At 41.3% G+C, this 72,089-nt stretch overlaps 8 protein-coding genes across 8 annotated transcripts in view; all 8 read left to right on the top strand.

Moving 5' to 3' along the window:
• Positions 1-513: 513 nt before the first annotated feature.
• Positions 514-1,449, top strand: LOC119943265 (olfactory receptor 480-like). The gene has a single exon (XM_038764079.1). It carries the CDS (start codon positions 514-516, stop codon positions 1,447-1,449), a length of 936 nt encoding a protein of 311 aa, XP_038620007.1.
• A 9,608-nt stretch (positions 1,450-11,057) lies between these two features.
• LOC119943271 (olfactory receptor 502-like) lies at positions 11,058-11,993 on the top strand. Its single transcript, XM_038764087.1, has one exon. It carries the CDS (start codon positions 11,058-11,060, stop codon positions 11,991-11,993), a length of 936 nt encoding a protein of 311 aa, XP_038620015.1.
• A 7,807-nt stretch (positions 11,994-19,800) lies between these two features.
• Positions 19,801-20,736, top strand: LOC119943266 (olfactory receptor 502-like). The gene has a single exon (XM_038764080.1). It carries the CDS (start codon positions 19,801-19,803, stop codon positions 20,734-20,736), a length of 936 nt encoding a protein of 311 aa, XP_038620008.1.
• An 8,078-nt stretch (positions 20,737-28,814) lies between these two features.
• LOC119943290 (olfactory receptor 502-like) lies at positions 28,815-29,750 on the top strand. The gene has a single exon (XM_038764117.1). It carries the CDS (start codon positions 28,815-28,817, stop codon positions 29,748-29,750), a length of 936 nt encoding a protein of 311 aa, XP_038620045.1.
• Positions 29,751-37,627: 7,877 nt separating this feature from the next.
• On the top strand, positions 37,628-38,563 carry LOC119943293 (olfactory receptor 502-like). The gene has a single exon (XM_038764120.1). It carries the CDS (start codon positions 37,628-37,630, stop codon positions 38,561-38,563), a length of 936 nt encoding a protein of 311 aa, XP_038620048.1.
• Positions 38,564-46,251: 7,688 nt separating this feature from the next.
• Positions 46,252-47,187, top strand: LOC119943291 (olfactory receptor 502-like). The gene has a single exon (XM_038764118.1). It carries the CDS (start codon positions 46,252-46,254, stop codon positions 47,185-47,187), a length of 936 nt encoding a protein of 311 aa, XP_038620046.1.
• Positions 47,188-54,851: 7,664 nt separating this feature from the next.
• LOC119943292 (olfactory receptor 502-like) lies at positions 54,852-55,787 on the top strand. Its single transcript, XM_038764119.1, has one exon. It carries the CDS (start codon positions 54,852-54,854, stop codon positions 55,785-55,787), a length of 936 nt encoding a protein of 311 aa, XP_038620047.1.
• Positions 55,788-63,522: 7,735 nt separating this feature from the next.
• Positions 63,523-72,089, top strand: part of LOC119944047 (olfactory receptor 502-like) — a 10,597-nt gene continuing 2,030 nt past the window's right edge. Inside the window, exons 1-3 of the mRNA XM_038765274.1 lie at positions 63,523-64,432; positions 69,450-69,508; positions 70,378-70,549. Coding sequence (XP_038621202.1) covers positions 63,523-64,432; positions 69,450-69,508; positions 70,378-70,549 — 1,141 coding nt within the window. The remainder of the gene's footprint in view (positions 64,433-69,449; positions 69,509-70,377; positions 70,550-72,089) is intronic.

Genomic DNA, 72,089 nt, shown 5'->3' on the forward strand with positions numbered 1-72,089 from the left:
GTGCTTACCTAATTTTGTAGGTAAGATATGTAACAGGAATTATAGGTAAATGATTGCTGCAAAAGTCTTGAAGTGGTAGTTCAGGTAATCTTAGATGGTGAGCCCCATGTGAGACAGGAACTAGGTTCACTGTGCTTGACTTTTACCTCTCCAGAAGCATGGCACATTGCTGGGGACATAGCAAGTGCTTAGCATTTATTAGTCTCATTGCTATTATTATCATTATCATCATCATTATAAGGTTAGATGAAAAAACTGACAGGAGAAAGATCTTTTGAAAGAGTTCTTATGAATGAGATGTGATTTCAGAAGGGCTATTAAGATAGAGGAATATCTGATCTAGCCAATTTGACAGGGAAGGGATTTCCAGGGAAAGGGGTCTTAAAAAGTTCTTCATGTTCTCCAGTCTTTCCAATCTTTGGTTTCAACAGAAATTTTACTCCTACGGGCCTCCGAGCACTGCAATGATGATGGTGTAGTTCAATTACTTCCCAAATAACAGAAGGACAGTAAATGGCCAACAGAAATCACACTGCTGTGAGTGAGTTCATTCTGTCTGGATTAACGAGTGATCCACAGTTACAGATCCCCCTCTTCGTGCTGTTCCTCCTCGTCTATGTGGTCACCCTTCTGGGGAATTTGCTCATGATTTTAATTATTCGAGCCAGTTTGCAACTTCACACACCCATGTACTTTTTCCTTAGCCACCTGTCTTTCTCTGACTCATGTTATTCAACATCCGTCACCCCTAAGCTGCTTGCAGGTTTCTTAGTGGACAAGAAAACCATTTCTTACCCAGGATGTGTGGCCCAGTTCTGTGCCGCAGCTACTTTTGGGACATTGGAGTATTGTCTTCTGGCAGTGATGGCGTATGATCGATATGTAGCAATCTGTAAACCCCTGCTATATATAGTCTGCATGCCTCAGAGATTGTGTGCTTTACTGGTCACCACTTCTTACCTGGCCAGTTGCCTGAATGTTGTGCTCTATACAGCTAATGTGTTTAGTTTGAGCTTCTGTGGACCTCCTGAAATTAATCACTTCTACTGTGACGTCCCCCCATTATTGAAGCTGTCCTGTTCGGAGCCCAAGCTTGCTCAAGTCCTTCCTGCTGTTTCCATGGCCATCATTATGCTGGTTACGGTTCTGACCACACTGATATCATACGTGTACATCCTGCTGGCTATTCTTAAAATCCAGTCCTCTGGAGGAAGGCAAAAAGCTTTTTTCACTTGTTCCTCTCACTTAATGACGGTCACTTTATTCTATGGTACTACAATTTTTATTTATCTGTTACCCAGTTCCAGCTTCTCATTGGATCAGAAAAAAGTGGTGTCTGTGTGCTATATGATATTGATTCCAATGCTGAACCCAATGATCTATAGTCTGAGGAACAAAGAGGTGAAAGATGCCCTGTGGAAGATTATGGGCAGGGAACGTGTCGGCTAATTCTGCCATAATGTACTCTCCCAAGTTCTTTGTACAGTGCTGTGCGTAAAGTATGTGTTCAGTATATACCATCGATTGATCAATTTTAAATGTTGAGAATCACACTCTAGAGTGTGATTTATTCATGCGGGTCAGTTCATAACAGTAAACAAGCGAGTGTCATCCTTGACTCTGCTCTCTCGTTCATCCCTCACATCCAATCTGTCACCAAAAACTGCCAGCTGCAAGGTAGCCAAGATCCGCCCTTTCCTCTCCACCCAAACCGCTATGCTGCTGGTTCAGTCCCTCATCCTATCTTGACTGGATTACTGCATCAGCCTCCTCTCTGATCTCCCATCCTCCTGTCTCTCACGACTTCAGTCTATACTTCACGCTGCTGCCCAGATAATCTTTGTGCAGAAACGCTCTGGGCATGTTACTCCCCTCCTCAAAAATCTCCAGTGGCTACCAGTCAACCTATGCATCAGGCAAAAACTCCTCACCCTCGACTTCAAGCCTCTCCATCACCTCGCCCCCTCCTACCTCACCTCCCTTATTTCCTTCTACAGCCCAGGCTGTTCCCTCCACTCCTCTGCCGCTATTCTCCTCACAGTGCCTCGTTCTCACCTGTCTCACTGTCGACCCTCAGCCCATGTCCTCCCCCTGGCCTGGAATGCCCTCCCTCCGCACATCCGCCAAGCTAGCTCTCTTCCCCCCTTCAAAGCCCTACTGAGAGCTCACCTCCTGCAGGAGGCCTTCCCAGACTGAGCCCCCTCCTTCCTCTCCCCCTCCCCATCCCCCCCCAACCTGCCTCCTTCCCCTCCCTACAGCACCTGTATATATGTTTGTACAGATTTATTACTCTATATATTTTACTTGTTCATATTTACTGTTCTATTTATTTTATTTTGTTAATATGTTTTGTTTGGTTGTCTGTCTCCCCCTTCTAGACTGTGAGCCCGTTGTTGGGTAAGAACCATCTCTATATGTTGCCAACTTGTACTTCCCAAGAGCTTAGTACAGTGCTCTGCACACAGTAAGTGCTCAATAAATGCGATTGAATGAATGAATGAACAGGATTTTTGCATTTTATATCTATCCTCTTCTAATGCGAGGGTTGCGCTCTTACAAAACCTTTGTTGAGGAGAACTCGTGCTGTGGCATGTGCCATGCTGCACAGTCAGCTCGTTGTGGGCAGGGAATGTGTCTGTTGTATTGTACACCCCCAAGAGCTGAGTAGAGTGCTCTGCATACAGTAAATGCTAAATAAACATGTTTGACTGACTGACTCATTCCACAGGTATGCTCACAGCCCATTTCTTCTGTTACATCGAGCTATTTCCAGCCAGACCCATGTTTTCAGAGATTGATCCCCTTGCCTTGACTTTTTCCCCTTATTCATCTCCCCTCCCAGCCCCACAGCACTTATGTACAAATCTGTAATTTATTGATTTGTATTAATGTCTGCCTCCCCCTCTAGACTTTAAGGTCTTTGTGTGTCTATTGTTGTACTGTACTCTCTCAAGAGCTTAGTACAGTGCTCTGCACAGAGTGAGAGCTCAGTAAAATGATTGACTGACTGAATGAATGAAACTGTCACAGGAACTGGGGCCATGGAACTGTTCAAAAATACTCTTAACTTTTTCCAAATGGTTTAATCATTTTAATCTATGGATCTAATGAGAGGGAAATAGGTCTGATATCAATCTGGATTGTGTTGCGGCTAGGGCAAGATTAATAAATGGAATCAATTAGTGCTATTTATCGAGCCCTTACTATGTGCCCAGCACAGTGTTAAGAATTACGGTGAGTATAGTAAAACAGTGTTAGGCACATTCACCTCCCACAAAGAGCTAAGAGTCTAGGAAAACAAATGTCTGACATCTTTATTTTCTTTTCCCAAGAGTAAAATTGGTTGGTACTGATTTTTTGTATGATATTTGTTAAGCACAGTGTCAGTCATTATACCAAGGGCTGGGGTAGCTATAAGGTTAGACACAGTCCGTGTGCCACATGGAGCTCAAAGCCTTAATTCCCATTTTGCAGATGAGGCAATGAGATGTTAAGTAACTTTCCCAAGGTCAAACACTCCTCAAGTGTTGGCAAAGCTGGGATATGAACACAGTACCTTCTAAATCCTAGTCCCATACTCCATCCACTAAGACGAGCTGCTTCTCTCCTAATGGCAATAATAGGCCACACCCCCTTTGATATACAATCCATATTCAATCAATCCCACTCTCATATTCAATCCATATTCAATCAATCCCACTCTCATATTCAATCCATATTCAATCCATCACTAAATCTTATCGGTTCCACATTCACAATATTGCTAAAATCCACCTCTTCCTCCCCAACCAAAGTACTGTCTTGCTAATCCAGTTACTTGTCCTATCCCTCCTTGATTATGGTATCACTCTCCTTGCTGACCTCCCAGCCTCCTGTCTCTTCACACTGGAGTCCAAACTACACTCTGCTGCCTCAATCATTTTTCTACAAATACATTCGGGACATGTTTCTCCACTCCTCAAGAAATTCCAGGATTTTCCCATCCACTTCCATGTCAAACCAAAATTCCTCATCATTGGTTTCAAAACACTCAATCACCTTGCCCTTTTGAGGTAGGAACCCACCTTGCTACTCTCTTACTACAACATAGACCACACACTTTGCTCCTCTAATGCTAACCTCCTGATTGTCCCCCATCTCATCCATCTGGTCGCCGATCTCTAACCCATATATGGCCTCATCTTGGAATGCTCTCCCTGCTTCGAATCTGACAGCCAATTATTCTCTCGCCTTTCAAAGTCTTAGTACAGTCTTAGAACAGTGCTTTGCACATAGTAAGCTTTGCACATAGTAAGCGCTTAATAAATGCCATCATTATTATTAGTAGTAGTAGTAGTAGTAGTAAAGGCTCATCTCCTTAAAAGAGACCTTCCCTGACTAAGCCCTCCTTTTCTCTTCTCCTACTCCCTTGTGTGTTCCCCAATATGCTCCCTTTATTCATCCCCCCTCCCAGCCCCACAGCACTTATGTCCACATCTGTAATTTCTCTATTTATATTAATGTCTGTCTAAACTGTGCTGTATGTTACAAAGCACTGTGTATCTGTGCTATATGATTGTGGGCAGGGAATGTGTCTGATAATTGCTGTGTAGTACACTCCCAAGTACTTACTGCAGCGCTCTGCACACAGTAAGAGCTTAATAAGTACAATTAAATAAATGAATGAATGATAGTTTGTCTGCCTCCTTTGATTCCTTCAAATTTCTGTGTAAAAGACCCAAAGAAAATAGACACAGAATCATCAAAAATCATTTAGATGAAAGTGATAAAAGCAAGTCCACTGATAAACAGATTCACTAATTGGTGAAATTTATGAGCCAGTTCATTTATTTAAAGGACTTTTCTAGTGTAATCTGTACTTCACTTTACTGCCAAACCCAACTGAGAGAATGCCAACCTATCTGAGAAGAATTTGCCAAGCCAATCAGGAAATAGTCCTTCTACAAGTCTGAGCATAGAGTCTAACTGAAGAGCCTTGACATTAGCATTTTCACTTGACTGACAGATAACATTAAAGGCTTTTGCAGCAGCCAGGCCTCTCCTCTGACCCTTGTCTTCATGAAGACCTGGGGCCCCTTCCTAACCTGTAGACGAGGGGGCAATTGAGGGGCAAAAGCAACACAGAGGTCATCAGGATCCCTAGGCACTGAGTATCTGTCTGGCAGACTCCTCCACCAAGCATGAAAAGGCGATCTTATAGAAAGACCCTACCCACATGATCACAACCTAAAACATTTCAGCTCTTGGATGGTGACAGAGCAGACTTTTCGATGGTTGGCTGGATAATGAGACTTATTTTATAAGGTATAGTCAAAATCAAGACAATTCTATAAGCTCCTTATCATAACTACTACCCTCTCCAGAGTGCTTAGGACAGTGCTTGGCACACAGCAGTGCAAAGCAGTATGGCCTAGAGGAAAGAGCATGGGCCTGGGAATCAGAAGATGTGGATTCTAATCCTAGCTCCCCTGCTTGTCTGCTGAATGACTCTGGGCAAGTCATTTAGTTTCTCTGTGCCTCACCTCACCTGCAAAATGGGGATTAAAACTTCCTCGCTCATACTTGGACCATGATTTCCATGTGGGAAAAGGAATGGGTCCAACCTTGTAGCCACCCTAATGCTTAGTACAGTGCTTGGTATATAGTAAGTCCTTAATGAGTACCATAATTTTAATTATTAATAACAGCATTGTTTGATGTTTCCAAGTTGCTTTTCATTTCATCTTATATAGATTTAGCCAGTATCTTGTGTGTTGAGAGGGGAGGAGGAATAGAATTGAGTTACCTGGTAACTGATTCAGTTCTCCAGTCCATTTATTTAGTGGTCTAAGTAACTAGATCAAAACAATCCTGACTGATTGTATTCCTTTCCCTAAAGGTGCAGTACAAATGGATCTTAGGGAGTGTTATCGAAAAATAGGGTGCAAAACAGGCCAATCAGTGTAAATTGGCTGCAGGGTTCATGTACCCAAGGTGGTGACGCAGATAGGAAAAATGACTCCGAGACATGAGTTCAGATAGAGCAGTAAAGAAGGAAAGTGGCTAACTGCCCGTTCATCTCTGGAGAGAGGTACGAGTGGCAAGCAGCCCCAATCTCAGCCATTTCTTCCTCTTTCATTTGGTTTCAAATATGAGCTACACAAAGGATTCCCGAGTAGTGCTGCACATGAGGCCTTGGCATTCCTAGATCCTAAGTTAAAGTACAATGGTTTGTTTGCCATGGTTTGGTTAGTGTTAAAATCCCTGTTTACAAGATGTTATCAGGAGATAACGGTCAACACAGGATGGGGACATTCCAAACAGAGAGGAGCCACTTTGGTTAATGTTACTTTACACACACTGGAGTGCTTTTGGTCTGCACAAAATTGAGGGATACTGATGGTATTCACAAGATGGAGTCAGTCATGCCAAGTTCGCTGGCAGCCAACAGAGAGACCTCATTTCATGTGAGATACACAGATTTCATTGCAGATTTCTCCTATGTTTCATTACATACACAAAACCTGCCAATCATACAATCATTACCAGCAGGATAATTCTCAAGCCTAACCTATACACTGTGTCTTGTTCCCATCCCTCCCTCTTCTGACATGTTGCTTATATTCTTCCTTCTTCCTGGAACTCCCCTCTCTCACATCTCCTCCAGGAAGCCTTTCCTGAGTAATTTACCTCCCACACCACTGGTTTTATGCCCACAACTGCTATCTCAGCCCTTTGTACCAACCTGTATTTATATACTCTAAATCAATCAGTCAATCACTTAATGGTTTTTACTGATCACTTAATGCATGCAGAACACTGTACTAAGCACTTGGAGAGATCAAACCAACATAGTAGACATGTTCGCTAAACCACATAGAGTATTCACATCCATATACAACTCCTAAGAACTCAAGTATATATTCTCTATCCTCTTTCCTCCTACCTGCAAATTATTTTAGTGTCTGTCGCTTTCCCTAGAATATGTGCTCTTTAAGGTCAGAGATGGTGTCTAGTAACTCTTTATTATAAGCACTTATTACAACACTCTCCTCACAGTTGGTGTTCTTTAAAACTGTTGATAGATTGAGTAAGGAACACAATCTACTTTCCTCCTTTTGGGTTACAGAGTTGAGAACACTCTTTCTGCTGTGAGGAAGTGATCAGATTTAAGCTCCATGTCTACAAACTCGACTGTATTGTTCTCTCCCAAGTGCTTAATACAATGCTGTGAACACAGAAAGCACTGAATAAATACCATTGATTAGGACCCCTTGCTTCCTAATCATTATTGGCTCTGCTCTAAATGGTTGTTTAGCTTAAAAGAGTGAAGGTGTTTCCCAAAGTCTGTAACAAATTACCAGGAGGGACTTTTAACTGGGAAAATTTGAACCTAGAAATGTTCTCCATTTTTGCTTAATTTTTTATGGCATTTGTTAAAAATAATGGCATTTTTAAAGCACTTACTATGTGCAAAGCACTAAGTGCCTACTATGTGCAGGATACTGTACTAACTGCTGGGTTTGATAAAAGCTAATCAAGTTGAACGCAGTCCATCGTCTCATATGGTGCTCACAATCTTAATCCCCATTTTACAGATAAGGTAACTGAGGCACAGAGAAATTGAGTAACTTGTATAAGGTCACACATATGATAAGTAGTGGAGTTGGGATTAGAACCCAAATCTTTCTGACTCTCAGGGCTGTTCGCTATCCACTAGGCCATGCTGCTTTCTTGAGATAGACAATATTTAATATGGTATTTGTTAAGTGCTTATTATGTGCCAGGAACTGTTCTAAGTGCTGAGGTGGATAGAAGCAAATCAGGGTGGACACAGTCCTTGTCCTAATTTAGGCTCACATTATTATGAGGTGGTTGAGGTGAAACCCTTGATTCAGAAACCTTGGGAGCTCCACTCCACGCTGTGTGAGATTTCTCTGAGGGGTAATTCGGATTTCTTTGTTGAATAATGCAGAAACTCCTTTTTAACAAGAATGACCCTGTCCCTTGGGATTCTGGAGAAATTGTGAAGTTCTGCAGATGATTATTCTCAGCCTCTGAGTGATCTAAAGAACAATTAAATAATGTTTTTCAATTCTTGTAATATCACAGGTGACACAGAGGAATTGAGGGACTTAATCCCCAAACACCACTAATTCCAATATAAACATGCCTCTGTTACCCAGTGCAGTTGCTTTTTGAGCCTTAAGTGATAACTCTTATCATATCCAACATCTTGTCATCGAACTCTTGGAATTTTATTCTTGAAAAATATTGAATTTTGTGAAGTTGACTCTCCTTCGGCCTTCTCTTCCCCCGCCTCCCTAGCTGGAGGTTAGGTTGAGATTATGTAAATCCAAAGAGATCAGCTCTTTTTGAGTTTATGCTGTCAGGGACAGGAATGGGACGAAAGGGTAGACTCATTCTTTGGCCCAGGCCTGCTTTGACTTGAAGAGGATAAAGGTCCCTTTCCCCTCTTCATCTGGGAAAAATTTAGTGACTTATCCCTCCACCTCCTCAGTCAGTCAATCACTGGCATTCATGGTGTGCTTACTATGTGCAGAGCTCTTGTGACAAAGCAATACAATAGAGTTGGTCCCAACCAAGAAGCTATAAGCAGCTTACAGTGTACATTCCCGTTAATGGTTAAGAAATGTTAGCTTTTTCCAGATACTTCCACAGGTATAGATGTCCCAAAATCCTTTTCATCAGAGAAAAGGGGAACTGAGTTTGCAAAAGGTTATTGTTGATCTTATCTTCCAGATTCATTTAGAAATCAGTTAGACGTCTTCTCTGTGTGCATTGGCTACAGGCTTCTCTGATTGCATTCATCACTATTAGGATTTTTAATTTCGATGAGAAAAGTGTATAGTTTAAGTGAAGATAGTAAAGTAAATTAAAAGGCAGAGCCCTTTTGAGATGATACTCTGTTCTGCCACTGTGTAAGGTAATTTATATCATAGCAAATATTCTACTACAAGAATCACGTTCTTTCCACACTTTCTTTCACTGAAATAGTTCAAAAATACGCCAAGCTCAATTTTGGGGGAAATCATTTTTTTTTTTGTTTCAATTTTGGTAGTGATGGTGCATCAAGATTTTTCTTAATGGATTGATCATTATAGCTATTTAGAAAATCATCTGTGGGAAAATATTCAAAAACGTAGTTGTTGAAAGGTGTAGACTGTTGCTTGTTTTTATACTTTAAGGAAGCAGTTTCTGAGTTTGCTAACATGGGTACAAACGGTCTTCTTCAGGAGAAGATTTTCAGGTACATTTTCTGTTCCATTTGATTTCTAGACCTCACGTCATCGATAATATTTGGAAATAGTCTACCTTCCTTAGGTACACAACTTTTCAAACAACAAACAACAAAGCTTTGAAAAAAGCTGTCAAAGAAGTGGAATGTCCAGAAGACAAAGAGGAGATTCTGAATTTTAAATGGAGGTTTATAATGAAGAAAAATGAGAGATGGAGAAAATATGGAAACAAAGTAATTTGGTGAGTATGACAAAGAAATTCCTCATTGAGGTGTGTTTAAGAATCTGGTGGAGGACCTGCTGCAGGTAATGTGTAATGGGCAGAAATGAAATCGTAAGGATGAAGGAAATGATGAAAAGGACAGAAATGAGGATGAGTGGATTCTGCAGGAAAGTTGAAGGTTGGAATAGTGTGTCCTGGTGACTTGGAAGTGAATTAAGAATGTCTGTGAGAGGGAACCATTCAGTAAGTGCTGGCTTCATTGGGAGATCTGAGGGCCTGAAGCCAAGTGACTTAGTAGCTATCATCTTCTGGCAGTGGTTGAAAGTCAGTCAATCAACTGAGTTTACTGAGGACCTGTTATAATAATAATAATGCTGGCATTTATTAAGTGCTTACTATGTGCAAAGCACTGTTCTAAGTGCTGGGGAGGTTACAAGGTGATTAGGTTGTCCCACGGGGTGCTCACAGTCTTAATCCCCATTTTACAGATGAGGGAACTGAGGCACAGAGAAGTTAAGCGACTTGCCCAAAGTCACACAGCTGACAATTGGTGGAGCTGGGACTTGAACCCATGACCTCTGACTCCAAAACCCGGGATCTTTCCACTGAGCCACACTGCTTCTCTATGTGCAACACACTCTGGGAAGCATTGAGGGGAGTATAACAGAATTGGTAGTCATGCCCTCTGTCCAATAATAGCTTATAATGTAGCAGGGAAGATAGATGAAGAGGATGTAGAAAAAGTGGATTGTGGTTAGTGCCTATCTAAAATTAGTGCTTACCTAATTTTGTATGTAAGATATATAACAAGAATTATGGGTAAATGATTGCTGCAAAAGTCTTGAAGTAGTAGTTGGGGAAATCTTAGATTATTAGCCCCATGTGAGAAAGGAACTAGGTTCACAGTACTTGGCTTTTATCTCTCCATGACCATGGCACATTGCTGGGGACATAGCAAGTGCTTAACATTATTATTCTCATTGTTATTATTATCATTATCATCATCATTATATGGGTATATGAAAAAACTGACAGGAGAAAGATCTTTTGAAAGAGTCCTTATGGATGAGATGTGATTTCAGAAGGGCTCTTAAGATAGAGGGATATTTGATCTATCTGATATCAGATATACCTTGTGGAAGCAGTGTGGCTCAGTGGAAAGAGCACAGGCTCTGGAGTCGGAGGTCAGGGGTTCAAATGCTGGCTCCACCACTTGTCATCTATGTGACTTTGGGCAAGTCACTTAACTTCTCTGTGCCTCAGTTACCTCATCTGTGAAATGGGGATTCAGACTGTGAGCCCCCCGTGAGACTACCTGATCACATTGTAACCTCCCAAGAGCTTAGAACAGTGCTTTGCACACAGTAAGCCTATAATAAATGTCATCATTATTACTATTATTGTGATTATTATTATTATCTAGCCAATTTGACAGGGAAGGGATTTCTAGGGAAAGGGGGCTCAAAAAGTTCTTTATGTTCTCCAGTCTTTACAATCTTTGGTTTTAACAGAAATTCTACTTCTACAGGCCTCTGAGCACTGCAATGATGATGGTATAGTTCAAAATTTCTTCCCACATAGCAGAAGGACAGTAAATGGCCAACAGAAATCACACTGCTCTGACTGAGTTTATTCTGTCTGGATTAACGAATGATCCACAGTTACAGATCCCCCTCTTCGTGCTGTTCCTCCTCATCTACGTGGTCACTCTTCTGGGGAATCTGCTTATGGTTTTAATCATTAGAGCCAGTTTGCAACTTCACACACCCATGTACTTTTTCCTTAGTCATCTGTCATTCTCTGACTCATGCTATTCAACATCTGTCACCCCTAAGATGCTGGCAAATTTCTTAGTGGAGAAGAAAACCATTTCTTACCCAGGCTGTGTGGCCCAGTTCTGTGCTGCAGCTACTTTTGGGACAATGGAGTATTGTCTTCTGGCAGTGATGGCGTATGATCGATACATAGCAATCAGTAAACCCCTGTTATATGTAGTGTGCATGCCTCAGAGGCTGTGTACTTTACTGGTTACTGCTTCCTACATTTCCAGCTGCCTGAATTCTGTGGTCTATACAGCTAGTGCATTTAGTTTGACCTTCTGTGGATCTCCTGAAATTAATCACTTCTACTGTGATGTCCCCCCATTATTGAAGCTGTCCTGTTCGGATCCCATGATTGCCCAAGTCCTTCCTGCTGTTTCCATGGCTGTCATTATGCTGGTTACAGTTCTGACCACACTGATATCATATGTGTACATTCTGCTGGCTATTCTTAAAATACAGTCCTCCGGAGGAAGACAAAAAGCCTTCTTCACTTGTGCCTCTCACCTAATGACAGTCACTTTATTCTATGGTACTACAATTTTTATTTATCTGTTACCCAGTTCCAGCATCTCTTTGGATCAGAAAAAAGTGGTGTCTGTGTGCTATATGATATTGATTCCAATGCTGAACCCAATGATCTATAGTCTGAGGAACAAAGAGGTGAAAGATGCCCTGTGGAAGATTATGGGCAGGGAACGTGTCGGCTAATTCTGCCATACTGTACTCTCCCAAGTGCTTAGTATAATGCTCTGCGTAAAGTAAGTGCTCAATATATTCCATCGATTGATAGATTTTTAAATGTCAAGAATCACACACTAAAGTGTGACTTATTCCTGTGGGTCAGTTCATAACAGTAAACAGGATTTTTGTGTTTTATATCTATCCTCTTCTAATGCGAAGGTTGCGCTCTTACAAAACCCTTTGTTGAGGAGAACCCGTGCTGTGGCTTGCGCCGTGCTATACTGTAAGCTTGCTGTGGGCAGAGAATGTGTCTGTTGTACACCCCCAAGGGCTGAATAGAATGCTCTGCATACAGTAAATGCTAAATAAACATGATTGACTGACTGACACATTCTGCAGGTATGCTCACAGCCAGTTTCTTCTGATACATCAAGCTATTTCCAGCCAGACCCATGTTTTCAGAGATTGTTCGGCTTGCCTTGACTTGTTCCCCTTTTTCATCTCCCCTCCCAGCCCCACAGCACTTATGTACAAATCTGTAATTTATTGATTTGTATTAATGTCTGTCTCCCCCTCTAGACTGTAAGGTTGTTGTGGACAGGGAATGTGTCTACTGTTGTATTGTACTCTCTCAAGAGCTTAGTACAGTGCTCTGCATAGAGTGAGTGCTCAGTAGAATGACTGACTGACTGACTGACTGAATGATGTCTACGACAAACTTGTCACAGGAACTGGGGCCATGGAACCGTTAAAAATCTTCTTAGCTTTTTCCAAATGGTGCAATTATTTTAATCTAGCATCTAATGAGAGGGAAATAGGTCTGATATCAATCTGTGTTGTGTTGAGGCTAAGGCAAGATTAATAAATGGAATCAATCAGTGCTATTTATCGAGCCCTTACTATTTGGCCAGCACTGTATTTAGAATTATGGCAAGTAATAATAATAATAACAATAATAATAATAATAACAATAATAATAATAATAATAATGGCATTTGTTCAGTGCTTACTATGTACAAAGCACTGTTATAAGTGCTGGGGGGATATAACATGATCAGGTTGTCCCACGTGGGGCTCACAGTCAATCCCCATTTACAGATGAGGTAACTGAGGCTCAGAGAAGTTAAGTGACTTGCCCAAGGTCACACAGCAGACATGTGGCGGAGCCGGGATTCGAATCCATGACCTCTGACTCCAAAGCCCGGGCTCTTTCCACTGAGCCACGCTGCTTCGAGTACAATAAAAGAGTGTTGGCAGGCACATTCGCCACTCACAATGAGCCAAGAGTCTGGGAAAACAAATGTCTGACACCTTTATTTTCTTTTACCGAGGGTAAAATTGGTTGGTGCTGACTTTTTTTTTTATGATATTTGTTAAGCACAGTACCAGACATTATACCAAGGGATGGGGTAGCTATAAGGTCAGACACAGTCCATGTGTCACATAGAGCTCACAGCCTAATTCCCATTTTACAGATGAGGTAAAGAGAAGTTAAGTAATTTGCCCAAGGTCAAACAGTCCACAAGGGGTGGCAAAGCTGGGATAAGAACACAGGACCTTCTGAATCCCAGTCCCATACTCCATCCACTAAGACATGCTGCATCTCTACTAATGGTAATAGGCCACACCCTCTCTGATGTTCAGTCCATAGTCAATCAATCCCACTCTTATATTCAATCCATAGTCCATCAACCCCACTATCATATTCAATCCATATTCAATCCATCACTAAATCTTGTCGGTTCCACCTTCACAACATCGCTAAAATCCGCCCCTTCCTCCCCAACCAAAGTACTACCTCCCTAATCCAGTTACTTGTCCTATCCCTCCTTGATTACGGTATCACTCTCCTTGCTGACCTCCCAGCCTGCTGTCTCTCCCCACTCGAGTCCAAACTACAAACTGCTGCCTCCATCATTTTTGTACAAAAACATTCGGGACACGTTTCTCCACTCCTCAAGAAACTCCATTATTTTCCCATCCACCTCCGTATTAAACCAAAGCTCCTCACCATTGGTTTCACAACAATCACCTTGCCTTTCTGAGGTAGAAACTCACCTTGCTACTCTCCTACTGCAACACAAACCACACATTTCACTCCTCTAATGTTAACCGTCTCACTGTACCCCATCTCATCCATCTCGCCGCAGATCTCTCAACCACGTATGGCCTCAGGCTTGGAATGCCCTCCCTTCTTCAAATCCGACAACCAATTATTCTTTCCCCTTTCAAAGTTTAGTAAAGGCCCTTCTCCTTCAAGAGCTCTTCCCTAATTAAGCCCTCCATTTCTCTTCTCCCACTCCCTTGTGTTTTCTGCTATATTCTCCATTTATTCTTCCCCCCAACAGCCCCACAGCACTTATGTCCATATCTGTAATTTATGTATTTATATAAATGTCTGTCCAAACTGTTCTATATGATATACAGGGCTTTTTATGTTTGCTATGTGATTGTGGGCAGCCTATGTGTCTGATAATTGTTGTATTGTACCCTCCCAAGTGCTTAGTGCAGTGCTGTACACACAGTATGAGCTTAATAAGTACAATTAAATGAATGAATGAATGATAACTTGTCTGCCTCTTATAATTCCTTCAAATTTATGTGTAAAGTACCCAAGGAAAACAGACACAAAGACATCAAAAAACATGTAGATGAAAGTGATCAAACCAAACCTACTGATAAACAGATTCACTAATTGGTGAAATTCATGAGCCAATTCATTTATTTAACAGAATATTCTAGGGTAATCTGTACTTCACTTTACTGCCAAACCTATCTGAGAGAATGCCAACCTATCTGAGAAGAATTTGCCAATGCCAATCAGCAAATATTACTCTAGCCACAAGTGCGAGAACAGAGGCTAGCTGAAGAGCCTTGACATCAGCATCTTCACTTGACTGACAGATGATATTCAAGGTTTTTTCATTTTCCAGGTCTCTCCTCTGACCCTGCCTCTTGATGAAGCCCTGTGGCCTGTTCCTAACCTGTAGACGAGGGGGCAGTTGAAGGGCAAATGCAACACAGAGGTCATCAGGATCCCTAAGCACTGAGTGTCTGTCAGGCAGACTCCTCCACCAAACATGAAAAGGCAATCTTATAGAAAGACCCTGCCTGTGTGATCACAACCTAAACCTTTTCAGCTCTTGGAAGGCGACAGAGCAGATTTTTCGATGGTTGGCTGGATAAAGAGGCTAATTTTGTAAGGTATAGTCAAAAACAAGATGATTCTATTATCTTCTTATCAAAACTACTACACTCTCCAGAGTGCTTAGGACAGTGCTTGGCACACAGCAGTGCATAGCAGCATGGCCTAGAGGAAAGAGCATGTGACTGGGAGTCAGAAGATGTGGATTCTAATCCTAGCTCCCCTGCTTGTAAGCTGAATGACCTTGGTCAAGTCATTTAATTTCTCTGTGCCTCACTTAGCTCATCCGTAAAATGGGGATTAAACCTTACTCTCTCTTACTTGGACTGTGATTTCCATGTGGGAAAGGGAATGGGTCTATCCTGATCGTCTTCTATCTACCCCAATGCTCAGTACAGTGCTTGGCATATAGTAAGTGCTAAACAAGTACCATAATTTCAATTATTAATGACAGCATCGTTTGTTTGATGTTTCCAAGTTGCTTTTCATCTTACGTAGATTAAGCCAGTATCTTGTGTGTTGAGAGGGGAGGAGGAATGGAACTGAGTTATCTGGTAACTGATTCAGTTCTCCAATCCATTTAGTGTTCTAAGAAACTAGATCAAAACAATCCTGAGTGACTGTATTCCTTTCCCTAAAGGTGCAGTTCGCATTGGATCTTAGGGAGACCTCATTTCATGTGAAATATTTCTATTTCATTGCAGATTTCTCCTATGTTTCATTACATATACAATTCCTGCCAATGAAAGAATCATTATCAGGAGTATAATTCTGAGCTAACTGCTACACTGTATATTGTTCCCATCCCTCCCTCCTCTGACATGTTGCTTATATCCTTTCTTCTTCCTGGAACTCTCTTCTCTCTCATCTCCTCCAGGAAGCCTTCCCTGATTAATTTAGCTCCCACACCACCAGTTTTACACTGACAACTGCTATCTCAGCCCTTTGTACCAACCTTGCATTTATATACTCTAAATCCATCAGTCAATCACTTAATAGTTTTTACTGATCACTTACTGCATGCAGAACATTGTTTAAGCACTTGGGAGAGATGAATACAACATAGTTGACGTTCTCTAAACCACATGGAGTATTTGCATACATATCGAACTCCTAAGAATTCAAACATATATATATTCTCTTTCCTCTTTCCCCCTACCTGTAAATTATCTTAGTGTCTGTCTCTTTCCCTAGAATATATGCTCTTTAATTTCAGAGATGTTGTCTAGTAACTCTTTATCATAAGCACTTATTACAACGCTCTTCTCACAGTTGGTGTTCTTTAAAACTGTTGATACATTGAGTAAGCAACACAGTCTCCTTTCCTCCTTTTGTGTTACAGAGGTCAGAACACTCTTTCTGCTGTGTGGGAAGTGATCACATTTAAGCTCCTCATCTACAAACTCGACTATTGTTTTCTCCCAAGTGCTTCATGCAAGGCTCTGAACACAGAAAGCACTGAATAAATACCACTGACTCCCTGAATCCTTGCTTCCTAATCAATACTGGTTCTGCTCTAAATGGTTGTTTAGCTTAAAAGAGTGAAGGTGTTTCCCAGAGTCCATAACAAATTACCAGGAGGGGCTTTTAACTGGGAAATGTGAAACTAGAAATGTGGTCTTTTTTTGCTGTGTTTTTTATGGCATTTGTTAAGTGCCTGCTATGTGCAAGACACTGTACTGACTGCTGGATTTGATGAAAGCCAAACAAGTTGAACGCAGTCCATTGTCTCATATGGTGCTCACAATCTTAATCCCCATTTTACAGATAAGGTAACTGAGGCACAGAGAAATTGAGTGACTTGGCCATGGTCACACAGATGATAAGTAGTGGAGTTGGGATTAGAACCCAAATCCTTCTGACTCTGAGGGCTGTTCTCTATCCACTAGGCCATGCTACTTTGCTTAGACAGAAAATAATTAATATGGTATTTGTTAAGTGCTTACTATGTGGCAGGAACTGTTCTAAGTGCTGAGGCGGATAGAAGCAAATCAGGGTGGACACAGTCCCTGTCCTAATTTAGGCTCACATCATTATGAGGCAGTTAAGGTGAAGCCCTGGATTAAGAAACCTTGATAGCTCCACTCCACGCTATGTGAGATTTCTCTGAGGGGTAATTCAGATTTCTTTGTCGAATAATACAGAAACTCCTTTTTAGCAAAAATGGCCCTAACCCTTCAGATTCCGGTGAAATTGGGACGTCCTGCAGATGATTATTCTCAGCCTCTGATTGATCTAAAGAGCAATTAAATAATGTTTTTCACTGCAATATCACAGGTGACACAGAGGAATTGAGGGACCTAATCCCCAAACACCACTAATTCCAATATAAACATGCCTCTGTTACCCATTGCAATCCTTTTTGAGCCTTAGGTGATAACTCTTTTCATAACCAACATCTTGTCATCCAACTCTTAGAATTTTCATCTTGAAAAATGCTTAATATTGTGAAGTTGACTCTCCCTCGGCCTTCTCTTAACCTCCCTAGCTGGAAGATATGTTGAGATTAAGTAAATCCAAAGAGATCAGCTATTCTTGAGTTTATGCTGTCAGGGTGCAGGAATTGGGACAAAAAGGTATGCTCATTGTAAGGCTCAGGGCATTTTTTTGACTTGAAGAGGATAAAATTCCCTTTTCCCTCTTAATCTGGGAAAATCTCAGTGACTTGTGCCTCTACCTCCTCAATCAGTCAATCATTAGCATTTATGACGTGCTTAATGTTTGCAGGGCACTGACCTAAGCTCTTGGGACCGTGCAATGCAATAGTGTTGGTCCCAGCCAAGATGATATAAGCAGCTTTCACTATCCCTTCGTTTTAATCGTTAGGAAATGTTCGCTTTTTCCAGATACTTCCACAGGTATAGATGTCTCAAAAACCTTTTCATCAGAGCAAAGGGGAACTGAGTTTGCAGAAGATTACTGTTGATCTTATCTTCTAGTTTCATTTAGTAATCAGTTAGACGATGTCTCCTCTGTGTGCATTGGCTTCAGGCTTGTCTGGCTGCATTCATCACTGTTAAGGTTTTTAGTTTCCATCAGAAAAGTGTTTAGTTTAAGTGAAGACTGGCACTATATTATAAGGCAGAGCCCTTTTGAGATGATACTCTATTCTGCTACAGTGTAGAGTAATTTATATCATAGCAAATATTTTCCTACAGAAATCATGGTCTTTCCACACTTTCTTTCACTGAAATAGTTCAAAAATACTCCAAGCTCAATTTTGGGGGAAATCACTTTCTTTTTGTTACAATTTTGGTAGTGATGGTGCATCAAGATTTTTCATAATGAATTGATTATTATAGCTATTTAGAAAATCATCTTGGAGAAAATGTTCAAAAGCATGGTTGCTGAAATGTGTAGACTGCTGCTTGTTTTTATACTTTAAGGAAGCAGTTTCTGAGTTTGCTAACAAGGGAACAATGACCAACAGTCTTCTTCAGGAGAAGATTTTCAGGTTAATTTTCTGTTCCATTTGATTTCTAGACCTCACGTCAGCCTTAATATTTGGAAATAGTCCACCTTCATTAGCTACTAAATTTTTCTAACAAAAAAGAAAGCTTTCAAAGAAGTGGAATGTCTAGAAGACAGAAGAGGAGATTCTGAATCTTAAATGGAGGTTCATAATGAAAAAAATGGGAGATGGAGAAAACCTTGAAACAAAGTAATTTGGTGAGTATGACAAATAAACTCCTCCACTGAGGTGTATTTAAGAATCTGGTGGAGGACCTGCTATAGGTAATATGTCTAATGGGGAGAAATGAAATCGTAAGGATGAAGGAAATGAAGCAAATGATGTAGTGGGCCAGGAATGAGGATTAGTGGGCTCTGCAGGAACGTAGAGGGTTGGAGTAGTGTGTACTGCTGACTTGGAAGTGAATTAAGAATTGCTGTGAGAAGGAACCATTCAGTAAGTGCTGGCTACATCGGGAGATCTGAGGGCCTGAAGCCCAGACCAGTGACTTAGTGGCTATCATCTTCTGGCAGTGGTTGAAAATCAGTCAATCAACTGAGTTTACTGAGGACCTATTATGTGCAACACACTATGCTAAGCATTGAGGAGAGTATAATAGGATTAGTAGTCTTGCCCTCTGTCCAATAAGAGCTTATAATGTAGCAGGGAAAATAGATGACGAGGAAGTAGAAAAAGTGGATTGTGGTTAGTGCCCATCTAAAATTAGTGCTTACCTAATTTTGTATGTAAGATATGTAACAAGAATTATAGGTAAATGATTGCTGCAACAGTCTTGAGGTGGTAGTTGGGGCAATCTTAGATGATAAACCCCATGTGTGACAGGAACTAGGTTCACTGTGCTTTACTTTTATCTCTCCAGGAGCATGGCCCATGGCTGGGGACGTAGCAAGTCCTTAACATTATTATTCTCATTGTTATTATTATCATTATCATCATCACTGTATGGGTAGAAGAAAAAACTGACAGGAGAAAGATCTTTTGAAAGTGTTCCTATGGATGAGGTGTGATTTCAGAAGGGCTCTTAAAATAGAGGGATGTCTGATCTAGCTAATTTGATGGGGAAGGGATTTCTAGGAAAAGGGATCTTAAAAAGTTCTTTATGTTCTCCAGTCTTTCCAATCTTTGGTTTTAACAGAAATTCTACTCCTACAGGCATCCAAGCACTGCAGTGATGATGATGTAGTTCAATTTCTTCCCACATAACAGAAGGACAGTAAATGGCCAACAGAAATCACACTGCTGTGAGTGAGTTCATTATGTATGGATTAACGAGTGATCCACAGTTACAGATCCCCCTCTTTATGCTGTTCCTCCTCATCTACATGGTCACTCTTCTGGGGAATCTGCTCATCATTTTAATCATAAGAGTCAGTTTGCAACTTCACACACCCATGTACTTCTTCCTTAGCCATCTGTCTTTCTCTGACTCATGTTATTCAACATCCGTCACCCCTAAGATGCTGGCAAATTTCTTAGTGGACAAGAAAACCATTTCTTTCCCAGGATGTGTGGCCCAGTTCTGTGCTGCAGCAACATTTGGGACAGTGGAGTTTTGTCTTCTGGCAGTGATGGCATATGATCGATATGTAGCAATCTGTAAACCCCTCTTATATGTAGTCTGCATGCCTCAGAGGCTGTGTACTTCACTGGTTACTGCTTCCTACATTGCCAGTTGCCTGAGTACTGTGATCTATTCAGCTACTGTATTTAGTTTGACCTTCTGCGGACCTCCTGAAATTAATCACTTCTACTGTGATCTACCCCCATTGTTGAAGCTGTCCTGTTCAGACCCCAGGCTTGCCCAAGTCCTTCCTGCTGCTTCCTCAGCTGTCATTATGCTGGTTACAGTTCTGACCATACTGATATCGTATGTGTACATCCTGCTGGCTATTCTTAAAATACAGTCCTCCGGAGGAAGGCAAAAAGCCTTTCTCACATGCTCCTCTCACCTAATGACGGTCACTTTATTCTATGGTACTACAATTTTTAATTATCTGCTACCCAACTCCAGCCTCTCAATAGATCAGAAAAAAGTGGTGTCTGTGTGTTATATGATATTGATTCCATTGCTGAACCCAATGATCTATAGTCTGAGGAACAAAGAGGTGAAAGATGCCCTGTTGAAGGTTATAAGCAGGGAACGTGTTGGCTAATACTGCCATACAGTACTCTCCCGAGTGCTTAGGACAGTGCTCTGCATAAAGTTTGGGTTCAATATATGCTATCGATTGATAGATTTTAAATGTCAAGAATCACAGACTAGAGTGTTATTTATTCATCCGGTCAGTTCATAAAGTAAACAGGATATTTGCATTTTATATCTATCCTCTTCTAATGCCAAGCTCGTGCTGATGCATGTGTCATGCTATACTGTAAGCTCAGTGTGGGCAGGGAAACTGTAGGTTGTATTGTACACCCCTGAGGGCTGAGTAGAGTGTTCTGCATACAGTAAATGCTAAATAAACATGATTGACTGACTGACTCATTCCGCAGGTATGCTCATAGCCCGTTTCTTCTGAAACATCAACCTATTTCCAGCCAGACTGATGTTTTCAGAGATTGTTCTGCTTGCCTTGACTTGTTCCCCTTATTCATTTCCCCTTTAAGCCCCACAGCACCTACGTACAAATCTGTTAATTATTGATTTATGTTGCCAACTTGTACTTCCCAAGTGCTTAGTACAGTGCTCTTCACACAGTAAGCACTCAATAAATATGATTGATTGATTGATTGATTTGTATTAATGTCTGCCTCCCCCTCTAGACTTGAAGGTCCTTGTGAACAGGGAATGTGTCTATTGTTGTATTGTACTCTCTCAAGAGGTTGGTACAGTGCTCTGCACAGAGTCAACGCTCAGTAACATAATTGACTGACTGACTGAATGATGTCTACGACAAACTGTCAAAAGGAACTGGGGCCATGGAACTGTTCAAAAATCCTTAGCGCTTTCCAAATGGTGCAATTATTTTAATCGATGAATCTAATGAGAGGGAGATGAGTCTGAAATGGATCTGTATAGTGTTGTGGCTAGAGCAAGATTAATAAATGAAATCAGTCACTACTATTTATCAAGCCCTTACTATGTGCTGATCACGGTACTAAGGATTACGGCAAGTCCAATAAAACAGTCTTGGCAGTCACATTCGCCTCCCACAATGAGCTAAGAGTCTAGGAAAACAAATGTCTGACATCTTTATTTTATTTTCTCAAGAGTAAAATTGGTTAGTACTAATTTTTTAAATGATATTTGTTAAGTACAGTGCCAGGCATTATACCAAGGGCTGGGGTAGCTATAAGGTTAGACACAGTCCGTGTGCCACATGGAGCTCACAGCCTTAATTCCCATTTCAAAGATGAGGTAAAGAGAAGTTAAGTAACTTGACAAAGGTCAAACAGTCCACAAGTGGTGGCGAAGTTGGGATAAGAACACAGGACCTTCTGAATCCCAGTCCCATACTCCATCCACTAAGACCTGCTGCTTCTCTCCTAATGGTAATAGGCCACACCCTCTCTGATATTCAGTCAATATTCAATCAATCCCACTCTCATATTCAATCCATATTGAATCCATTACTAAATCTCATCAATTCCACCTTCACAACATCGCTAAAATCCGTCCCTTCATCTCCATACAAACTGCCACAATGTTAATCTAGTAACTTGTCCTATCCCCTCTTGATTACTGTATCACTCTCTTTGATGACCTCACATTCTCCTGTCTCTCCCCACTGGAGTCCGAACTACACTCTGCTGCCTCAATCATTTTTCTACAAGTACATTGGGGACATGTTTCTCCACTCCTCAAGAAACTCAAGTATTTTTCCATCCACCTCCATATTAAACCAAAGCCCCTCACCATTGGTTTCAAAACTCTCAATCACCTTGCTTTTTTGAGGTAGGAACTCACCTAGTTTCTTACTACAACACAACCGCACACTTGGCTCCTCTAATGTTACCCTTCTCATTGTACCCCATATCATCCATCTCGCCGCAGATCTCTCAACCACATATGGATTCAGGCTTGGAATGCCCTCCCTTCTTCAAATCTGACAACCAAATATTCTCTCCCCATTCAAAACCTTAGTAAAGGTCCCTCTCCTCCAAGAGCTCCTCCCTGACTAAGCCCTCCATTTCTCTTCTCCCACTCCCTTGTGTGTCCCCCAATATGCTCCCTTTATTCACCCCCCCCCAAAGCCACACAGCACTTATGTCCATATCTGTAATTTATGTATTTATATAAATGTCCGTCCAAACTGTTCTATAAGATATACAGTGCTTTGTCTGTGTTCTATGTGATTGTAGGCAGGTAATGTGTCTGATAATTATTGTATTGTACCCTCCCAAGTGCTTAGTGCAGTGCTCTGCACACAGTATGTGCTTAATAAATACAATTAAATGGATGAATGAATGATAGTTTGTCTGCCTCCTATAATTCCTTCAAATTAATGTGTAAAAGACCCAAGGAAAATAGACCCAGAGATATCAAAAAACATTTAGATGAAAGTGATAAAAGCAAGTCTACTGATAAACAGATTCACTAATTGGGGAAATTCATGAGCCAATTCATTTATTTAAAGGACTTTTCTAGTGTAATCTGTTCATCACTTTACTGTCAAACCCATCTGAGAGAATGCTAACCTATCTGAGAAGAATTTGCCAATGCCAATCAGCAACTATTACTCCAGCCACAAGTCCGAGCATAGAGTCTAGCTGAGGAGCCTTGACTTCAGCATCTTCACTTGACTGACAGATGGCATTCATTCATTCATTCAATCGTATTTATTGAGCACTTACTGTGTGCAGAGCACTGTACTAAGCGCTTGGGAAGTACAAGTCGGAAGAATAGACGGTCCCTACCCAACAACGGGCTCGCAGTCTGGAAGGGGAAGACAGAGAACAAAACAAAACATGTAGACAGGTGAATGTGTCAACATTCAAGGACATTCAAGGCCTTTGCAGCCTCCAGGCCTCTCCTCTGACCCTGCCTCTTGATAAAGCCCTGGGGCCCGGTCCTAACCTGTAGACAAGGGGGCAGTTGAAGGGCAAATGCAACACGGAGGTCATCAGGATCCCTAGGCACTGACTGTCTGTCAGGCAGACTCCTCCATCAAACGTGAAAAGGCAATCTTATAGAAAGACCCTGCCTGTGAGATCACAACCTAATACTTTTCAGCTCTTGGATGGCGACAGAGCAGACTTTTCGATGGTTGGCTGGATAATGAGGCTAATCTTGTAAGGTATAGTCAAAAACAAGACGATTCTATAATCTCCTTATCTTAATAACTACACTCTCCAGAGTGCTTAGGACAGTGCTTGGCACACAGCAGTGCATAGCAGCATGGCCTAGAGAAAAGAACATGTGACTGGGAGTCAGAAGATGTGGATTCTAATCCTAGCTCCCCTGCTTGTAAGCTGAATGACCTTGGGCAAGTCATTTAATTTCTCTGTGCCTCACTTACCTCATCTGTAAAATGGGGAGTAAACCTTACTCGCTCCTACCTGGACTGTGATTTCCATGTGGGAAAGGAAATGGGTCTATCCTGACTGTCTTCTATTGACCCCAGTGCCCACTACAGTGCTTGGCATATAAGTGCTTAACAAGTACCATAATTTCAATGATTAAATACAGCAATGTTGGATTGATATTGCCAAGTTGCTTTTCATTTCATTTTACATAGATTTAGCCAGTATCTTGTGTGTTGAGAGGGGAGGAGGAATGGAATTGAGTTACCTGGTAACTGATTCAGTTCTCCAATCCATTTATTTAGTGGTCTAAGAATCTAGATCAAAACAATCCTGAGTGACTGTATTCCTTTCCCTAAAGGTGCAGTTCGCATGGATCTTAGGGAGGCCTCATGTCATGTGAAATATTTCTATTTCATTGCAGATTTCTCCAATGTTTCATTACATATACAATTCCTGCCAATCAAAGAATCATTATCAGGAGTATAATGTTCAGCTAACCTCTACACTGTGTATTGTTCCCCTCCCTCCCTCCTTTCGCATGTTGCTTCTATCCTTCCTTCTTCCTGGAACTCTCCTCTCTCTCATCTCCTCCAGGAAGCCTTCCCGGATTAATTTAGCTCCCACACCATCGGTTTTATACCGACAACTGCTATTTCAGCCCTTTGTACCAACCTTGTATTAATATACTCTATATCCACCAGTCAATCACTTAATAGTTTTTACTGATCACTTACTGTATGCAGAACACTGTACTAAGCACTTGGGAGAGATCAATACAACATAGCTGACATGTTCTCTAAACCACATGGAGTTTTCGCATACATATCCAACTCCTAAGAACTCAAATATATATATTCTCTTTCCTCATTCCTCCTACCTGCAAATTATTTTAGTGTCTACCTCTTTCCCTAGAATATATGCTCTTTAAGGTCAGAGATGGTGTCTAGTAACTCTTTATCATAAGCACTTATTACAACACTCTCACATTTGGTGTTCTTAAAACTGTTGATAGATTGAGTAAGGAACACAGTTTCCTTTCCTCCTTTTAAGTTGAAGAGGTCAGAACACTCTTTCTGCTGTAGGGGATGTGATCAGATTTAAGCACCATGTCTACAAACTCGAGTATTGTTCTCTCCCAAGTGTTTCATACAATGCTCTGAACACAGAAAGCACTGAATAAATACCACTGACCCCCGAATCCTTGCTTCCTAATCATTAATGGTTCTGCTCTAAATGGTTGTTTAGCTTAAAAGAGTGGAGGTGTTTCCCAAAGTCCGTAACAAATTACCAGGAGGGGCTTTTAACTGGAAAATTTGAATCTAGAAATGTGGTCTTTGCTTTGTTCTTTATGGCATTTCTTAAGTGACTACTATGTGCCAAATACTGTACTAAGTGCTGGGTTTAATGAAAACTAATCAAGTTGAATGCAGTCCACTGTCTCATATGGTGCTCACAATCTTATTCCCCATTTTACAGATAAGGTAACTGACGCACAAAGAAATTGAGTGACTTGGCCATGGTCACACAGATGATAAGTAATGGAGTTGGGATTAGAACCCAAATCCTTCTGAATCTCAGGGCTGTTCTCTATCCACTAGGCCATGCTACTTTGCTTAGACAGAAAATAATTAATATGGTATTTGTTAAGCACTATGTGCCAGGAACTGTTTGTTCTAAGCACTGAGGTGGATAGAAGCAAATCAAGGTGGACACATCCCTGTCCTAATTTAGGCTCACATCATCATGAGGTGGTTGAGGTGAAGCCCTGGATTAAGAAACCTTGGTAGCCACTCCATGCTATGTGAGATTTCTCTGAGGGGTAATTCAGATTTCTTTGTTGAATAATACAGAAACTCCTTTTTAGCAAAAATGACCCTGTCGCTTGGGATTCTGGAGAAATTGTGAGGTCCTACAGATGATTATTCTGAGCCTCTGAGTGATCTAAAGAGCAATTACATAATGTTTTTCAATTCTTGCAGTATCACAGGTGACACAGAGGAATTGAGGGACTTAATCCCCAAACACCATTAATTCCAATATAAACATGCCTCTGTTACCCAATGCAGTTGCTTTTAGAGCTTAAAGTAATAACTCTTATCATATCCAACATCTTGTCATCAAACTCTTGGAATTTTATTCTTGAAAAATGTTGAATTTTGTGAGTTGACTCTCCTTCGGCCTTCTCTTCTTCTGCCTCCCTAGCTGGAAGTTAGGTTGAGATTATGTAAATCCAAAGAGATCAGCTCTTCTTGAATTTATGCTGTCAGGGTGCAGGAATAGGGATGAAAGGGTAGGCTCATTCTTTGGCCCAAGCCTGCTTTGACTTGAAGAGGATAAAGGTCCCTTTCCCCTCTTCATCTGGGAAAAACTCAGTGACTTGTCCCTCCATCTCCTCAGTCAATCAATCACTGGCATTTATGGTGTGCTTATTATGTGCAGAGCACTGAACTAAGCTCTTGTGACAGCGTAATACAATAGAGTTGGTCCCAACCAAGAAGCTATAAGCAGCTTATAGTGTACATTCCTGTTAATGGTTAAGAAGTGTTAGCTTTTTCCAGACACTTTCACAGGTATAGATGTCCCAAAATCATTTTCATCAAAGAAAAGGGGAACTGAGTTTTCATAAGATTACTGTTGATCTTATCTTCCAGATTCATTTAGAAATCAGTTAGACGTTGTCTCCTCTGTGTGCATTGGTTACAGGCTTCTCTGATTGTATTCATTACTGTTAGGGTTTTTAATTTTGATCAGAAAGGTGTATAGTTTATGTGAAGATAGGCACTTATTTATAAGGCAGAGCCCTTTTGAGATGATACTCTATTCTGCTACTGTGTAGGGTAATTTATATCATAGCAAATATTCTCCTACAAGAATCATGGTCTTTCCACACTTTCTTTCACTGAAATAGTTCAAAAATACACCAAACTCAATTTTGGGGGAAATCATATTTTTTTTTGTTGTGTTGCTTTTGGTAGTGATGATGCATCAAGATTTATCTTAATGGATTGATCATTATAGCTATTTAGAAAATCATCTGTGGGAAAATATTCAAAAACATAGTTGTTGAAAGGTATAGACTGTTGCTTGCTTTAATATTTTAAGGAAGCAGTTTCTGAGTTTGCTAATATTAGGACTTTGACAAACGGTCTTCTTCAGGAGAAGATTTTCAGGTTCATTTTCTGTTCCATTTGATTTCTAGACCTCACGTCATCCCTAATATTTGGAAATAGTCTACCTTCATTAGGTAGAAAACTTTTCAAACAACAAACAACAAAGCTTTGAAGAAAGCTTTCAAAGAAGTGAAATGTCTAAGATGACAGAGAAGAGGAAATTCTGAATTTTAAATGTAGGTTTATAATGAAGAAAAAAAGGAGATGGAGAAAATATTGAAACAAAGTAATTTGGTGAGTGTGACAAAGAAATTCCCCATTGAGGTGTATTTAAGAATCTGGTGGAGGACCTGCAACAGGTGATAAGTGAACTGGGGAGAAACGAAATCATAAGGATGAAGGAAATGAAGGAAATGATGAAAAAGGTCAGAAATGAGGATGAGTGGATTCTGCAGGAAAGTAGAAGGTTGGAATAGTGTGTCCTGGTGACATGGAAGTGAATTAAGAATTGCTGTGAGAGGGAACCATTCAGTAAGTGCTGGCTTCATTGGGAGATCTGAGGGCCTGAAGCCCAGACCAGTGACTTAGTGGCTATCATCTTCTGGCAGTGGTTGAAGGTCAGTCAATCAGCGGAGTTTACTGAGGACCCGTTATGTGCAACACACTGTACTAAGCATTGAGGAGAATGTAATATAATTAGTAGTTGTGCCCTCTATCCAATAAGAGCTTATAATGTAGCAGGGATGATAGGTGAGGATGTAGAAAAAGTGGATCAGTGTTAGTGCCTATCTAAAATTAGTGCTTATCTAATTTTGTATGTAAGATGTGTAACAAGAATTATGGGTAAATGATTGCTGCAAAAGTCTTGAAGTGGTAGATGGGGAATCTTAGATAATTAGCCCCATGTGAGACAGGAATTAGGTTCACTATGCTTGAGTTTTATCTCTCCATGAGCATGGCCCATTGCTGGGGACATAGCAAGTGCTTAACATTATTATTCTCATTGTTATTATTATCATTACCATCATCATTATATGGGTAGATGAAAAAACTGACAGGAGCAAGATCTTTTGAAAGAGTCCTTATGAATGAGATGTGATTTCAGAAGGGCTCTTAAGATAGAGGGTTACCTGATCTATCTGATATCTGATATATCTTATGGAAGCAGTGTGGCTCAGTGGAAAGAACCCGGGCTCTGGAGTCAGAGGTCAGGGGTTCAAATCATGCCTCCACCACTTTTCATCTGTGTGACTTTGGGCAAGTCACTTAACTTCTCTGTGCCTCAGTTACCTCATCTGTGAAATGGGGATTAAGACTGTTAGCCCCCTGTGGGATTACCTGATCACCTTGTAACCATCCAAGAGCTTAGAAAAGTGCTTTTCACACAGTAAGCACATAATAAATGTCATCGTTATTACTATTATTATTATTATTATTATTATTATTATTATTATTATTATTATTATTATTATTATTATTATCTAGCCAATTTGACGGGGAAGGGATTTCCTGGGAAAGGGGTCTTAAAAAGTTCTTTATGTTCTCCAGTCTTTTCAATCTTTGGTTTTAACAGAAATTCTACTCCTACAGGCCTCTGAGCACTGCAGTGATGATGGTGTAGTTCAGTTTCTTCCCACATAACAGAAGGAGAGTAAATGGCCAACGGAAATCACACTGCTCAGAGTGAGTTCATTCTGTCTGGATTAACGAGTGATCCACAGTTACAGATCCCCCTCTTCGTGCTGTTCCTCCTGATCTATGTGGTCACTCTTCTGGGGAATCTGCTCATGATTTTAATCATTAGAGCCAGTTTGCAACTTCACACACCCATGTACTTTTTCCTTAGTCATCTGTCTTTCTCTGACTCATGTTATTCAACATCTGTCACCCCTAAGATGCTGGCAAATTTCTTAGTGGAGAAGAAAACCATTTCTTACCCAGGCTGTGTGGCCCAGTTCTGTGCTGCAGCTACTTTTGGGACAATGGAGTATTGTCTTCTGGCAGTGATGGCATATGATCGATATGTAGCAATCAGTAAACCCCTGCTATATGTAGTCTGCATGCCTCAGAGGCTGTGTACTTTACTGGTTACTGCTTCCTACATTTCCAGCTGCTTGAATTCTGTGGTCTATACAGCTAGTGCATTTAGTCTGACCTTCTGTGGATCTCCTGAAATTAATCACTTCTACTGTGATGTCCCCCCACTATTGAAGCTGTCCTGTTCAGAACCCAGGTTTGCCCAAGTCCTTCCTGCTGTTTCCTTAGCTGTCATTATGCTGGTTACAGTTCTGACCATACTGATATCATATGTGTACATTCTGCTGGCTATTCTTAAAATCCAGTCCTCCGGAGGAAGGCAAAAAGCCTTTTTCACTTGTGCCTCTCACCTAATGACGGTCACTTTATTCTATGGTACTACAATTTTTATTTATCTGTTACCCAGTTCCAGCATCTCTTTGGATCAGAAAAAAGTGGTGTCTGTGTGCTATATGATATTGATTCCAATGCTGAACCCAATGATCTACAGTCTGAGGAACAAAGAGGTGAAAGATGCCCTGTGGAAGATTATGGGCAGGGAACGTGTCGGCTAATTTCGCCATACTGTACTCTCCCAAGTGCTTAGTATAATGCTCTGCGTAAAGTATGTGTTCAATATATGCCATCGATTGATAGATTTTTAAATGTCAAGAATCACACACTAGAGCATGACCTATTTCTGTGGGTCAGTTCATAATAGTAAACAGGATTTTTTCGTTTTATATCTATCCTCTTCTAATGCGAAGGTTGCGCTCTTACAAAACCCTTTGTTGAGGAGAACCCATTCTGTGGCATGCACCGTGCTATACTGTAAGCTCGCTGTGGGCAGAGAATGTGTCTGTTGTATTGTACACCCCCAAGGGCTGAATAGAATGCTCTGCATATAGTAAATGCTAAATAAACATGATTGACTGACTGACACATTCTGCAGGTATGCTCACAGCCCGTTTCTTCTGATACATCAAGCTATTTCCAGCCAGACCCATGTTTTCAGAGATTGTTCGGCTTGCCTTGACTTGTTCCCCTTATTCATCTCCCTTTCCAGCCCCACATCACTTATGTACAAATCTGTAATTTATTGATTTGTATTAATGTCTATCTCCCCCTCTAGACTGTAAGGTTGTTGTGCACAGGGAATGTGTCTATTGTTGCATTGTACTCTCTAAAGAGCTTAGTACAGTGCTCTAGATAGAGTGCTCAGTAGAATGACTGACTGACTGAATGATGTCTATGACAAACTTGTCACAGGAACTGGGGCCATGGAACTGTTCAAAAATCTTCTTAGCTTTTTCCAAATGGTGCAATTATTTTAATCTAGCATCTAATGAGAGGGAAATAGGTCTGATATCAATCTGTGTTGTGTTGCGGCTAAGGCAAGATTAATAAATGGAATCAATCAGTGTTATTTATCGAGCCCTTACTATTTGGCCAGCAATGTATTTAGAATTATGGCGAGTACAATAAAACAGTGTTGGCAGGCATATTCGCCGCTTACAATGAGCCAAGAGTCTGGGAAAACAAATGTCTGACATCTTTATTTTCTTTTCCCAAAAAGTAAAATTGGTTGGTGCTGATTTTTTTTTATGATATTTGTTAAGCACAGAGCCAGACATAATACCAAGGGATGGGGTAGCTATAAGGTCAGACACAGTCCATGTGCCACATGGAGCTCACAGCCTAATTCCCATTTTACAGATGAGGTAAAGAGAAGTTAAGTAATTTGTCCAAGGTCAAACAGTCCACAAGGGGTGGCAAAGCTGGGATAAGAACACAGGACCTTCTGAATCCCAGTCCCATACTCCATCCACTAAGACATGCTGCATCTCTACTAATGGTAATAGGCCACACCCTCGCTGATATTCAGTCCATAGTCAATCAATCCCACTCTCATATTCAATCCATAGTCCATCAACCCCACTCTCATATTCAATCCATATTCAATCCATCACTAAATCTTGTCGGTTCCACCTTCACAAGATCGCTAAAATCCGCCCCTTCCTCCCCAACCAAAGTGCTACCTCCCTAATCCAGTTACTTGTCCTATCCCTCCTTGATTACGGTATCACTCTCCTTGCTGACCTCCCAGCCTGCTGTCTCTCCTCATTCGAGTCCAAACTACAAACTGCTGCCTCAACCATTTTTCTACAAAATCATTTGGGACATGTTTCTCCACACCTCAAGAAACTCCAGTATTTTCCCATCCACCTCCGTATTAAACCAAAGCTCCTCACCATTGGTTTCAAAACACTCAATCACCTTGCCTTTCTGAGGTAGAAACTCACCTTGCTACTCTCCTACTGCAACACAAACCACACATTTCGCTCCTCTAATGTTAACCGTCTCACTGTACCCCATCTCATCCATCTCGCCGCAGATCTCTCAACCACGTATGGCCTCAGGCTTGGAATGCCCTCCCTTCTTCAAATCCGACAACCAATTATTCTCTCCCCTTTCAAAGTTTAGTAAAGGCCCTTCTCCTCCAAGAGCTCTTCCCTAATTAAGCCCTCCATTTCTCTTCTACCACTCCCTTGTGTGTTCCGTGATATTCTCCATTTATTCATTCCCCCCAACAGCCCCACAGCACTTATGTCCATATCTGTAATTTATGTATTTATATAACTGTCTGTCCAAACTGTTCTATATAATATACAGTGCTTTTTATGTTTGCTATGTGATTGTGGGCAGGGAATGTGTCTGATAATTGTTGTATTGTACCCTCCCAAGTGCTTAGTGCAGTGCTATACACACAGTATGAGCTTAATAAGTACAATTAAATGAATGAATGAATGATAATTTGTCTGCCTCCTATAATTCCTTCAAATTTATGTGTAAAGTACCCAAGGAAAACAGACACAAGGACATCAAAAAACACGTAGATGAAAGTGATATAACCAAATCTACTGATAAACAGATTCACTAATTGGTGAAATTCATCATCATCATCATCATCAATCGTATTTATTGAGCGCTTACTATGTGCAGAGCACTGTACTAAGCACTTGGGAAGTACAAATTGGCAACATATAGAGACAGTCCCTACCCAACAGTGGGCTCACAGTCTAAAAGGGGGAGACAGAGAACAAAACCAAACATACTAACAAAATAAAATAAATAGGATAGATATGTACAAGTAAAATAAATAAATAAATAGAGTAATAAATATGTGCAACCATATATACATATATACAGGTGCTGTGGGGAAGGGAAGGAGGTAAGATGGGGGGGATGGAGAGGAGGACGAGGGGGAGAGGAAGGAAGGGGCTCAGTCTGGGAAGGCCTCCTGGAGGGGGTGAGCTCTCAGCAGGGCCAATTCATTTATTTAACAGAATATTCTAGGGTAATCTGTACTTCATTTTACTGCCAAACCTATCTGAGAGAATGCCAACCTATCTGAGAAGAATTTGCCAATGCCAATCAGCAAGTATTACTGTAGCCACAAGTGTGAGAACAGAGGCTAGCTGAAGAGCCTTGACATCAGCATCTTCACTTGACTGACAGATGACATTCAAGGTTTTTTCAGCCTCCAGGCCTCTTCTCTGACCCTGCCTCTTGATGAAGCCCTGTGGCCTGTTCCTAACCTGTAGACAAGGGGGGAGTTGAGGGGAAAATGCAACACAGAGGTCATCAGGATCCCTAGGCACTGAGTGTCTGTCAGGCAGACTCCTCCACCAAACCTGAAAAGGCGATCTTATAGAAAGACCCTGCCTGAGTGATCACAACCTAAACCGTTTCAGCTCTTGGATGGCGACAGAGCAGACTTTTCGATGGTTGGCTGAATAAAGAGGCTAATTTTGTAAGGTATAGTCAAAAACAAGATGGATGATTCTATAATCTTCTTATCATAACTACTACACTCTCCAGAGTGCTTAGGACAGTGCTTGGCACACAGCAGTGCATGACAGCATGGCCTAGAGGAAAGAGTATGTGACTGGGAGTCAGAAGATGTGGATTCTAATCCTAGCTCCCCTGCTTGTAAACTGAATGACCTTGGGCAAGTCATTTAATTTCCCTGTGCCTCACTTACCTCATCTGTAAAATGGGGATTAAACCTTACTCGCTCCTACTTGGACTGTGATTTCCATGTGGGAAACGGAATGGGTCTGTCCTGATCGTCTTCTATCTACCCCAATGCTCACTACAGTGCTTGGCATATAATAAGTGCTTAACAAGTACCATAATTTCAATTATTAATGACAGCATTGTTTGTTTGATGTTTCCAAGTTGCTTTTCATCTTATGTAGATTAAACCAGTATCTTGTGTATTGAGAGGGGAGGAGGAATTGAACTGTCACATGGTAACTGATTCAGTTCTCCAATCCATTTATTTAGTGGGCTAAGAAACTAGATCAAAACAATCCTGAGTGACTGTATTCCTTTCCCTAAAGGTGCAGTTCGCATGGATCTTAGGGAGACCTCATTTCATGTGAAATATTTAGTTTTCATTGCGGATTTCTCCTACGTTTCATTACATTTACAATTCCTGCCAATCAAAGAATCATTATCAGGAATATGATGTTCGGCTAACCTCTACACTGTGTATTGTTCCCATCCCTCCCGCCTCTGACATGTTGCTTATATCCTTTCTTCTTCCTGGAACTCTCTTCTCTCTCATTTCCTCCAGGAAGCCTTCCCTGATTAATTTAGCTCTCACACCACCGGTTTTATGCCGACAACTGCTATCTCAGCCCTTTGTACCAACCTTGCATATATATACTCTAAATCCATCAGTCAATCACTTAATAGTTTTTACTGATCACTTACTGTATGCAGAACACTCTACTAAGCACTTGGGAGAGATCAGTACAACATAGTTGATGTTCTCTAAACCACATGGAGTATTTGCATACATATCCAACTCCTAAGAATTCAAATATATATATTCTCTTTCCTCTGTCCTCCTACCTGTAAATTATCTTAGTGTCTGTCTCTTTCCCTAGAATATATGCTCTTTAATTTCAGAGATGGTGTCTAGTAACTCTTTATCATAAGCACTTATTACAACATTCTCCTCACAGTTGGTGTTCTTTAAAACTGTTGAAAGATTGACTAAGGAACACAGTCTCCTTTCCTTCTTTTGGGGTACAGAGGTCAGAACACTTTCTGCTATGGGGGAAGTGATCAGATTTAAGCTCCATGTCTACAAACTCGACTACTGTTTTCTCCCAATGCTTCATACAATGTTCTGAACACAGAAAGCACTGAATAAATACCACTGACTCCCTGAATCCTTGCTTCCTAATCATTACTGGTTCTGCTTTAAATGATTGTTTATCTTAAAAGAGTGAAGGTGTTTCTCAAAATCTGTAACAAATTACCAGGAGGGGCTTCTAACTGGGAAAATTTGAACCTAGAAATGTGGTCTCTTTTTGCTGTGTTTTTTTTTATGGCATTTGTTAAGTGCCTACTATGTGCAAGACACTGTACCAACTGCTGGATTTGATGAAAGCTAATAAAGTTGAAGGCAGTCCATTGTCTCATATGGTGCTCACAATCTTAATCCCCATTTTACAGATAAGGTAACTGAGGCACAGAGAAATTGAGTGACTTGGTCATGGTCACACAGACAATAAGTAGTGGAGCTGGGATTAGAACCCAAATCCTTCTGACTCCGAGGGCTGTTCAATATCCACTAGGCCATGCTACTTTGCTTAGACAGAAAATAATTAATATGGTACTTGGTAAGCACTTACTATGTTCCAGGAACTGTTCTAAGTGCTGAGGTGGATAGAAGCAAATCAGGGTGGACACAGTCCCTGTCCTAATTTAGGCTCACATCATTATGAGGCAGTTGAGGTGAAGCCCTGGATTAAGAAACCTTGAAAGCTCCACTCCACACTATGTGAGATTTCTCTGAGGGGTAATTCAGATTTCTTTGTTGAATAATACAGAAACTCCTTTTTAGCAAAAATGACCCTATCCCTTGGGATTCCGGAGAAATTGTGAAATCCTGCAGATGATTATTCTCAGCGTCTGAGTGATCTAAAGAGCAATTAAATAATGTTTTTCACTGCAATATCACAGGTGACACAGAGGAATTGAGGGACTTAATCCCCAAACACCACTAATTCCAATATAAACATGCCTCTGTTATCCATTGCAATCTTTTTTGAGCCTTAGGTGATAACTCTTTTCATAACCAACATCTTGTCATCCAACTCCTGGAATTTTCATCTTGAAAAATGTTTAATATTGTGAAGTTGACTCTCCCTCGGCCTCCTCTTACTCCACCTCCCTAGCTGGAAGTTATGTTGAGATTAAGTAAATCCAAAGAGATCAGCTCTTCTTGAGTTTATGCTGTCAGGGTACAGGATTAGGGACAAAAGATTTGGCTCATTGTGAGGCTCAAGGCATTTTTTTGACTTGAAGATGATAAAATTCCCTTTTCCCTCTTTGTCTGGGAAAATCTCAGCGACTTGTCCCTCTACCTCCTCAATCAGTCAATCATTGGCATTTATGGTGTGCTTACTGTTTGCAGGGCACTGACCTAAGCTCTCGGGACAGTGCAATGCAATAGAGTTGGTCCCAGCCAAGATGCTATAAGCTGCTTTCACTATCCATTCGTTTTAGTGGTTAGGAAATGTTAGCTTTTTCCAGAAACTTCCACAGGTATAGATGTCCCAAAAACCTTTACATCACAGCAAAGGGGAACTGAGTTTGCAGAAGATTACTGTTGATCTTATCTTCTAGTTTCATTTACTAATCAGTTAGACAATGTTTCCTCTGTGTGCATTGGCTTCAGGCTTCTCTGACTGCACTGTTAAGGTTTTCAGTTTCAATCAGAAAAGTGCTTAGTTTAAGTGAAGATTGGCACTAAATTATAAGGCAGAGTCCTTTTGAGATGATACTCTATTCTGCTACAGTGTAGAGTAATTTATATCATAGCAAATGTTTTCCTACAAAAATCATGGTCTTTCTACACTTTCTTTCACTGAAATACTTCAAAAATACGCGAAGCTCAATTTTGGGGGAAATCACTTTCTTTTTGTTTCAATTTTGGTAGTGATGGTGCATCAAGATTTTTCATAATGAATTGATCTTTATAGCTATTTAGAAAATCATCTTGGGGAAAATATTCAAAAGCATAGTTGTTGAAACGTGTAGTCTGCTGCTTGTTTTTATACTTTAAGGAAGCAGTTTCTGAGTTTGCTAACAAGGGAACAATGACAAACAGTCTTCTTCAGGAGAAGATTTTCAGGTTAATTTTCTGTTCCATTTGATTTCTAGACCTCACGTCAGCCTTAATATTTGGAAATAGTCCACCTTCATTAGCTACTAAACTTTTCAAACAAAAAAGAAAGCTTTCAAAGAAGTGGAATGTCTAGAAGACAGAGAAGAGGAGATTCTGAATTTTAAATGGAGGTTTATAATGAAAAAAATGGGAGATGGAGAAAACCTTGAAACAAAGTTATTTGGTGAGTATGACAAAGAAATTCCCCATTGAGGTGTATTTAAGAATCTGGTGGAGGACCTGCTATAGGTAATATGTCTAATGGGGAGAAATGAAATCATAAGGATGAAGGAAATGAAGTAAATGATGGAGTGGGCCAGGAATGAGGATTAGTGGGCTCTGCAGGAAAGTAGAGGGTTGGAGTAGTGTGTACTGCTGACTTGGAAGTGAATTAAGAATTGCTGTGAGAGGGAACCACTTAGTAAGTGCTGGCTTCATTGGGAGATCTGAGGGCATGAAGCCCAGACCAGTGACTTAGTGGCTATCATCTTCTGGCAGTGGTTGAAAATCAGTCAATCAACTGAGTTTACTGAGGACTTGTTATGTGCAACACGCTATGCTAAGCATTGAGGGGAGTATAATAGGATTCGTAGTCTTGCCCTCAGTCCAATAAGAGCTTATAATGTAGCAGGGAAGATAGATGAAGATGATGTAGAAAAACTGGATCATGGTTAGTGCCCATCTAAAATTAGTGCTTACCTGATTTTGTATGTAAGATATGTAACACGAATTATGGGTAAATGATTGCAGCAAAAGTCTTGAAGTGGTAGTTGGGGCAATCTTAGATGTTGAGCCCCATGTGTGACAGGAACTAGGTTCACTGTGCTTGACTTCTATCTCTCGAGGAGCGTAGCCCAAGGCTGGGGACATAGCAAGTGCTTAACATTATTATTCTCATTGTTATTATTATCATTATTGTCATCATTGTATGGGTAGAAGAAAAAACTGACAGGAGAAAGATCTTTTGAAAGAGTTCCTATGGATGAGGTGTGATTTCAGAAGGGCTCTTAAAATAGAGGGATGTCTGATCTAGCTAATTTGACGGGGAAGGGATTTCCAGGAAAAGGGACCTTAAAAAGTTCTTCATGTTCTCCAGTCTCTCCAATCTGTGGTTTTAACAGAAATTCTACTCCTACAGGCATCCAAGCACTGCAATGATGATGGTGTAGTTCAATGTCTCCCCACATAACAGAAAGACAGTAAATGGCCAACAGAAATCACACTGCTGTGAGTGAGTTCATTATGTATGGCTTAACGAGTGATCCACAGTTACAGATTCCCCTCTTTATGCTGTTCCTCCTCATCTACATGGTCACTCTTCTGGGGAATCTGCTCATCATTTTAATCATAAGAGTCAGTTTGCAACTTCACACACCCATGTACTTCTTCCTTAGCCATCTGTCTTTCTCTGACTCATGTTATTCAACATCCGTCACCCCTAAGATGCTGGCAAATTTCTTAGTGGACAAGAAAACCATTTCTTTCCCAGGATGTGTGGCCCAGTTCTGTGCTGCAGCTACATTTGGGGCAGTGGAGTATTGTCTTCTGGCAGTGATGGCATATGATCGATATGTAGCAATCTGTAAACCCCTCTTATATGTAGTGTGCATGCCTCAGAGACTGTGTACTTCACTGGTTACTGCTTCCTACATTGCCAGTTGCCTGAATACTGTGGTCTATTCAGCTACTGTATTTAGTTTGACCTTCTGCGGACCTCCTGAAATTAATCACTTCTACTGTGATGTCCCCCCATTGTTGAAGCTGTCCTGTTCAGACCCTAGGCTTGCCCAAGTCCTTCCTGCTGCTTCCTCAGCTGTCATTATGCTGGTTACAGTTCTGACCATACTGATATCGTATGTGTACATCCTGCTGGCTATTCTTAAAATACAGTCCTCCGGAGGAAGGCAAAAAGCCTTTTTCACATGCTCCTCTCACCTAATGACGGTCACTTTATTCTATGGTACTACAATTTTTAATTATCTGCTACCCAACTCCAGCCTCTCAATAGATCAGAAAAAAGTGGTGTCTGTGTGTTATATGATATTGATTCCATTGCTGAACCCAATGATCTATAGTCTGAGGAACAAAGAGGTGAAAGATGCCCTGTCGAAGGTTATGTGCAGGGAACGTGTTGGCTAATTCTGCCATACACTACTCTCCCGAGTGCTTAGGACAGTGCTCTGCATAAAGTATGTGTTCAATATATGCCATCGATTGGTAGATTTTAAATGTCAAGAATCACACACTAGAGTGTTATTTATCCATGCGGTCAGTTCATAACAGTAAACAGGATATTTGCATTTTACATCTATCCTCTTCTAATGCCAAGCTTGTGCTGAGGCATGTGTCACGCAAGCTCACTGTGGGCAGGGAAAGTGTCGGTTGTATTGTACATCCCTGAGGGCTGAGTAGAGTGTTCTGCATACAGTAAATGCTAAATAAACATGATAGACTGACTGACCCATTCCACAGGTATGCTCACAGCCCATTTCTTCTGATACATCAACCTATTTCCAGCCAGACCCATGTTTTCAGAGATTGTTCTGCTTACCTTGACTTGTTCCCCTTATTCAGCTCCCCTTTAAGCCCCACAGCACCTATGTACAAATCTGTTAATTATTGATTTATGCTGCCAACTTGTACTTCCCAAGCGCTTAGTGCAGTGCTCTGCACACAGTAAGCACTCAATAAATACGATTGATTGATTGATTGATTGATTGATTTGTATTAATGTCTGGCTCCCCCTCTAGACTTTAAGGTCCTTGTGAACGGGGAATGTGTCTATTGTTGTATTGTACTCTCTCAAGAGCTTGGTACAGTTCTCTGCACAGAGTGAGCACTCAGTAACATAATTGACTGATTGACTGAATGATGTCTACGACAAACTGTCAAAAGGAACTGGGGCCATGGAACTGTTCAAAAATCCTCTTAGCGCTTTCCAAATGGTGTAATTATTTTAATCGATGGATCTAATGAGAGGGAAATGAGTCTGAAATGGATCTGTATTGTGTTGTGGCTAGGGCAAGATTAATAAATGGAATCAGTCACTACTATTTATCAAGCCCTTACTATGTGCTGATCACTGTACTAAGGATTACGGTGAGTACAATAAAACAGTCTTGGTAGGCACATTCGCCTCCCACAATGATCTGTCTAGGAAAACAAATGTCTGACATCTTTATTTTCTTTTCTCAAGAGTAAAATTGGTTAGTACTGATTTTTTTAACGATATTTGTTAAGTAAAGTTCTAGGCATTATACCAAGGGCTGGGGTAGCTATAAGGTTAGACACAGTCCATGTGGCACATGGAGCTCACAGCCTTAATTCTCATGTCACAGATGAGCTAAACAGAAGTTATGTAACTTGCCCAAGGTCAAACAGTCCACAAGTGGTGGCGAAGCTGGGATAAGAACACAGGACCTTCTAAATTCCAGTCCCATACACCACCCAAAAAGACATGTTCCTTCTCTCCTAATGGTAATAGGCCACACCCTCTCTGATATTCAGTCCATAGTCAATCAATCCCACTCTCATATTCAAACCATTACTAAATCTTTTCAATTCCACCTTCACAACATTGCTAGAATCTGCCCCTTCATCTCCATACAAACTGCCACAATGTTAATCTAGTAACTTGTCCTATCCCCTCTTGATTACTGCATCATTCTCTTTGATGACCTCACATTCTCCTGTCTCTCCCCACTGGAGTCCAAACTACATTCTGCTGCCTCAATCATTTTTCTACAAATACATTGGGGACATGTTTCTCCACTCAAGAAACTCAAGTATTTTTCCACCCACCTCCATATTAAACCAAAGCCCCTCACCATTGGTTTCAAAACACTCAATCACCTTGCCTTTTTGAGGTAGGAACTCACCTAATTTCTTACAACAACACAAACCACACACTTGGCTCTTCTAATGTTACCCTTCTCACTGTACCCCATCGTATCAATCTCGCTGTAGATCTCTCAACCACATATGGCCTCAGGCTTGGAATGCCCTTCCTTCTTCAAATCTGACAACCAATTATTCTCTCCTCATTCAAAGCCTTAGTAAAGGCCCCTCTCCTCCAAGAGCTCTTCCCTGACTATGCCCTCCATTTCTCTTCTCCCACTCCCTTGTGTGTCCCCCTAAGATGCTACCTTTATTCATCTCCCCTCCCAGCCCCACAGCACTTATGTCCATATCTGTAATTTTTGTATTTATATAAATGTCTGTCCAAACTGTTCTATATGATATACAGTGCTTTGTATGTGTGCTATGTAATTGTAGGCAGGTAATGTGTCTGATAATTCTTGTATTGTACCCTCCCAAGGGCTTAGTGCAGTGCTCTGCACACAGTATGAGCTTTAATAAATAGTATTAAATGGATGAATGAATGATAGTTTGTCTGCCTCCTATAATTCCTTCAAGTTTACGTGTAAAAGACTCAAGGAAAATAGACACGGAGACATCAAAAAACATTTAGATGAAAGTGACAAAAGCAAGACTACTGATAAACAGTTTCACTAACTGGGGAAATTCATGAGCCAATTCATTTATTTAAAGGACTTTTCTAGTGTAATCTGTACTTCAGTTTACTTTCAAACCCATCTGAGAGAATGCTAACCTATCTGAGAAGAATTTGCCAATGCCAATCAGCAAATATTACTCCAGCCACAAGTCCAAGCATAGAGTCTAGCTGAGGAGCCTTGACTTCAGCATCTTCACTTGACTGACAGATGGCATTCATTCATTCATTCAATTGTATTTATTGAGCACTTACTGTGTGCAGAACACCGTACTAAGCGCTTGGGAAGTACAAGTCAGCAGCATAGACGGTCCCTACCCAACAACGGGCTCGCAGTCTAGAAGGGGGAGACAGACAGCAAAACAAAACATGTAGACAGGTGAATGTAGATATTCAAGGCCTTTGTAGCCTCCAGGCCTCTCCTCTGACCCTGCCACTTGATAAAGCCCTGGAGCCTGTTCCTAACCTGTAGACAAGGGGGTAGTTGAAGGGCAAATGCAACACAGAAGTCATCAGGATCCCTAGGCACTGACTGTCTGTCAGGCAGACTCCTCCACCAAACAATTAAAGGCGATCTTATAGAAAGACCCTGCCTGTGTGATCACAACCTAAACCTTTTCAGCTCTTGGATGGCTACAGAGCAGACTTTTCGATGGTTGGCTAGATAATGAGGCTAATCTTGTAAGGTATAGTCAAAAACAAGACGATTCTATAATCTCCTTATCATAATAACTACACTCTCCAGAGTGCTTAGGACAGTGCTTGGCACACAGCAGTGCATAGCAGCATCACCTACAAGAAAGAGCATGTGACTGGGAGTCAGAAGATATGGATTCTAATCCTAGCTCCCCTGCTTGTAAACTGAATGACCTTGGGCAAGTCATTTAATTTCTCTGTGCCTCACTTGCCTCATCTGTAAAATGGGGATTAAACCTTACTCGCTCCTACCTGGACTGTGATTTCCATGCGGGAAAGGGAATGGGTCTATCCTGATCGTCTTCTATCTACACCAATGCTCACTACAGTGCTTGGCATATAAGTGCTTAACAAGTACCATAATTTCAATTATTAAATACAGCAATGTTGGATTGATATTGCCAAGTTGCTTTTCATTTCATTTTACGTAGATTTAGCCAGTATCTTGTGTGTTGAGAGGGGAGAAGGAATGGAATTGAGTTACCTGGTAACTGATTCAGTTCTCCAATCCATTTATTTAGTGGTCTAAGAAACCTGATCAAAACAATCCTGAGTGACTGTATTCCTTTCCCTAAAGGTGCAGTTCGCATGAATCTTAGGGAGGCCTCATTTCATGTGAAATATTTAGAGTTCATTGCAGATTTCTCCAATGTTTCATTACATATACAATTCCTGCCAATCAAAGAATCATTATCAGGAGTATAATTCTCAGCTAACGTCTACACTGTGTATTGTACCCATCCCCCCCTCCTCTGACATGTTGCTTCTATCCTTCCTTCTTCCTGGAACTCTCTTCTCTCTCATCTCCTCCAGGAAGCCTTCCCGGATTAATTTAGCTCCCATACCATCGGTTTTATACCGACAACTATCTCAGCCCTTTGTACCAACATTGTATTAATATACTCTATAACCACCAGTCAATCACTTAATAGTTTTTACTGATCACTTACTGTATGCAGAACACTCTACTAAGCACTTGGGAGAGATCAATACAACGTAGCTGACATGTTCTCTAAACCACATGGAGTATTTGCATACATATCCAACTCCTAAGAATTCAAATATATATATTCTCTTTCCTCTTTCCCCCTACCTGTAAATTATCTTAGTGTCTGTCTCTTTCCCTAGAATATATGCTCTTTAATTTCAGAGATGGTGTCTAGTAACTCTTTATCATAAGCACTTATTACAACACTCTCCTCACAGTTGGTGTTCTTTAAAACTGTTGATAGATTGAGTAAGGAACACAGTCTCCTTTCCTCCTCTTGGGTTACAGAGGTCAGAACAGTCTTTCTGCTGTGTGGGAAGTGATCAGATTTAAGCTCCATGTCTACAAACTCGACTATTGTTTTCTCCCAAGTGCTTCATACAGGGCTCTGAACACAGAAAGCACTGAATAAATACCACTGACTCCCTGAATCCTTGCTTCCTAATCATTACTGTTTCTGCTCTAAATGGCTCTTTATCTTAAAAGAGTGAAGGTGTTTCCCAAAGTCCATAACAAATTACCAGGAGGGGCTTTTACCTGGGAAAATGTGAACCTAGAAATGTGGTCCCTTTTTTGCTGTGTTTTTATGGCATTTGTTAAGTGCCTGCTATGTGCAAGATACTGTACTAACTGCTGGATTTGATGAAAGTTAATCAAGTTGAATGCAGTCCATTGTCTCATATGGTGCTCACAATCTTAATCCCCATTTTACACATAAGGTAACTGAGGCACAGAGAAATTGAGTGACTTGGCCATGGTCACACAGACGATAAGTAGTGGAGTTGGGATTAGAACCCAAATCCTTCTGACTCCTAGGGCTGTTCTCTATCCACTAGGCCATGCTACTTTGCTTAGACAGAAAATAATTAATATGGTATTTGTTAAGTGTTTACTATGTGGCAGGAATTGTTCTAAGTGCTCAGGCGGATAGAAGCAAATCAGGGTGGACACAGTCCCTGTCCTAATTTAGGCTCACATCATTATGAGGCATTTAAGGTGAAGCCCTGGATTAAGAAACCTTGACAGCTCCACTCCACGCTATGTGGGATTTCTCTAAAGGGTAATTCAGATTTCTTTGTTGAATAATACAGAAGCTCCATTTTAGCAAAAATGACCCTAACCCTTCAGATTCCGGTGAAATTGTGACATCCTGCAGATGATTATTCTCAGCATCTGAGTGATTTAAAGAGCAATTAAATAATGTTTTTCACTGCAATATCACAGGTGACACAGAGGAATTGAGGGACCTAATCCCCAAACACCACTAATTCCAATATAAACATGCCTCTGTTACCCATTGCAATCCTTTTTGAGCCTTAGGTGATAACTCTTTTCATAACCAACATCTTGTCATCCAACTCTTGGAAATTTCACCTTGAAAAATGTTTAATATTGTGAAGTTGACTCTCCCTCTGCCTTCTCTTACTCCACCTCCCTAGCTGGAAGTTATGTTGAGATTAAGTAAATCCAAAGAGATCAGCTCTTCTTGAGTTTATGCTGTCAGAGTGCAGGAATAGGGACAAAATGGTAGGCTTATCCTGAGGCTCAGGGCTGCTTTGACTTGAAGAGGATAAAAGTCCCTTTTTCCTCTTCATCTGGGAAAATCTCAGCGACTTGTCCCTCCACCTCCTCAATCAGTCAATCATTGGCATTTATGGTGTGCTTACTGTTTGCAGGGCATTGACCTAAGCTCTTGGGACTGTGCAATGCTATAGAGTTGGTCCCAGCCAAGATGCTATAAGCAGCTTTCACTATCCATTCGTTTTAATGGTTAGGAAACGTTAGCTTTTTCCAGACACTTTCACAGGTATAGATGTCCCAAAAACCTTTTCATCAGAGCAAAGGGGAACTGAGTTTGCAGAACTTTACTGTTGATCTTATCTTCTAGTTTCATTTAGTAATCAGTTAGACAATGTCTCTGTGTGCATTGGCTTCAGGCTTCTCTGACTGCATTCATCACAGTTAAGGTTTTTAGTTTCCATCAGAAAAGTGTTTAGTTTAAGTGAAGATTGGCACTTAATTATAAGGCAGAGCCCTTTTGAGATGATACTCTATTCTGCTACAGTGTAGAGTAATTTATATCATAGCAAATATTTTCCTACAAATATCATGGTCTTTCCACACTTTCTTTCACTGAAATAGTTCTAAAATACGCCAAGTTCAATTTTGGGCGAAATCACTTTCTTTTTGTTTCAATTTTGGTAGTGATGGTGCATCAAGATTTTTCATAATGAATTGATCATTATAGCTATTTAGAAAATCATCTTGGGGAAAATATTCAAAAGCATAGTTGTTGAAATGTGTAGACTGCTGCTTGTTTTTATACTTTAAGGAAGCAGTTTCTGAGTTTGCTAACAAGGGAACAATGACCAAGAGTCTTCTTGAGGAGAAGATTTTCGGGTTACTTTTCTGTTCCATTTGATTTCTAGACCTCACGTCAGCCTTAATATTTGGAAATAGTCCACCTTCATTAGCTACTAAACTTTTCAAACAAAAAAGAAAGCTTTCAAAGAAGTGGAATGTCTAGAAGACAGAGAAGACGAGATTCTGAATTTTAAATGGAGGTTTATAATGAAAAAAATGGGAGATGGAGAAAACATTGAAACAAAGTTATTTGGTGAGTATGACAAAGAAATTTCCCGTTGAGGTGTATTTTAGAATCTGGTGGAGGACCTGCCATAGGTAATATGTCTAATGGGGAGAAATGAAATCATAAGGATGAAGGAAATGAAGTAAATGATGGAGTGGGCCAGGAATGAGGATTAGTGGGCTCTGCAGGAAAGTAGAGGGTTGGAGTAGTGTGTACTGCTGACTTGGAAGTGAATTAAGAATTGCTGTGAGAGGGAACCACTCAGTAAGTGCTGGCTTCATTGGGAGATCTGAGGGCCTGAAGCCCAGACCAGTGACTTAGTGGCTATCATCTTCTGGCAGTGGTTGAAAATCAGTCAATCAACTGAGTTTACTGAGGACCTGTTATGTGCAACATGCTATACTAAGCATTGAGGAGAGTATAATAGGATTAGTAGTCTTGCCCTCTGTCCAATAAGAGCTTATAATGTAGCAGGGAAGATAGATGAAGAGGATGTAGAAAAAGTGGATCATGGTTAGTGCCCATCTAAAATTAGTGCTTACCTGATTTTGTATGTAAGATATGTAACACGAATTATGGGTAAATGATTGCTGCAAAAGTCTTGAAGTGGAAGTTGGGGCAATTTTACATGATGAGCCCCATGTGTGACAGGAACTAGGTTCACTGTGCTTGACTTTTATCTCTCCAGGAGCATAGCCCAAGGCTGGGGACATAGCAAGTGCTTAACATTATTATTTTCATTGTCATTGTTATCATCGTCATTGTATGGGTAGAAGAAAAAACTGACAGGAGAAAGATCTTTTGAAAGAGTTCCTATGGATGAGTTGTGATTTCAGAAGGGCTCTTAGAATAGAGGGATGTCTGATCTAGCTACTTTGACGGGGAAAGGATTTCCAGGAAAAGGGATCTTAAAAAGTTCTTCATGTTCTCCAGTCTTTCCAATCTGTGGTTTTAACAGAAATTCTACTCCTACAGGCATCCAAGCACTGCAATGATGATGGTGTAGTTCAATGTCTCCCCACATAACAGAAAGACAGTAAATGGCCAACAGAAATCACACTGCTGTGAGTGAGTTCATTATGTATGGCTTAACGAGTGATCCACAGTTACAGATCCCCCTCTTTATGCTGTTCCTCCTCATCTACATTGTCACTCTTCTGGGGAATCTGCTCATCATTTTAATCATAAGAGTCAGTTTGCAACTTCACACACCCATGTACTTTTTCCTTAGCCATCTGTCTTTCTCTGACTCATGTTATTCAACATCCGTCACCCCTAAGATGCTGGCAAATTTCTTAGTGGACAAGAAAACCATTTCTTTCCCAGGATGTGTGGCCCAGTTCTGTGCTGCAGCTACATTTGGGGTAGTGGAGTATTGTCTTCTGGCAGTGATGGCATATGATCGATATGTAGCAATCTGTAAACCCCTCATATATGTAGTGTGCATGCCTCAGAGACTGTGTACTTCACTGGTTACTGCTTCCTACATTGCCAGTTGCCTGAATACTGTGATCTATTCAGCTACTGTGTTTAGTTTGACCTTCTGCGGACCTCCTGAAATTAATCACTTCTACTGTGATGTCCCCCCATTGTTGAAGCTGTCCTGTTCAGAACCCAGGCTTGCCCAAGTCCTTCCTGCTGCTTCCTTAGCTGTCATTATGCTGGTTACAGTTCTGACCATACTGATATCGTATGTGTACATCCTGCTGGCTATTCTTAAAATACAGTCCTCCAGAGGAAGGCAAAAAGCCTTTTTCACATGCTCCTCTCACCTAATGACGGTCACTTTATTCTATGGTACTACAATTTTTAATTATCTGCTACCCAAATCCAGCTTCTCAATAGATCAGAAAAAAGTGGTGTCTGTGTGTTATATAATATTGATTCCATTGCTGAACCCAATGATCTATAGTCTAAGGAACAAAGAGGTGAAAGATGCCCTGTCGAAGGTTATGCGCCGGGAACGTGTTGGCTAATTCCGCCATACACTACTCTCCCGAGTGCTTAGGTCAGTGCTCTGCATAAAGTATGTGTTCAATATATGCTATCGATTGATAGATTTTTAAATGTGAAGAACCACACACTAGAGTGTTATTCATTCATGTGGGTCAGTTCATAACAGTAAACAGGATATTTGCATTTTATATCTATCCTCTTCTAATTCCAAGCTCGTGCTGATGCATGTGTCACGCTATACTGTAAGCTCACTGTGGGCAGGGAAAGTGTTGGTTGTATTGTACACCCCTGAGGGCTGAGTAGTGTGTTCTGCATACAGTAAATGCTAAATAAACATGATTGACTGACTCAATCCGCAGGTATGCTTACAGCCCATTTCTTCTGATACATCAACCTATTTCCAGCCAGACCGATGTTTTCAGAGATTGCTCTGCTTGCCTTGACTTGTTCCCCTTATTCATCTCCCCTTTAAGCCCCACAGCACCTATGTAAAAATCTGTTAATTATTGATTTATGTTGCCAACTTGTACTTCCCAAGTGCTTAGTACAGTGTTCTTCACACAGTAAGCACTCAATAAATATGATTGATTGATTGATTGATTTGTATTAATGTCTGGCTCCCCCTCTAGACTTTAATGTCCTTGTGAACAGGGAATGTGTCTATTGTATTGTACTCTCTCATGAGCTTGGTACAGTTCTCTGCACAGAGTGAGCGCTCAGTAACATAATTGACTGACTGACTGAATGATGTCTATGACAAACTGTCAAAAGGAACTGGGGCCATGGAACTGTTCAAAAATCCTCTTAGCGCTTTCCAAATGGTGCAATTATTTTAATCGATGGATCTAATGAGACAGAAATGAGTCTGAAATGGATCCGTATTGTGTTGTGGCTAGGGCAAGATTAATAAATGGAATTAGTCACTGATAATTATCAAGCCCTTACTATGTGCTGATCACTGTATTAAGGATTACGGAGAGTACAATAAAACAGTCTTGGCAGGAACATTCACCTCCCACAATGAGCTAAGAGTCTAGGAAAACAAATGTCTGACATCTTTATTTTCTTTTCTCAAGAGTAAAATTGGTTAGTACTGATTTTTTTAATGATATTTGTTAAGTACAGTGCCAGGCATTATACCAAGGGCTGGGGTAGCTATAAGGTTAGACACAATCCATGTGCCACATGGAGCTCACAGCCTTAATTCCCATTTCACAGATGAGGTAAAGAGAAGTTATGTAACTTTCCCAAGGTCAAACAGTCCACAAGTGGTGGCAAGCTGGGATAAGAACACAGGACCTTCTGAATTCCAGTCACATACTCAACCCAATAAGACATGCTTCTTCTCTCCTAATGGTAATAGGCCACACCCTCTCTGATATTCAGTCAATATTCAATCAATCCCACTCTCATATTCAATCCATATTCAATCCATTACTAAATCTTGTCAATTCCACCTTCACAACATCGCTAAAATCCGCCCCTTCATCTCCATACAAACTGCCACAGTGTTAATCCAGTTACTTGTCCTATCCCTTCTGAATTACTGTATCACTCTCTTTGATGACCTCACATTCTCCTGTCTCTCCCCACTGGAGTCCAAACTACACTCTGCTGCCTCAATCACTTTTCTACAAATACATTTGGGACACGTTTCTCGACTCCTCAAGAAACTCAAGTATTTGTCCATCCACCTCCATATTAAACCAAAGCCCCTCACCATTGGTTTCAAAACACTCAATCACCTTGCCTTTTTGAGGTAGGAACTCACCTTACTACTTTCTTACAACAACACAAACCACACACTTGGCTCCTCTAATGTTACCCTTCTCACTGTACCCCATCTCATCCATCTCACCGCAGACCTCTCAACCACATATGGCCTCAGGCTTGGAATGCCCTCCCTTCTTCATATCTGACAACCAATTATTCTCTCCCCTTTCAAGACTTAGTAAAGGCCCCTCTCCTCCAAGAGCTCTTCCCCGACTAAGCCCTCCATTTCTCTTCTCCCACTCCCTTATGTGTCCCCCAATATGCTCCCTTCATTCATCCCCCCAACAGCCCCGCAGCACTTATGTCCATATCTGTCATTTATGTATTTATATAAATGTCTGCCCAAACTGTTCTATATTATATACAGTGCTTTGTATGTGTGCTATGTGATTGTAGGCAGGTAATGTGTGTGATAATTGTTGTATTGGACCCTCCCAAGTGCTTAGTGCAGTGCTCTGCACACTGTATGAGCTCAATAAATACAATTAAACAAATAGTTTGTCTGCCTCCTATAATTCCTTCACCCAAGGAAAATAGACCCGGAGATATCAAAAAACATTTAGATGAAAGTGACAAAAGCAAGTCTACTGAAAAAACGGATTCACTAATTTGGGAAATTCATGAGCCAACTCATTTATTTAAAGGACTTTTCTAGTGTAATCTGTACTTCACTTTACTGCCAAACCCATATGAGAGAATACTAACCTATCTGAGAAGAATTTGCCAATGCCAATCAGCAACTATTACTCCAGCCACAAGTCCAAGCATAGAGTTTAGCTGAGGAGCCTTGACATCAGCATCTTCACTTGACTGACAGATAACATTCATTCATTCATTCATATTTATTGACCACTTACTGTGTGCAGAGCACTGTACTAAGCGCTTGGGAAGAACAAGTCGGCAGCATAGACGGTCCCTACCCAACAAGGGGCTCGCAGTCTAGAAGGGGGAGACAGACAACAAAACAAAACATGTAGACAGGTGAATGTAGACATTCAAGGCTTTTGCAGCCTCCAGGCCTCTCCTCTGACCCTGCCTCTTGATAAAGCCCTGGGGCCCGTTCCTAACCTGTAGACAAGGGGGCAATTGAGGGGCAAAAGCAACACAGAGGTCATCAGGATCCCTAGGCGCTGACTGTCTGTCAGACTCCTCCACCAAACATGAAAAGGCCATTTTATAGAAAGACCCTGCGCGTGTGATCACAACCTAAAACTTTTCAGCTCTTGGATGGTGACAGAGCAGACTTTTCGATGGTTGACTGGATAATGAGGCTAATCTTGTAAGGTATAGTCAAAAACAAGACGATTCTATAATCTCCTTATCATAACTACTACACTCTCCAGAGTGCTTAGGACAGTGCTTGGCACACAGCAGTGCATAGCAGCATGGCCTAGAGGAAAGAGCATGTGACTGGGAGTCAGAAGATATGGATTCTGATCCTAGCTCCCCTGCTTGTAAGCTGAATGACCTTGGGCAAGTCATTTAATTTCTCTGTGCCTCACTTACCTCATCTGTGAAATGGGGATTAAACCTTACTCGCTCCTACCTGGACTGTGATTTCCATGTGGGAAAGGGAATGGGTCTGTCCTGATCGTCTTCTATCTACCCCAATGCTCACTACAGTGCTTGACATATAAGTGCTTAACAAGTACCATAATTTCAATTATTAAATACAGCAATGTTGGATTGATATTGCCAAGTTGCTTTTCATTTCATTTTAAGTAGATTTAGCCAGTATCTTGTGTGTTGTGAGGGAAGGAGGAATGGAATTGAGTTACCTGGTAACTGATTCAGTTCTCCAATCCATTTATTTAGTGGTCTAAGAAACTAGATCAAAACAATCCTGAGTGACTGTATTCCTTTCCCTAAAGGTGCAGTTCACATGATCTTAGGGAGGCCTCATTTGATGTGAAATATTTAGATTTCATTGCAGATTTCTCCTATGTTTCATTACATATACAATTCCTGCCAATCAAAGAATCATTATCAGGAGTATAATTCTCAGCTAACATCTACACTGTGCATTGTTCCCATCCCTCCCTCCTTTCACATGTTGCTTCTATCCTTCCTTCTTCCTGGAACTCTCCTCTCTCTCATCTCCTCCAGGAAGCCTTCCCAGATTAATTTAGCCCCCACACCATCGGTTTTATACCGACAACTGCTATCTCAGCCCTTTGTACCAACATTGTATTAATATACTCTATATCCACCAGTCAATCACTTAATAGTTTTTACTGGTCACTTACTCTATGCAGAACACTGTACTAAGCACTTGGGAGAGATCAAAACAACATAGCTGACATGTTCTCTAAACCACATGGAGTTTTTGCATATATATCCAACTCCTAAGAACTCAAATATATATATTCTCTTTCCTCATTCCTCCTACCTGCAAATTATTTTAGTGTCTGTCTCTTTCTCTAGAATATATGCTCTTTAAGGTCAGAGATGGTGTCTAGTAACTCTTTATCATAAACACTTATTACAACACTCTCCTCACGTTTGGTGTTCTTAAAACTGTTGATAGATTGAGTAAGGAACACAGTCTCGTTTCCTCCCTTTAAGTTACAGAGGTCAGAACACTCTTTCTGCTGTGAGGGATGTGATCAGATTTAAGCACCATGTCTACAAACTTGGCTACTGTTCTCTCCCTAGTGCTTCATACAATGCTCTGAACACAGAAAGCACTGAATAAATACCATTGACGCCCTGAATCCTTGCTTCCTAATCATTAATGGTTCTGCTCTAAATGGTTGTTTAGCTTAAAAGAGTGAAGGTGTTTCCCAAAGTCCGTAACAAATTACCAGGAGGGGCTTTTAACTGGGAAAATTTGAATCTAGAAATGTGGTCTTTGCTTTGTTCTTTATGGCATTTCTTAAGTGACTACTATGTGCCAAATACTGTACTAACCACTGGGTTTGATGAAAGCTAATAAAGTTGAATGCAGTCCACTGTCTGTGGTGCTCACAATCTTAATCCCCATTTTACAGATAAGGTAACTGACGCACAGAGAAATTGAGTGACTTGGCCATCGTCACACAGATGGTAAGTAGTGGACTTGGGATTAGAACCCAAATCCTTCTGAATCTCAGGGCTGTTCTCTATCCACTAGGCCATGCTACTTTGCTTAGACAGAAATAATTAATATGGTATTTGTTAAGCACTTACTATGTGCCAGGAACTGTTTGTTCTAAGCGCTGAGGTGGATAGAAGCAAATCAAGGTGGACACATCCCTGTCCTAATTTAGGCTCACATCATCATGAGGTGGTTGAGGTGAAGCCCTGCATTAAGAAAACTTGGTAGCTCCACTCCATGCTATGTGAGATTTCTCTGAGGGGTCCTTCAGATTTCTTTGTTGAATAATACAGAAACTCCTTTTTAGTGAAAATGATCCTATCCCTTGGGATTCTGAAGAAATAGTGAAGTCCTGCAGATGATTATTCTCAGCCTCTGAGTGATCTAAAGAGCAATTAATGCTTTTCACTTCGTGCAATTTCACAGGTGACACAGAGGAATTGAGGGACTTAATCCCCAAACATCACTAATTCCAATATAAACATGCCTCTATTACCCATTGCAATCCTTTCTGAGCCTTAGGTGATAAATCTTTTCATAACCAACATCTTGTCATCCAACTCTCGGAATTTTCATCTTGAAAATTGTTTAATTTTGTGAAGTTGACTTTCCCTCGGCCTTCTCTTCCTCCAGCTCCCTAGCTGGAGGTTATGTTGCGATTAAGTAAATCCACAGAGATTAGCTCTTCGTGAGCTTAAGCTGTCAGGTCACAGGAATAAGGACAAAAGTGTAGGCTTATCCTGAGGCTCAGGGCTGCTTTGACTTGAAGAGGATAAAAGTCCCTTTTTCCTCTTCATCTGGGAAAATCTCAGCAACTTGTCCCTCCACCTCCTCAATCAGTCAATCATTGGCATTTATGGTGTGCTTAATGCTTGCAGGGCATTGACCTTAGCTCTTGGGACAGTGCAATGCAATAGAGTTGGTCCCAGCCAAGAAGCTATAAGCAGCTTTCATTATCCATTCATTTTAATGGTTAGGAAATGTTCACTTTTTCCAGACACTTTCACAGGTATAGATGTCCCCAAAATCTTTCCATCAGAGCAAAGGGGAACTGAGTTTGCGGAAGATTACTGTTCATCTTATCTTTTAGATTCATTTAGTAATCAGTTAGATGATGTTTCATCAGTGTGCATTGGCTTCAGGCTTCTCTGACTGCATTAATCACTGTTAGGGTTTTTAGTTTCAATCAGAAAAATGTTTAGTTTAAGTGAAGATTGGCACTAAATTATAAGGCAGAGCCCTTTTGAGATGATACTCTATACTGCTACAGTGTAGAGTAATTTATATCATAGCAAATATTTTCCTACAAATATCATGGTCTTTCCACACTTTCTTTCACTGAAATTGTTCAAAAATACGCCAAGCTCAATTATGGGGGAAATCATTTTCTTTTTGTTTCAATTTTGGTAGTGATGGTGCATCAAGATTTTTCTTAATCGACCATTATAGCTATTTAGAAAATCATCTTGGGGAAAATATTCAAAAGCATAGTTGTTGAAATGTGTAGACTGCTGCTTGTTTTTATACTTTAAGGAAGCAGTTTCTGAGTTTGCTAACATGGGAACAATGACAAATGGTCTTCTTCGGTAGAAGATTTTCAGGTTACTTTTCTGTTCCATTTGATTTCTAGACCTCACGTCAGCCTTAATATTTGGAAATAGTCTACCTTCATTAGCTACTAATCTTTTCAAAGAAAAAAGAAAGCTTTCAATGAAGTGGAATGTCTAGAAGACAGAGAAGAGGAGATTCTGAATTTTAAATGGAGGTTTATAATGAAAAGAACGGGAGATGGAGAAAACATTGAAACAAAGTAATTTGGTGAGTATGACAAAGAAATTCCCCGTTGAGGTGTATTTTAGAATCAGGTGGAGGATCTGCTATAGGTAATATGTCTAATGGGGAGAAATGAAATTGTAAGGATGAAGGAAATGAAGTAAATGATGGAGTGGGCCAGGAATGAGGATTAGTGGGCTCTTCAGGAAAGAAGAGGGTTAGAGTAGTGTGTACTGCTGACTTGGAAGTGAACTGAGAACTGCTGTGAGAGGGAACCATTCAGTAAGTGCTGGCTTCACTGGGAGATCTGAGGGCCTGAAGCCCAGCCCAGTGACTTGGTGGCTATCATCTTCTGGCAGTGGTTGAAAATCAGTCAATCAACTGAGTTTACTGAGGACCTGTTATGTGCAACACGCTATGCTAAGCATTGAGGAGAGAATAATAGGAGTAGTAGTCTTGCCCTCTGTCCAATAAGAGCTTATAATGTAGCAGGGAAGATAGATGATGAGGATTTGGAAAAAGTGGATCGTGGTTAGTGCCCATCTAAAATTAGTGCTTACCTGATTTTATATGTAAGATATGTAACAAGAATTATGGGTAAATGATTGCTGCAAAAGTCTTGAGGTGGTAGTTGGGGCAATCTTAGATGATGAGCCCCATGTGGACAGGAACTAGGTTCACTGTGCTTGACTTTTATCTCTCCAGGAGCATCATCCATGGCTGGAGACACAGCAAGTGCTTAACATTATTATTCTCATTGTTATTATTATCATTATCATTATCATTATATGGGTAGAAGAAAAAACTGACAGGAGAAAGACCTTTTGAAAAGTCCTTATGGATGAGTGGTGATTTCAGGAGGGCTCTTAAAATACAGGGATATCTGATCTAGCTAATTTGACGGGGAAGGGATTTCCAGGGAAAGGGATCTTTAAAAGTTCTTCATGTTCTCCAGTCTTTCCAATCTTTGGTTTTAACAGAAATTCTACTCCTACAGGCATCCAAGCACTGCAATGATGATGGTGTAGTTCAGTTTCTTCCCACATAACAGAAGGACAGTAAATGGCCAACAGAAATCACACTGCTCAGAGTGGGTTCATTATGTATGGATTAACGAGTGATCCGCAGTTACAGATCCCCCTCTTCGTGCTGTTCCTCCTCATCTATGTGGTTACTCTTCTGGGGAATCTGCTCATCATTTCAATCATTAGAGTCAGTTTGCAACTTCACACACCCATGTACTTTTTCCTCAGCCATCTGTCTTTCTCTGACTCATGTTATTCAACATCCGTCACCCCTAAGATGCTGGCAGATTTCTTAGTGGACAAGAAAACCATTTCTTTCCCAGGTTGTGTGGCCCAGTTCTTTGCTGCAGCTACGTTTGGCATAGTGGAGTATTGTCTTCTGGCAGTGATGGCGTATGACCGATATGTAGCAATCTGTAAACCCCTGTTGTATGTAGTGTGCATGCCTCAGAGACTGTGTGCTTTACTGGTTATTGCTTCCTACATTGCCAGCTGCCTCACTACTGTGGTCTATTCAGCTACTGTATTTAGTTTGACCTTCTGCGGTCCTCCTGAAATTAATCACTTCTACTGTGATGTCCCCCCATTGTTGAAGCTGTCCTGTTCAGAACCCAGGCTTGCCCAAGTCCTTCCTGCTGCTTCCTTAGCTGGCATTATGCTGGTTACAGGTCTGACCATACTGATATCATATGTGTACATCCTGCTGGCTATTTTTAAAATGCAGTCCTCTGGAGGAAGGCAAAAAGCCTTTTTCACATGCTCCTCTCACCTAATGACGGTCACTTTATTCTATGGCACTACAATTTTTAGTTATCTGCTACCCAACTCCAGCTTCTCAATAGATCAGAAAAAAGTGGGGTCTGTGTGTTATATGATATTGATTCCATTGCTGAACCCAATGATCTATAGTCTGAGGAACAAAGAGGTGAAAAATGCCCTGTGGAAGGTTATGCGCAGGGAACGTGTTGGCTAATTCTGCCATACACTACTCTTCCGAGTGCTTAGGACAATGCTCTGCATAAAGTATGTGTTCAATATATGCTATCGATTGATAGGTTTTTAAATGTGAAGAACCACACACTAGAGTGTTATTCATTCATGTGGGTCAGTTCATAACAGTAAACAGGATTTTTGCATTTTATATCTATCTTCTTCTAATTCCAAGGTTGCGCTCTTGCAAAACCTTTGTTGAGGAGAACTCGTGCTGAGGCATGTGCCATGCTATAATGAAAGCTCACTGTGGGCAGGGAAGGTGTCTGTTGTATTGAGGGCTAAGTAGATTGCTCTGCATACAGTAAATGCTAAATAAACATGATTGACTGACTGACTTATTCCGCAGGTATGCTCACAGCCCGTTTCTTCTGATATATAAACCTATTTCCAGCCAGACCCATGTTTTCAGAAATTGTTCTGCTTGCCTTGACTTGTTCCCCTTATTCATCTCCCCTTCAAGCCCCACAGCACTTATAGACAAATCTGTTAATTATTGATTTGTATTAATGTCTGTCTCCCCCTCTACACTTAAAGGTCCTTGTGGACAGGGAATGGGTCTATTGTTGTATTGTACTCTCTCAAAAGCTTGGTACAGTGCTCTGCACAGAGTGAGCGCTCAATAAAATAATTGACTGACTGACTGAATGATGTCTACGACAAACTGTCAAAAGGAACCAGGGCCATGGAACTGTTCAAAAATCCTCTTAGCTTTTTCCAAATGGTGCAATTATTTTAATCGATGGATCTAATGAGAGGGAAATGGGTCTGATATGGATCTTTATTGTGTTATGGCTAGGGCAAGATTAATAAATGGAATCAATCAGTGTTATTTATCGAGACCTTACTATGTGCTGAGCACTGTATTAAGGATTACGGTGAGTGCAATAAGTGTTGGCAGGCACATTCACCTCCCACAATGATCTAAGACTCTAGGAAAACAAATGTCTGACATCTTTATTTTCTTTTCTCAAGAGTAAAATTGGTTAGTACTGAGTTTTTAAATGATATTTGTTAAGTACAGTGCCAGGCATTATACCAAGGGCTGGGGTAGGTATAAGGTTAGACACAGTCCCTGTGCCACATTGGAGCTCACAGCCTTAATTCCCATTTCAAAGATGAGGTAAAGAGAAGTTAAGTAACTTGCCAAAGGTCAAACAGTCCACAAGTGGTGGCGAAGCTGGGATAAGAATACAGGACCTTCTGAATCCCAGTCCCATACTCCATCCACTAAGACCTGCTGCTTCTCTCCTAATGGTAATAGGCCACACCCTCTCTGATATTCAGTCAATATTCAATCAATCCCACTCTCATATTCAATCCACATTCAATCCATTACTAAACCTTGTCAATTCCACCTTCACAACATTGCTAAAATCTGCCCCTTCATCTCCATACAAACTGAAACAATGTTAATACAGTTACTTGTCCTATCCCTCCTTGATTACTATATCACTCTCCTTGATGACCTCACAGCCTCCTGTCTCTCCCCACTGGAGTCCAAACTACACTTCGCTAACTCAATCATTTTTCTACAAATACATTTGGGACATGTTTCTCCACTCCTCAAGAAACTCAAGTATTTTTCCACCCACCTCCATATCAAACCAAAGCTTTCACCATTGGTTTCAAAACACTCAATCACATTGCCTTTTTGAGGTAGGAACTCACCTTACTACTTTCTTACTACAACACAAACCACACACTTGGCTCCTCTAATGTTACCCTTCTCACTGTACCCAATCTCATCCATCTTGCCGCAGATCTCTCAACCACATATGGCCTCAGGCTTGGAATGCCCTCCCTCTTCAAATCTGACAACTAATCATTCTCTCCCCTTTCAAAGCCTTAGTAAAGGCCTCTCTCCTCCAAGAGCTCTTCCCTGACTACGCCCTCCATTTCTCTTCTCCCACTCCCTTGTGTGTCCCACGGAGATGCTACCTTTATTCATCCCCCCTCCCAGCCCCACAGCACTTGTGTCCATATCTGTAATTTATGTATTTATATAAATGTCTGTCCAAACTTTGCTATATGATATACAGTGCTTTGCATGTGTGCTATGTGATTGTGGGCAGGTAATGTGTCTGATAATTGTTGTATTGTACCCTCCCAAGTGCTTAGTGCAGTGCTCTGCACACAGTATGAGTTTAACAAGTGCAGTTAAATGAATGAATGAATGAATGTCTGCCTCCTATATTTCCTTCAAATTTATATGTAAAAGACCCAAGGAAAATAGACACAGAGACATCAAAAAACGTTTAGATGAAAGTGATAAAGCAAGTCTACTGATAAACAGATTCACTAATTGGGGAAATTCATTAGCCAATTCATTTATTTAAAGGACTTTTCTAGTGTAATCTGTACTTCACTTTACTGTCAAACCCATCTGAGAGAATGCCAACCTATCTGAGAAGAATTTGCCAATGCCAAACGCAAATATTACTCCAGTCACAAGTCCGAGCACAGAGTCTAGCTAAGGAGACTTGACATCAGCATTTTCACTGACAGATGACATTCATTCACTCAATCGTATTTATTGAGCACTCACTGTGTGCAGACCACTGTACTAAGTGCTTGGGAAGTACAAGTCGGCAACATAGAGAGATGGTCCCTACCCAACAACGGGCTCACAGTCTAGAAAGGGGAGACAGACAACAAAACATGTAGACAGGTGAATGTAGACATTCAAGGCTTTTGCAGCCTCCAGGCCTCTCCTCTGACCCTGCCTCTTGATGAAGCCCTGGGGCCCGTTCCTAACCTGTAGACGAGGGGGCAATTGAGGGGCAAAAGCAACACAGAGGTCATCAGGATCCCTAGGCACTGACTGTCTGTCAGGCAGACTCCTCCACCAAACATGAAAAGGCCATTTTATAGAAAGACCCTGCCCGTGTGATCACAACCTAAAACATTTCAGCTCTTGGATGGTGACAGAGCAGACTTTTCGATGGTTGGCTGGATAATGAGGCTATCTTGTAAGGTATAGTCAAAAACAAGACGTTTCTATAATCTCCTTATCGTAATAACTACACTCTCCAGAGTGCTTAGGACAGTGCTTAGCACACAGCACCGCATAGCAGCATGACCTAGAGGAAAGAGCATGTGACTGGGTGTCAGAAGATGTGGATTCTAATTCAAGCCCCACTGTTTGTCTGCTGAATGACCCTGGGCAAGCCATTTAATTTATCTGTGCTTCACTTAGCTCATCTATAAAATGGGGATTAAAACTTACTCGCTCCTACTTAGACTGTGATTTCCATGTGGGAAAGGAAATGGGTACAACCTGATTATCTTGTATCTACCCCAGTGCTTAGTACAGTGCTTGGCATATAGTAAGTGTTTAACAAGAACCATAATTTCAATTATTAATTACAGCAACGTTGAATTGATATTGCCAAGTTGCTTTTCATTTCATTTTATGTAGATTTAGCCAGTATCTTTTGTGTTGAGAGTGGAGGAGGAATGGAATTGAGTTACCTGGTAACTGATTCAGTTCTCCAATCCATTTATTTAGTGGTCTAAGAAACGAGATCAAAACAATCCTGAGTGACTGTATTCCTTTCCCTAAAGGTGCAGTATGCATGGATCTTAGGGAGGCCTCATTTTATGTGAAATATTTCTATTTCATTGCAGATTTCTCCTATGTTTCATTACATGTACAATTCCTGCCAATCAAAGAATCATTATCAGGAGTATAATTCTCAGCTAACCTCTACACTGTGTATTGTACCCATCCCCCCCTCCTCTGACATGTTGCTTCTATCCTTCCTTGTTCCTGGAACTCTCCTCTCTGTCATCTCCTCCAGGAAGCCTTTCCTGATTAATTTAGCTCGCACACCACCGGTTTTATGCCGAGAACTGTTATCTCAGCCCTTTGTACCAACCTTGTATTAATATACTCTAAATCCATCAGTCAATCACTTAATAGTTTTTACTGATCACTTACTGTATACAGAACACTGTACAAAGCACTTGGGAGAGATCAATACAACATAGCTGACATGTTCTCTAAACCACATGGAGTATTTGCATACATATCCAACTGCTAAGAACTCAAATATATATATTCTCTTTCCTCTTTTCTCCTACCTGCAAATTATCTTAGTGTCTGTCTCTTTCCCTAGAATATATGCTCTTTAAGGTCAGACATGGTGTCTACTAACTCATCATTATAAGCACTTATTACAACACTCTCCTCACAGTTGGTGTTCTTTAAAAGTGTTGATAGATTGAGTAAGGAACACAAACTCTTTTCCTCCTTTTAAATTACAAAGGTCTTTCTGCTGTGGGGGATGTGATCAAATTTAAGCTCCATATCTACAAACTCGACTATTGTTCTCTTCCAAGTGCTTCATACAATGTTCTGAACACAGAAAACACTGAATAAATACCATTGACGCCCTGAATCCTTGCTTCCTAATCATTACTGGTTCTGCTCTACGTGGTTGTTTAGCTTTAAAGAGTGAAGGTGTTTCCCAAAGTCCATAACAAATTACCAGGAGGGGCTTCTAACTGGGAAAATTTGAATCTAGAAATGTGGTCTTTGCTGTGCTCTTTATGGCATTTCTTAAGTGCCTACTATGTGCCAGATACTGTACTAACCTCTGGGTTTGATGAAAGCTAATAAAGTTGAACGCAGTCCATTGTCTCTCATATGGTGCTCACAATCTTAATCCCCATTTTACAGGTAAGGTAACTGAGGCACAGAGAAATTAAGTGACTTGGCCATGGTCACACAGATGATAAGTAGTGGAGGTGGGAATAGAACCCAAAACCTTCTGACTCTCAGGGCTGTTCTCTATCCACTAGGCCATGCTAATTTGCTTGGACAGATAATAATTAATATGGTATTTGTTAAGCATTTACTATGTGCCAGGAACTGTTCTAAGTGCTGAGGTGGATAGAAGCAAATCAAGATGGACACAACCCTGTCCTAATTTAGGCTCACATCATCATGAGGTGGTTGAGGTGAATCCCTTGATTAAGAAAACTTGGTAACTCCACTCCATGCTATGTGAGATTTCTCTGAGGGGTCCTTCAGATTTCTTTGTTGAATAATACAGAAACTCCTTTTTAGCGAAAATGACCCTATCCCTTGGGATTCTGAAGAAATTGTGAAGTCCTGCAGATGATTATTCTCAGCCTCTGAGTGATCTAAAGAGCAATTAAATAATGCTTTTCACTTCGTGCAATTTCACAGGTGACACAGAGGAATTGAGGGATTTAATCCCCAAACACTACTAATTCCAATATAAACACGCCTCTATTACCCATTGCAATACTTTTTGATCCTTAGGTGATAAATCTTTTCATAACCAACATCTTGTCATCCAACTCTTGGAATTTTCATCTTGAAAAATTTTTAATTTTGTGAAGTTGACTTTCCCTCGGCCTTCTCTTCCTCCACCTCCCTAGCTGGTAGTTATGTTAAGATTAAGTAAATCCACAGAGATTAGCTCTTCTTGAGTTTATGCTGTCAGGGCGCAGGAATAGGGACAAAAGTGTAGGCTTATCCTGAGGCTCAGGGCTGCTTTGACATGAAGAGGATAAAAGTCCCTTTTCCCTCTTCATCTGGGAAAATCTGAGTGACTTGTCCCTCCACCTCCTCAATCAGTCAATCATTGGCATTTATGGTGTGCTTAATGTTTGCAGGGCACTGAACTAAGCTCTTGGGACAGTGCAATGCAATAGAGTTGGTCCCAGCCAAGAAGCTATAAGCAGCTTTCTGTATCCATTCATTTTAATGGTTAGGAAATGTTCGCTTTTTCCAGACATTTCCACAGGTATAGATGTCCCAATAACCTTTCCATCAGAGCAAAGGGGAACTGAGTTTGCAGAAGATTACTGTTGATCTTATCTTCTAGATTCATTTAGTAATCAGTTAGACGATATTTCCTCTGTGTGCATTGGCTTCAGGCTTCTCTGACTGCATTCATCACTGTTAGGGTTTCTAGTTTCTATCAGAAAAGTGTCTAGTTTAAGTGAAGATTGGCACTAAATTATAAGGCAGAGCCCTTTTGAGATGATACTCTATACTGCTACAGTGTAGAGTAATTTATATCATAGCGAATATTTTCCTACAAATATCATGGTCTTTCCACACTTTCTTTCACTGAAATTGTTCAAAAATACGCCAAGCTCAATTTTGGGGGAAATCATTTTCTTTTTGTTTCAATTTCGGTAGTGATGGTGCAACAAGATTTTTCTTAATGAATTGATCATTATAGCTATTTAGGAAATCATCTGGGGGAAAATATTCAAAAACATAGTTGTTGAAATTTGTAGACTGCTGCTTGTTTTTATACTGTAAGGAAGCAGTTTCTGAGTTAGCTAACATGGGAACAATGACAAATGGTCTTCTTCAGTAGAAGATTTTCAGGTTAATTTTCTGTTCCATTTGATTTCTAGACCTCACGTCAGACTTAATATTTGGAAATAGTCTACCTTCATTAGCTACTAAACTTTTCAAACAAAAAAGAAAGCTTTCAAAGAAGTGGAATGCCTAGAAGACAAAGAGGAAATTCTGAATTTTAAATGGAGGTTTATGATGAAAACAATGGGAGATGGAGAAAACATTGAAACAAAGTAATTTGGTGAGTATGACAAAGAAATTCCCCATTGAGGTATATTTTAGAATCTGGTGGAGGACCTGCTATAGGAGAAATCAATCAATCAATCGTATTTATTGAGCACTTACTGTGAGCAGAGCACTGTACTAAGCGCTTGGGAAGTACAAGTTGGCAACAAATAGAGACAGTCCCTACCCAACAGTGGGCTCACAGTCTAGAAATGAAATCGTAAGGATGAAGGAAATGAAGAAAATGATGGAGTGGGCCAGGAATGAGGATTAGTGGGCTCTGCAGGAAACTAGAGGGTTGAAGTAGTGTGTACTGGTGACTTGGAAGTGAATTAAGAATTGCTGTGAGAGGGAGCCATTCAATAAGTCCTGGCTTCACTGGGAGATCTGAGGGCCTGAAGCCCAGACCAGTGACTTAGTGGCCATCATCTTCTGGCAGTGGTTGAAAATCAGTCAATCAACTGAGTTTACTGAGGACCTGGTATGTGCTACATGCTTTGCTAAGCATTGAGGAGAGTATAATAGGATTAGTAATCTTGCCCTCTGTCCAATAAGAGCTTATAATGTAGCAGGGAAGATAGATAAAGAGGATGTAGAAATAGTGGATCGTGGTTAGTGCCTATCTAAAAGTAATGCTTACCTAATTTTGTATGTAAGATATGTAACACGAATTATAGGTAAATGATTGCTGCAGAAGTCTTGAAGTGGTAGTTGGGGCAATCATAGATGATGAGCCCCATGTGAGACAGGAACTAGGTTCACTGTGCTTGACTTTTATCTCTCCAGGAGCATGGCCCATTGCTGGGGACATAGCAAGTGCTTAACATTATTATTTTCATTGTTATTTTTATCATTATCATCATCATTATATGGGTAGAAGAAAAAACTGATGGGAGAAAGATCTTTTGAAAGAGTCCTTATGGATGAGAAGTGATTTCAGAAGGGCTCTTAAGATACAGGGATATCTGATCTAGCTAATTTGATGGGAAAGGGATTTCCAGGGAAAGGGATCTTAAAAAATTCTTCATGTTCTCCAGTCTTTCCAATCTTTGGTTTTATCAGCATTTCTACTCCTACAGGCCTCTGATCACTGCAATGATGATGGTGTAGTTCAATTTCTTCTCACAAAACAGAAGGACAGTGAATGGCCAACAGAAATCACACTGCTGTGAGTGAGTTCATTCTGTCTGGATTAACAAGTGATCCACAGTTACAGATCCCCCTCTTTGTGCTGTTCCTCCTCATCTATGTGGTCACTCTTCTAGGGAATCTTCTTACCATTTTAATCATTAGAGTCAGTTTGCAACTTCACACACCCATGTACTTTTTCCTTAGCCACCTGTCTTTCTCTGACTCATGTTATTCAACATCTGTCACCCCTAAGATGCTGGCAAATTTCTTAGTGGACAAGAAAACCATTTCTTTCCCAGGATGTGTGGCCCAGTTATGTGCTGCAGCTACTTTTGGGTTACTGGAGTATTGTCTTCTGGCAGTAATGGCGTATGATCGATATGTAGCAATCTGTAAACCCCTGCTATATATAGTCTGCATGCCTCAGAGACTGTGTGCTTTACTGGTTACTGTTTCCTACATTGCCAGCTGCCTGAATACCGTGGTCTATACAGCTAATATATTTAGTTTGACCTTCTGTGGACCTCCTGAAATTAATCACTTCTACTGTGATGTCCCCCCATTGTTGAAGCTGTCCTGTTCGGACCCCAGGCTTGCCCAAGTCCTTCCTGCTGTTGCCATGGCCATCATTATGCTGGTTACGGTTCTGACCACGCTGATATCATATGTGTACATCCTGCTGGCTATTCTTAAAATCCAGTCCTCCGGAGGAAGGCAAAAAGCCTTTTTCACTTGTGCCTCTCACCTAATAACGGTCACTTTATTCTATGGTACTACAATTTGTATTTATCTGTTACCCAGTTCCAGCTTCTCAATGGATCAGAAAAAAGTTGTGTCTGTTTGCTATATGATATTGATTCCAATGCTGAACCCAATGATCTATAGTCTGAGGAACAAAGAGGTGAAAGATGCCCTGTGGAAGAGTATGGGCAGGGAACGTGTCAGCTGATTCTGCCATACTGTACTCTCCCAAGTGCTTAGTATAGTGCTCTACGTTGAGTATGTGTTCAATATATACTATTGGTTGATCAATTTTAAATGTCAAGAATCACACACTAGCGTGTGATTTATTCATGTGGGTCAACTCATAACACTAAACAGGATTTTTGCATTTTATATCTATCCTCTTCTAATGTGAGGGTTGCACTCTTACAAAACCCTTCATTGAGAAGAACCTGTGCTGTGGCATGTGCCGTGCTACGCTGTAAACTCGTTGTGGGCAGAGAATGTGTCTGTTGTATTGTACACCCCCAAGGGTTGAGTAGAGTGCTCTGCATAGAGTAAATGCTAAATAAACATGATTGACTGACTGACTCAATCAATCAATCATATTTATTGAGCGCTTACTATGTGCAGAGCACTGTACTAAGCGCTTGGGAAGTACAAATTGGCATCACATAGAGACAGTCCCTACCCAACAGTGGGCTCACAGTCTAAAAGGGGGAGACAGAGAACAGAACCAAACATACCAACAAAATAAAATAAGTAGGATAGAAATGTACAAGTAAAATAAATAAATAAATAAATAAATAGAGTAATAAATATGTACAACCATATATACATATATACAGGTGCTGTGGGGAAGGGAAGGAGGTAAGACGGGGGGATGGAGAGGGGGACGAGGGGGAGAGGAAAGAAGGGGCTCAGTCTGGGAAGGCCTCCTGGAGGAGGTGAGCTCTCAGCAGGGCCTTGAAGGGAGGAAGAGAGCTAGCTTGGCGGATGGGCAGAGGGAGGGCATTCCAGGCCCGGGGGATGACGTGGGCCGGGGGTCGACGGCGGGACAGGTGAGAGCGAGGTACAGTGAGGAGATTAGTGGTGGAGGAGCGGAGGGTGCGGGCTGGGCAGTAGAAGGAGAGAAGGAAGGTGAGGTAGGAGGGGGCGAGGTGATGGACAGCCTTGAAGCCCAGGGTGAGGAGTTTCTGCCTGATGCGCAGATTGATCGGTAGCCATTGGAGGTTTTTGAGGAGGGGAGTAATATGTCCAGAGCGTTTCTGGACAAAGATAATCCGGGCAGCAGCATGAAGTATGGATTGAAGTGGAGAGAGACACGAGGATGGGAGATCAGAGAGAAGGCTAGTGCAGTAGTCCAGACGGGATAGGATGAGAGCTTGAATTAGCAGGGTAGCAGTTTGGATGGAGAGGAAAGGGCGGATCTTGGCAATGTTGCGGAGCTGAGACCGGCAGGTTTTGGTGACGGCTTGGATGTGAGGGGTGAATGAGAGAGCAGAGTCGAGGATGACACCAAGGTTGCGGGCTTGTGAGACGGGAAGGATGGTAGTGCCGTCAACAGAGATGGGAAAGTCAGGGAGAGGACAAGGTATGGGAGGGAAGACAAGGAGCTCAGTCTTCGACATGTTGAGCTTTAGGTGGCGGGCGGACATCCAGATGGAGATGTCCTGAAGGCAGGAGGAGATGCGAACCTGGAGGGAGCGGGAGAGAGCAGGGGCAGAGATGTAGATCTGGGTGTCATCAGCGTAGAGATGATAGTTGAAGCCGTGGGAGCGAATGAGGTCACCAAGGGAGTGAGTGTATATTGAGAACAGAAGGGGACCAAGCACTGAACCTTGGGGAACCCCCACCGTAAGAGGATGGGAGGGGGAGGAGGAGCCTCATTCTGCAGGTATGCTCACAGCCCGTTTCTTCTGATACATCAAGCTGTTTCCAGCCAGACCCATGTTTTCAGAGGTTGTTTTGCTTGGCTTGACTTGTTCCCCTTATTCATCTCCCCTCCCAGCCCCATGACATTTATGTACAAATCTGTAATTTATTTATTTATATTTTGTGTGTGTATGCCCCTCTAGACAGTAAGTTCGTTTTGGACAGGGAATGTGTCTATCGTTGTATTGTACTCTCTCAAGAGCTTAGAACAGTGCTCTGCATAGAGTAAGCGCTCAGTGAAATGATTGACTGACTGACTGACTGAATGATGTCTATGACAAACTGTCACAGGAACAGGCCATGGAACTGTTCAAAAATCCTCTTAGCTTTTTTCAAATTGTGCAATTATTTTCATCTATGGATCTGATGAGAGGGAAATGGGTCTGATATCGATCTGTGTTGTATTGCGGCTAGGGCAAGATTAATAAATAGAATCAATCAGTGCTATTTATCAAGCCCTTACTATGTGCTGAGCACTGTATTAATAGTTATGACGACTACCATAAAACAGTGTTGTTAGGCACATTCTCTGCCCACAATGAGCTAACAGGCTAGGAAAACAAATGTCTGACATCTTTATTTTCTTTTCCCAAGAGTAAAATTGGATGGTACTGATTTTTTTTATGATATTTGTTAAGCACAGCACCAGGCATTATACCAAGGGCTGGGGTAGCTATAAGGTTAGACAGAGTCTATGTGCCACATAGAGCTCACAACCTTATTTCCCATTTTACAGATGAGGTAAAGAGAAGTTAAATAACTTGCCCAAGGTCAAGCAGCCCACAGGTGGTGGCAAAGCTGGGATAAGAACACAGGACCTTCTGAATCCCAGTCCCATACTCCATCCACTAAGACCTGCTGCTTCTCTCCTAATAGTAATAGGCCACACCCTCTCTGATGTTCAATCCATATTCAATCAATCCCACTCTCATATTCAATCCATATTCAATCCATTACTAAATCTTGTCGATTCCACCTTCACAACATCGCTAAAATCCACCCTTCCTCTCCATCCAAGCTGCCACCATGTTAATCCAGTTACTTGTCCTAACCCTCCTTGATTACGGTATCACTCTCCTTGCTGACCTTCCAGCCTTCTGTCTCTCCTCACTCCAAACTACACTCTGCTGCCTCAGTCATTTAACTACAAAAACATCTGGGACATGTTTCGCCGCTCCTCAAGAAACTTCAGTATTTTCCCATCCACCTCCATGTCAAACCAAAACTCCTCACCATTGGTTTCAAAACACTCAATCACCTTGCCCTTTTGAGGTAGGAACTCACCTTGCTACTCTCTTAGTACAACACAGACCACACACTTCACTCCTCTAATGCTAACCTCCAGACTGTACCCCATCTCATCCATCTCATTGCCGATCTCTCACCCAAATAGGGCCTCAGCTTGGAATGCCCTCCCTTCTTCAAATCCAACAGCCAATTATTCTCTCCCCTTTCAAAGTCTTAGTAAAGGCTCATCTCCTTCCAAGAGAACTTCCCTGACTAAGCCCTCCTTTCCTCTTCTTCCACTCCTTTGTTTGTCCCCCTGAGATGCTTCCTTTATTCATCCCCCATCCCAGCCCCACAGCACTTATGTCCATATCTGTAATTTCTTTATTTATATTAATGCCTGTCTAAACTGTGCTATATGATACACAGTGCTGTGTATCTGTGCTATATGATTGTGGGCAGGGATGTGTCTGATAATTGTCGTATTGTGTCGTCCCAAGTGCTTACTGCAGTGCTCTGAACACAGTTAAATGAATGAATGAATGATAGTTTGTCAGTCTCCTATGATTCCTTCAAATTTCTGTGTAAAAGACCCAAGGAAAATAGACACAGAGACATCAAAGAATGTTTAGATGAAAGTGATAAAAGCAAGTCTACTGATAAACAGATTCACTAATTCAATCAATCAATCAATCAATCAATCGTATTTATTGAGCGCTTACTATGTGCAGAGCACTGTACTAAGCGCTTGGGAAGTACAAATTGGCATCACATAGAGACAGTCCCTACCCAACAGTGGGCTCACAGTCTAAAAGGGGGAGACAGAGAACAGAACCAAACATACCAACAAAATAAAATAAGTAGGATAGAAATGTACAAGTAAAATAAATAAATAAATAAATAAACAGAGTAATAAATATGTACAACCATATATCCATATATACAGGTGCTGTGGGGAAGGGAAGGAGGTAAGACGGGGATGGAGAGGGGGACGAGGGGGAGAGGAAAGAAGGGGCTCAGTCTGGGAAGGCCTCCTGGAGGAGGTGAGCTCTCAGCAGGGCCTTGAAGGGAGGAAGAGAGCTAGCTTGGCGGATGGGCAGAGGGAGGGCATTCCAGGCCCGGGGGATGACGTGGGCCGGGGGTCGATGGCGGGACAGGCGAGAGCGAGGTACAGTGAGGAGATTAGCGGTGGAGGAGCGGAGGGTGCGGGCTGGGCAGTAGAAGGAGAGAAGGGAGGTGAGGTAGGAGGGGGCGAGGTGATGGAGAGCCTTGAAGCCCAGGGTGAGGAGTTTCTGCCTGATGCGCAGATTGATCGGTAGCCATTGGAGGTTTTTGAGGAGGGGAGTAATATGTCCAGAGCGTTTCTGGACAAAGATAATCCGGGCAGCAGCATGAAGTATGGATTGAAGTGGAGAGAGACACGAGGATGGGTGAAATTCCTCAGCCAATTCATTTATTTAAAGGACTTTTCTAGTGTAATCTGTACTTTACTTTACTGCCAAACCCATCTGAGAGAATGCCAACCTATCTGGGAAGAATTTGTCAATTCCAATCAGCAAATATTACTCCAGCCACAAGTCTGAGCACAGAGTCTAGCTGAGGAGCATTGACATCAGCATCTTCACTTGACTGACAGATGACATTCATGCATTCATTCATTCAATCACATTTATTGAGCCCTTACTGTGTGCAGAGCACTGTACTAAGTGCTTGGGAAGTACAAGTCGGAAACATATAGAGACGGTCCCTACCCAACAACGGGCTCGCAGTCTAGAAGGGGGAGCCAGACAACAAAACAAAACACGTAGACAGGTGAATGTAGACATTCAAGGTGTTTGCAGCCTCCAGGCTTCTCCTCTGACCCTGCCTCTTGATGAAGCCCTGGGGCCTGTTCCTAACCTGTAGACGAGGGGGAAACTGAGGGGCAAAAGCAACACAGAGGTCATCAGGATCCCTAGGCACTGATTGTCTGTCAGGCAGACTCCTCCACCAAACACGAAAAGGCGATCTTTTAGAAAGCCCCTGCCCGTGTGATCATAACCTAAAACTTTTCAGCTCTGGGATGGCGACAGAGCAGATTTTTCGATGGTTGGTTGGATAATGAGGCTAATCTTGTAAGGTATAGTCAAAAACAAGATGATTCTATAAGCTCCGTATCACAACTACTACACTCTACAGAGTGCTTAGGCCAGTGCTTGGCAGCGTGGCTCAGTGGAAAGAGCATGGGCTTTGGAGTCAGAGATCAAGGGTTCAAATCCCAGCTCCACCAGTTGTCAGCTGTGTGACTTTGGGCAAGTCACTTAACTTCTTTGGGCCTCAGTTACCTCATCTGTAAAATGGGGATTAAGACTGTGAGCCCCCCGTGGGACAACCTGATCACCTTGTAACCTCCCCAGCGCCTAGAACAATGCTTTTCACATAGTAAGCACTTAATAAATTCCATCATCATCATCATCATCACACAGCAGTGCATAGCAACATGGTCTAGCGGAAAGAGCATGGGACTGGGAATCAGAAGATGTGGATTATAATTCAAGCTCCCCTGCTTGTCTGCTGAATGACCCTGGGCAAGCCATTTAATTTCCCGGTGCCTCACTTACCTCATCTGTAAAATGGGGATTAAACCTTACTCGCTCCTACTTAGACTGTAATTTCTATGTGGGAACGGGAATGGGTCCAACCTGATTATCTTGTATCTACCCCAATGCTTAGTACAGTGCTTGGTATATAGTAAGTGTTTAACAAGCACCATAATTTCAATTATTCATTCATTCAATCATATTTATTGAGTGCTTACTGTGTGCAGAGCACTGTACTATGCACTTGGGAAGTACAAGTCGGCAACATATAGAGATCGTCCCTACCCAACAACGGGCTCACAGTCTGGAAGGGGGAGACAGACAACAAAGCAAAACATGTAGACAGGTGTCAAAATCTGTAGACAGGTGTCAAAATCTATCAGGAATGCCTAATCTTTTGACAGTTCCATAAACAGAGTGTTGGTAACATGACGGTAATTAAACCAGAATTTGAATGTGCACACCAAAACTGCCCAGTTGTTGGTATGCTCACTTTTAAAAAGCTGTTCTGCTTGATCCTCGATGGAGCCGTCCGCTGCCGCCACTGCTGCCAGCGCCAGCACGAGCGGCATAACAGTCGAGGCACAGGGAACCGAGCCTGGGCCCCTTCCCGGGCCTCCTCCTCCTCCTCCTCCTCCTCGTCCTGGTCCGGCCCGGGCAGCCATGTAGGGCCCTCCTCCTCCTCCTCCTCCTTGTTGGATTGATATTTCCCAGTTGCTTTTCATTTCATCTTACGAAGATTTAACCAGTATCTCATGTGTTGAGAGGGGAGGAGGAATGGAATTGGGTTACCTGGTAACTGATTCAGTTCTCCAATCCATTTATTTAGTGGTTTAGGAAAAGAGATCAAAATGATCCAGAGTGACTGTATTCCTTTCTCTAAAGGTGCAGTATGCATGGATCTTAGGGAGACCTCATTTCACGTGAAATACATAGATTTCATTGCATATTTCTCCTACGTTTCATTACATACACAGTTCCTGCCAATCACAGAATCATTACCAGGAGAATAATTCTCAAGGTAACCTATACACTGTGTACTGTTCCCATCCCTCCCTCCTCGGACATGTTGCTTATGTCCTTCCTTCTTCCTGGAACTCACCTCTCTCTCATCACCTCCAGGAAGCCTTCCCTGATTAATTTACCTCCCACACCACCAGTTTTATGCCCACAACTGCTATCACAGGCCTTTGTACCAACTTTGTATTTATATACTCTAGATCAATCAGTCAATCACTTCATGGTTTTTACTGAGCACTTACTATATGCAGAACACTGTACTAAGCACTTGGGAGAGATCAATACAACAGAATTATAGGGAATTATAGGGAAGTAGTGTGGCTCAGTGGAAAGAGCACGGGCTTTGGAGTCAGAGGTCATGGGTTCAAATCCCGGCTCCACCAATTGTCGGCTATGTGACATGGCTCAGTGGAAAAGAGCCCGGGCTTTGGAGTCAGAGGTCATGGGTTCAAATCCCGGCTCTGCCACTTGTCAGCTGTGTGACTTTAGGCAAATCACTTCACTTCCCTGTGCCTCATTCCCTCATCTGTAAAGAGGGAATGAAGACCGTGAGCCCCTCGTGGAACAACCTGATCACCTTGTATCCCCCCAGTGCTTAGAACAGTGCTTTGCACATAATAAGCGCTTAATAAATGCCATTATTATTATTATTATTATTATTATTATTCTCGGTCCCTCAGTAACCTCATCTGTAAAATGGGGATTGAGACTGTGAGCCCCCCGTGGGACAACCTGATCACCTTATAACCTCCCCAGTGCTTAGAACAGTGCTTTGCACATAGTAAGTGCTTAATAAATGCCATTATTATTATTGTTATTATTAATTAGAAGACATATCCTCTAAACCAACTGGAGTAATACATTCCCAACTCATTCACCTTCCTGTTTCCTCCTACTTGTAAATTATTTTAGTGTCTGTCTCTTTCCTTAAATTGTATGCTCCTTCATTTATTCCTTCAGGTCAGAGATGGTGTCTAGTTACTCTAACTGTACTCTCTCAAGCACTTACTACATTGCTCTGCTCACAGTTGGTGCTCATTAAAAATATTTTTAGGGAACAAATTCTCCTTTCCTCCTCTTGGGTGACATATGTCAG

The sequence above is a fragment of the Tachyglossus aculeatus genome, chromosome 22 (genome assembly GCF_015852505.1).
Source record: "Tachyglossus aculeatus isolate mTacAcu1 chromosome 22, mTacAcu1.pri, whole genome shotgun sequence".
Taxonomy (NCBI): Eukaryota; Metazoa; Chordata; class Mammalia; order Monotremata; family Tachyglossidae; genus Tachyglossus; species Tachyglossus aculeatus.

Excerpts from the sequence above, each read along its gene's own strand:
- LOC119943265 (XM_038764079.1), top strand. The coding sequence starts at position 514 with ATGGCCAACAGAAATCACACTGCTGTGAGTGAGTTCATTCTGTCTGGA.
- LOC119943271 (XM_038764087.1), top strand. The coding sequence starts at position 11,058 with ATGGCCAACAGAAATCACACTGCTCTGACTGAGTTTATTCTGTCTGGA.
- LOC119943266 (XM_038764080.1), top strand. The coding sequence starts at position 19,801 with ATGGCCAACAGAAATCACACTGCTGTGAGTGAGTTCATTATGTATGGA.
- LOC119943290 (XM_038764117.1), top strand. The coding sequence starts at position 28,815 with ATGGCCAACGGAAATCACACTGCTCAGAGTGAGTTCATTCTGTCTGGA.
- LOC119943293 (XM_038764120.1), top strand. The coding sequence starts at position 37,628 with ATGGCCAACAGAAATCACACTGCTGTGAGTGAGTTCATTATGTATGGC.
- LOC119943291 (XM_038764118.1), top strand. The coding sequence starts at position 46,252 with ATGGCCAACAGAAATCACACTGCTGTGAGTGAGTTCATTATGTATGGC.
- LOC119943292 (XM_038764119.1), top strand. The coding sequence starts at position 54,852 with ATGGCCAACAGAAATCACACTGCTCAGAGTGGGTTCATTATGTATGGA.